The sequence below is a fragment of the Bos grunniens genome, chromosome 14, assembly GCF_055505025.1.
Source record: "Bos grunniens cultivar Pamir isolate PY7600 chromosome 14, Bosgru_T2T1.0, whole genome shotgun sequence".
Classification (NCBI taxonomy): domain Eukaryota; kingdom Metazoa; phylum Chordata; class Mammalia; order Artiodactyla; family Bovidae; genus Bos; species Bos grunniens.
In genome coordinates, this window is record NC_141178.1 from 67783194 (window position 1) to 67855282 (window position 72089).

General features: G+C 45.6%; 1 long non-coding RNA gene and 1 pseudogene across 1 annotated transcript; one reads left to right on the forward strand and one right to left on the reverse strand.

Moving 5' to 3' along the window:
- The first annotated feature begins 15567 nt into the window (after positions 1-15567).
- Positions 15568-29918, forward strand: LOC147359610 (uncharacterized). The gene is made up of 2 exons (XR_015140262.1): positions 15568-17755; positions 27086-29918. It is a non-coding gene; the product is annotated as an uncharacterized LOC147359610 (long non-coding RNA).
- Positions 29919-37237: 7319 nt separating this feature from the next.
- LOC147359611 (small ribosomal subunit protein eS6 pseudogene) lies at positions 37238-38063 on the reverse strand (annotated as a pseudogene).
- Positions 38064-72089: the final 34026 nt, after the last annotated feature.

Genomic DNA, 72089 nt, shown 5'->3' on the forward strand with positions numbered 1-72089 from the left:
GATAGCATCACCAACTCAACGGACACGCGTTTGAGCAAACTCCAGGAGCTAGTGCGGGACAGACGAGCCTGGTGTGCTGCAGTCCATGGGGTCGCAGAGAATCAGACATAACAACTGAACAACAATGACTATGTGGAATCAATTCCAGTCACTGCACATACTCTGTCTGATGAGGTGGGTCCTCTTATTTCATTTTGCAGATGAGGAAGTGAAGCTCGGGCATGGGTGGAGCAAGGCACCACCTTCTTAAAGTGAGGCACCTTTGGATTTTCTTGTGCAGAAGGAAAAAGTTGGATGAGCAGGGAAATGCAGCACAGGGTGTGGAAGTCAAAGGAGTAGAAGCTGTGGTTTTCCCCCAAAGTTGCACAAAATAATAATATGACTTCTGCTTTTCATCTACTCTGGGTGGCAGCTGGGGAATCTAGCAGCTTGCTTGAGAGGGCTGAGTTGATTTAGAGGGCAGTCAAACTGTTAAATCTTAGAAAATCTTGGTTGTCCAACCTGCTGGCATTTCTTGCTTGTGGCATCTGCTGATGCTCTTTCTCATGCTCTAACTCTGGGAGGCAAGGCGGTCTCCTTGTGTTGTCTCATTCTGTCCATTTCCACATTCAAAGGGTAAAAGGTTGCCAAGACCTGGGTGGGCTTACTATGAGCCGGGCATATGGATTTAGTGCCCGTTAACCCACGCATGAATGCCAGACCCTGGAGATAAGACAATTGACTAAACAAGCTCTCTGCTTTGGGGGAAAACTCATTTAATAGACAAATAAGCCAGATACTCAGTTGACCGTCAGTTTTGGCAGAAGGAAAGTGCCATTAGAGTTGGACAAACATAGGGGTGTGAGAGATCGTACCTAGGTGGTACAGTGGGGGCATTCGGGAACACTTTCTTGATAGAGGTGGCAATGGATTGAGGTTTGAAAGGTGAGTAGAGTGTAGCTAAATGGAGACAGTGGTGGGAAGACCTTCTCGGGGGAGGGAATGGCCTGAGCCCAGAGAACTTGAGAAAGTCCAGACAGGCATCATTAGTTTACCAACCACGAAGTGCACTAGATCTACGTTCCCTTGCAGTTTCTATGGCAACCAGTGACTGCTATCTATTAAAAGCTCCCGGCATTGAGGGCAACAATTGGAAGCTTTCCAGATAAGACAGTTTCTGAAGAGCCCAGATAGGTTATTGAATCTCTGGGGACCTTAATGTTTTCATTGGCAGATGAGGAGAAAGTCCTTATCTCATGAGGTTAAGATAAGAATTGAGTGAATGATGCAAGTAAAGTTTTAGAACTATTTTATTTAGCACCTAATAAGTGTTCCATAAATATTAATTACTGTTATTGTTGTTACTGTTATTTTTATTGAATGCTTAAAGATTTCAATAAATAGCTTGACCATGAGATCTCTCTGGGTGGGTACACAATTACTTCTACATCTTCTGCATTTACCAGTTTCTGAGCTGGTAGCTTTCAGTAAATGTCTGTCAGATGACTTGAATAGCTGAATGAATAAACATGAGAAAAATATTCCTTCTTTCTAGGATTCAGTTACCTTTCATCCTTGAGGCTCTAGATATCAGACTCCAGCCTAGGTGGGATGACCCCCTCCCCTACATACATATCCTCCCCGACACCCCCACTACTGGACAGACTCTTTATCATCCTGTGCATCTTCTGTGAGTTACTCTCGGGTAAAGAAGAACATTTGACCCTGGTTTAGAAAGATTGCCTTACACAATCTCGCAGTTCCCTAGATGGGACTTGCTGAGCTGACAGAATGCACAGAGAAGAGCTAACTATTTTTAGGATGAACTAGAAAGATTAGAACTTTACTCTCTCCTCAAATATCAAACCTACAATCTGTAGGACTCCAAACAGGAGTTATTAGGGAATTGGATATAAGGAGTTATTCACTGGGCCTCCCCAGTGGCTCAGTGGTAAAGAATCTGCCTGCAACGTAGGAGCTGCAGGAGATGCAAGTTCGATCTCCGGGTTAGGAAGATCCCCAGGAGGAGGGCAAGGCAATGCACTCCAGCATTCTTGCTTGGAGAATCCTGTGGACAGAGGAGCCTGGCGGGCTATACCCTATAGGGTGGCAAAGAGCAGACATGACTTAAACGACTCAGCAGGCATGCAGTTATTCATTGTGTTCCTGTTGCTTAAAATTCCCACATAAAAATAATAATAGACCATTGATTTTGGACTGACTACTATGTGCTAGGCACTTGCAAAGTGCTTTACATGCACTGTATTATTTCATTTGTTTAGCAACCTCATGGTTTCAATCTCCATATTTTGCAGATAGGAAAACTGAGGCATAGAGAGTAAAGTATCTTGACCAAAGCTACAGAGAGAGGGGTAGTGAAGCTGGAATTTCATTCCTGATCTGTCTGACTTCAAGATCCATTCATTCCATGAGGATACAAATGACAATGACACGAATCAAAACAAAGAGGGGAAAACAAATTTTGGCTCCTGGCTGAAGAATAAAATCATGGACTGGTTGACTGCAGCATTTTGCCAGGTACAGCCACAGATGTATAGAAGAGAAAATCAGGAATTCTGTTTCCACGGAGATCACATCCTAATAAGGCAATGTAAGGACTTTCTTGTTTCTCATCTGCTTCACTTTCTCATTTTCCTTTTGGGATCTCCCTTTCCCTCATTGCATGCATGCCACACCGGGGGGCTTGTTCATCGAGGCTCCTTCACTCCTGTAGCCAAGGGGTAGGCATTTGCCTCCAACTGGAAAAACCAGGCTATGGGAAAATAAATCAGGACTTAAGAATGTCAAATGGCTAGGACTGATCTGGTTAGTAACACCCTGAAGATAACTGTATCTCAGTTTCTGACATCTGGCTATTCAGCTTTTCCTTCTTTCTGAGAGCTTGCTTGTGGCAGATAATATAGACGGTTCACTTGCACATATCCCTGCTGCACTTTCTCTATTCTAGAAGGTGGAAAGCTCAACGCTGCCTTCCAGTTTGGGATGGATCACGTGGCTTAGCCAGTAAATGCAAGTGTATTGTCTGCTGGGGATGTGTCTCCCTTTTCTCCTTCTTCCTACTGGGATAAGGAAGGACATGATGGTTGCAGCTGCAGCAGATAAATTATGAGCCTGAGGAAAAGGCTAGGAGCACTGCACAGACTGTTTAGTGACATCAGGCCCCAACTCCCCTTTGGACCTCTTGCAGAGAACCCCTTACCATTTTAAACCACTAGGTTTAGAGGTTTGGTTACTTGTAGCCAAACACACCTCTTAACTAATAATCTGTAAATAATCTGTAAATAAATCTGTAAATTATTATCTGTAAATAATCTGTAAATAAATCTGTAAATTATCTGGAATCTGTAAATCTCATTTGCATTTTTTTTTTTTTTACTAGGGAGGGTGCTTGCAGTAGACAGAATTTCTTTACACAACCAAAAAATACCCTAATTGATAACAGAGAAGGGAGGAAAGTACAAAGCAAACCATAACATTAGCTGGAATGAAATATGCTGTCCTAGAGGGAAGCACTATCACAATACAAATTCATGTTGACATAGTCTCTAATATTTTTCTTTTTTTTGACCGTCTGTTTTATTTTTCTAAGAGTTTTCCCACACATGGTTTCCTTTGACCTTCTCAGCCAGCCAGTAAAGTATGAATTATTATTATACCTGTCTTACGAGTGAAAAACAAAATCTCAGCATTTGAGTACCATGGAAGAGAAGAAAAGGAAGTGATTAATTCTAGCTTGAGAAACTGGCAGCCTCAGGAAAGGCTGGCCTCGAGCTGGGGTTTGAAGGATGAACAGACTTTTAACAAATGAAACAGTGGGAAGGGCATTCCTGAGCTAAAGCAAGAACCACCAAGCTTAGAGGCCTGAGAGGGCTAGGTGAATCTGGCAAATGTAGCTGGTGCTCAGGGAGAACCTGAGAAACACATAGAAGAGGCAGGCTTCAAAAGCCAACAGGGTTCAGATCATAAAGCCTTGGTGTGTTGGCAGCCTCTTTGGGTTGCTGCTGCTGCTAAGTCACTTCAGTCGTGTCCAACTCTGTGTGACCCCATGGACAGCAGCCCACCAGGCTCCCCGGTCCCTGGGATTCTCCAGGCAAGAACACTGGAGTGGGTAGCAGAGACATTCAAATAACTTCAACTCATGGGGTGATTGTGAGGATGTGTGTGTGTGTGCTAACTCACTTCAATTGTGTCCAATTTTTTTGTGACCCTATGTAACCCACCAGGCTCCTCTGTTCATGGGATTCTCCAGGCAAGAGTACTGGAGTGGGGTGTCATTGCCTTCTCCACTCTCTCCTCTAAGCCTCTTTTAATAATGAAGGATCTTAAGTTGAGCTTTGGGATGCAAGGGCAAGAGCTTGGTCTTTGTTGTGCTAAAGAAGAACTCTGAAGAACTGTTTCTCTGGGGGCACTGTCTCCTCCACATGAGACTGTTTGGCTTTAGGAGGCTGAGCTTTAGTTATACCTCATAGAAGCCGAGTGTCAGTGAGAATGGACTTAAAGATGGCTTTTCATTGCTGGGGCAACTGAGGCTCAGAAAGGAGAATGCCTGGTTCTGAGTCACAGAGTCCCCAGTTTCCTCTGATAACTTCTAGAAACTTCTCCTCTCTGGGACTCAGTTTCCCTCTCTGTAAGATGAGGTGCCTTCTTTGGCTCTGGGTTTGTTGGTGAAGCAAGTAGGAGTTAGCTGGAGAGCTGCCCAGCTCAACAGAAACTGTGACATACCTGGAGAGAAGGATGGTGGGTACACACGCTTTGAACAAGCTTCTCGGGTCACGCTGGATTGCAGCCTCTGCCACTCTGGGCTTCCCAGGCGGCACTAGTGTAAAGAGCCCGTGTACCAATGCAGGAGACATAAGAGACGCAGGTTCGATCACTGAGTCGGGAAGATCCCATGGAGGAGGGCATGGCAACCCACTCCAGTGTTCTTGCCTGGAGAATCCTCATGGACAGAGGAGCCTGGTGGGCTACAGTCCATAGAGTCACAAAGAGTCAGAGAGGACTGAAGCGACTTAGCGCGCACACACTACTCTGAAACCCTTGTGTGGGGACGTTTCCTCTCTGGCCTTGAGACCTCTGAATCTAGTCTGTCCAAGGGCTCTGCGACTGGGAGAAAGGGCAAGTCAGCGGATGCCCCAGGGGAACCTGCTTCCCTTGACCCGAGTACAGAAGGAAGACGAGGGAGACCTGGAAGTGCTGGCGAAGGCTCAGAGCGTCCGGCCAGGAATTTGCAAGGATGCTGCTGGCTGAGCCTTGCTGTTCTGATGCCCTGGGTCGTGTTGTCATGCAGGGAGGCCCCCACGCCTGCCAGAGACCTTTGGCTGACCAGGCTGCAAGGCAGGGGCACTGGTCCTTCCCTTCCTTGCTTGTGGGTTACTAGAAGTTTCCAGAAGGAACAGCCTTTAGAAAGAGGACTGGAATTGGAGTGAAGAGCCCAGGTTCCAGTCCACGTGCATGCTGCCATCTACGTGCTCCGTGACCCACAGCAACCGGGAGACTTGTTTCCTCATCTCCCAAGAAGGGCTTATGGCCCCTGTCCAGCTTTCTCGTTCCACGAGACACGAGGATTTCAAAGCCAGTGATGCAATGGAGTGAAGGCTGGGTCCACAATACACGTGTTAGAGGATTATTATTATTGTTGAAAATAACAAACGGCTTCGACGTTGGAATCCGGAGGCTTCCGCAGAAGCCTGTTGCTGCCAACCAGGGGCTGCCTTTCAGATCGAGATGGAGATACGAGAGGCAGAGCGGAAAAGCTGCTCCTGGAGGCTTCTTTCCAGAGCCCTCGTTGTCTCCTTCCCTTCGAGACCTGCAGGGGATCTGGGAGGCTTCCAACTTAGACAGCGCGACCTGATGGAATAACGCGTGCTGCGAGGCACCTGTCATCACCTCCGAGAAACGGCCGGCTGGGGGTTGGGAAACAGAAGCCAAGCACATGAGAGTGTGGCTCTCCGCCCCGCCCTCCTCTTTAACCTGTGCACTCAGGCTCCCAAGCCCCAGCCATTCAGGTTTTCTTGCTCCATGCTGGCCACACCCGTTTTCTGCCTGTAATTCTGCTAACTTGGCATTTGAGATGAAGCCAACCCACGTTTCCTTCATTTAAATCCATGTCTTAAGCACAAACATCACTGCCGTAAACATAAACGCCATTCACTTGTAGAATGAACTGTGACCATTAAAATAAAATCGTGGACATCCTAATGAACGTGATCTCAGGTCCTTCTTGGGGATTCACCTTGGAGAGCCCTGCATCAGCAGATGCCATCGACACTTCTGGAGCATGTGCTGATGTCAAGATCCGTCTCTTAGTGTGTTGACACTCATGGGATAACGGATTCTGATTCAGTCCAAGCCTTGGGGTCACTTTGGAGGTGAAGTAGCCAAGGCTCCGGGGAAGAGATCGCCTTTTCCAAGGTTCCCAGCCAGGAAACGGTAGGACTGGGGACCGAAGCAGATCCTTGGACCCCAGGTCCAACCTACCTGGGGCCTCCTCGGCAGCCTTGCGCACAGGGCTTCACACAGTGCTGGCCGCAAGGGAGTGTTTGAATGAGGAAGGCAACCTTGAGGGAGCAGGTGCCGCAGTTGAAGGAACACAAGATTAGAACATAAACGCAAGTGTTCTAGAACGTCTGTTTGGATCAGTGGCTTTCCAATGTTGTTGTTGAACCCCCTCCCTCCTCCTGAGGGCCAGATCAGGGGCTGAAATGATGAGTGTTTAATTTTTCTACTTTTTTATTATCAAGGGTAGATTCTCCCCCCAAACTATTTGTATTGTGATTCTGAGTAAGATTTCACTGGGGGAAAAAGGAAATAAGATTCCTTTGTTAAAACCAGGTTGGATAAGCTCTGTTTTGCATGGCTATCAAGGACCCCCTCCCACCCCAGATCACATGGTCTGTGGTTTTGTAATTTGTGTGTGGGAGCTACCCCTTCCGGGCTGTGCAGTGTTGGATGAGTCTGTCAGCATTCTGAGTCTTAGTGCCTTTATCTTTAAAATGGGTACAAGGAGAGATACACTGCCTAGTTCCCAGGGTTATCCTGTGGATGTGCCCGCAGAACAGGATTCTGCAGGAGTCTGGAATTGGGGAAGTTACGCCATCATCGAACATTTCTTAAGTGGCAGCTCCTACTTGCACTCTGGCTAAATGCTGAAGATACAAAGAGCCACCAGGTACAAAGTGTAGTAGGAAATAGATAAATACAGGTGCACAGCTTCCTGGAGAAGAGAGAAATAAGCAGACAGTTTCAATGCAAAAGTGATGTGTGCCTTGACCTAAATGTGGCAGAGGGTCACCCCACTCAACCTCGTGATGGGGCAGCTGGAGAGAGTGGGGGCTGTGGGAACGTGACATCCACCTTGAGTCCTAATGCAGACACAATAGTGATATCGATATCTGCTTTTCATTCACACAGGATTTTAGTCACACAGAGTTAAGACTTCTGAGGTTTTACTTTCCCTTTTGTGCAAGGGTCTTACAGAAACAAGAGCAAACGCAAAGTATACTACTGGATCAATGTTATGGATTCTCTTAATGAGTTCTGCGGCGCCCTTTTTGCAAACAACTATTATTCAACCGACAAATGTGCTAGGCCCTGTCTTCCTGAGGAATCTCAATGCCCTTCAGAAGCATCACTTGTGAGAGCCTGGAGGTCCTCTGAGGTCTCCTGCTCAGTAACATATTTGCTCAGATGAGAAAGCTGGGAACTTGGGGACGTGAGATGTCTTTACCAAGGTCAGGAGGTACAAGGAGCCGGTTTAGATGTGACACTTCCTGGAGACCATAGGCTCCGAGTGCTCTGGAATGGGGGTAGCAGTGAGTGTAGGGGACACACCCGGTTCTGCCCTTTGAGGGCCAGAGGTTGAATCTGTCAGGGATTTCATCCAAAGGTGGGTGTGTACCTCTGTGTCAATTAGCAAGCTGTGTGCTGAGGGTACAGAGATGAATGAAGCACCGTCTTTGCTTTGAGGAGCTCACAGAATGGAGGTACATAGAGTGAAAATTCAAATCCACAATAAGTGTTAGTGGAATAATGTGCGAAGTGTTTGGAGAGCAGGATTTCCCTCTGAGAGCTTGGAAAAGATACAGGCTTTGAAGCCAGACACATCTGGGTTTCAGTTCCAGCTCTGCCACTTGCTGTGGGACACTGGAAAAGTTACTTAACCTCTCTGAGCCTCAGTTTCTCTATCTAGAAAATGGGGAGAGTAACAACCTATCTGGGCATGGGTGGATACAAGCGATAAAGCGCCTGGCTCACTCAGTGCGTGGAGACTATCATCATCATCAACTGTCAGAACTCAGGCAAGACGTTCACTTTCTCCAAGCTTCTCCAGGAACTTCTAATGTTCTCATCAGCACAGGAGGTGATGGAGGTGAAATGTGCTTCGTAAAACCACGACACGTTAAGCAATGGCTAGTTATCACTCTTGGGATCCTTGTAGTGTGTGCGTGCATGTATGCTCAGTTGCTCAGTCATGTCCGACTCTGTGCGACCCCAGGGACTGTAGCTGGCCAGGCTCTTCTCCAGGCAAGAATACTGGAGTGGGTTGCTAATTCCTCCTCCAGGGGATCTTCCCAACCCAGTGATGGAACCCAAGTCTCCTGCATCTCCTGCATTGGCAGGTGGATTCTTTTACCACTGTGCCACCTGGGAAGCCCCTTGGGATCCTTATTCAGTCCTAGTTGGGGTCAAGAAGGAGATGCAGAAGGGTGGTTTGTCAAAGTCCAGTGAGTAACTGCAGGCTGGAAGCCAGGGCAGCTTCTTTGATCTTATGCACCCCCGCCCCCTGCCAACATCCAAAGCCTCCAAAACATTTCCCTCTTAGCATCTGAAATCTACACATATTCTGGACAGAATGGGTAGATCCTGGGGCTTGGTTTCTTTGTCTCTCAGTCCTTCTGCTGGGAGGGGGGGACTTGCCATCAAGCCTGAGAAAAAAGTCAGGCGTGTTTGGAATGCAATTGCAAAAGAGGTTACAAGAGCCTGGCGAGAATGCTGAAATCAAGTGATGTCGAGAGGTTTTGTTATTTTTGAAAAAATGACTCATTCTGAGAAACCCTAACGGCCTCCCAGAACATTCACCTAGTTGCCTGTATGTATAACCCAGAGCCCACTGCAGAGAAAAACAAATCCTGTTCTCACAGCTGAGGGAGAGGATGGTGGGGGCAGGGAGGGTTGGTGGTGGGAATCCGGGTGACAACCTAATGGGGGAAGGCTTTAAAGCTAAGTCTTGCCCTCTGAGTGGACGTTTTTAATTTCTCAAGGCCTTTCCCCTAAATTGTGTCATTCCAGTCAGCACCAGAGCATCCACTTGGAGGTAACTTGTGTTCTTTGGGTTGACCTGAATTGGCCAGGGGAGGGGTGGTTGTTGCCATTTGACATGCAAAGGAAGTAGGTGCCCGAGAGCTTAAGCTATTTCCCCAAGTTGAAGGATAGAGGAAGAGAGGGTGAGAGAGGAAGAAGAGGAGGGGAAACAAAAAAGAAAAAGGAGGGGGAGGAAGAAGAGGAAGAGGAGATCCATGAATGAGGACCAAGATGAGAACCATGCTTGTCTTGTGGGCAAACACTGCGAAGGGTTGGTTTGAGCAAGGGCAGCTGCTGTCTCCCCACTGTGGGATGCTCAGGATCAAGACTTAGAACTGTGGGCTCTTTCTCTACCTCTGCCCTTAACCAAATGTGTGCCTTTGGGGAAACGTGTCTCTTTACCAATCCTCCACTGTAAAGGAATGGGGTGGGGGGGAGTCAAACAAACTCAGAGCTTCTGAAATCTAGTGGGCACAAGAATACTCTGGAACATTTGTTACAATATAGATTGCTGGACCCCTCTCCAGAAATTCTGGTTCCAAGGGTCTGGGGAGGGGCCAGGGAATCTGCACTGCTGACAGGCTCCCCAGTGGGACTGCTGATTGGTCATGGTCCCCACTTTGAGCATCCTGAGGCCTGGAATGACCCTGTCATTTCTACTGTTCAGTGATTCAAACACTCAGCAGCTCCTGGTCATTGGAACTGCGCCAGGTATGGGGAATGAAAAAGAAAAATGAACTAGATGTGGTTTCTGCTTTCTGGGTCTAGAACGCTAGGTGGGGATACAGAGAGGACAATGGATCCTGTTATCCACAAGGTCCAAGGAGGCCAGGGACAGATGGGAGTGTTCAGCTGCCCGTGTGGGAGTCAAGTGGGGGCTCAAGGAGGAGGGTGAGCCTTTGGCACTAACTGGGAGGATGTATCAGGAGACGACTCCTGGGCAGAGAGTAGTACAGGCTGTTTTAAGCAGTCCACAGAGAAAGCATTGGCTAAGCGTTCTTTGCATGTGAGTGCTGCTCAGAACCATGAGAAGCCGCCAACCACAGCTGCAGCTGTTTCGTATCTGCTTGGAGGGCCTGAAACCAGAGGACAGGGCTCCCAAAGGGCCAGCATCCCTGGGGACCATACTCGAGTATAATATGTATACCACTCACCACTGATGCTCATTATCTGTGAAGTCTGCTTTTGCAAATTTGCGTACTTGCTAATATTTGCTTGCAACCCCTAAACTTATATTCGCGGTTCTTTCACAATCATTTGTGGTCATGTGTAGAACAGTGAAAACATTTGACTCACCCAGCACGCACGTTCCCACCTGAACAGTGCACAGTCTTCTTACTTAAGCTCTTGTATTGTAAACAAGGGTCCTTTCTATACTCTATTTAGTGCCATCTTTTGAGTATTTGGGGGCTTCTTTTGGGTGATTTTGCTCTTTAAAATCGCCCCCAAGCAAAGTGTCTTATATTGTGCGGTGCCCTAAGCATAGATGGTTATGACGTATCTTACGGGGAATATAGGTGTATGAACTAAACTTCTTTCAGACGTGGGTCATAGTGTTGTTAATTGCGAGTTCAGTGTTGGTGAATCAACAACATAAATTAAATATGGGCTTCCCTGGTGGCTCAGTTGGTAAAGAATCTGCCTGCAATGCACCAGACCCAAGTTCGATCCCTGGGTTGGGAAGATCCCCTGAAGAAGGAAATGGCAACCCACTCCAGTATTCTTGCCTGGGAAATCCCATGGACAGAGGGGCCTCGTGGGCTATAGTCCATGGGGTTGCACAGTTGGACATGACTTAGTGACTAAACCAACACCTTTAAACAGAAACACATATAAAACAAGGTTATGAATTGATGGATTGATGAAAATGTTGTGACCAGAGGCTCACAGGAACCTAATCTTATATTTCCCCTAGGAACAGTGGTACAGCATTAATACAGTGTTCATGGTAACTTTATGAAACATAACTACCATGAATAATGAGAATTTGTGTGTGTGTGCACACTCGTGATGAAGCCATTGCCAGGTTTTCTTTAGCTTAGTATTACAAGTTAGTGTATTTAATAACATAATTCAGAGTTGCAGCAAGAATTTAATAAAATCAGAATATCTCATTAAATTTTGGAAGCTTTCTTACTAATTTTAACTGGTGGCAGTCCTTATACAATTTAGCCATCTCCTCTTCTGCCTAGATTTGAACAAAGGCAGCTTTCTATTCAGCCTGAACTTATCTTCAGCTTCCATACCCAACTGAATTCACAACATCTCATTGACTTGGTTTAGATGCAAATTTGTATATAACAGTTGTTGGTGTCACAATGTAGCTGAATGCAACTTCAATAAAGGTCACAGTTCAGTTCAGTCGCTCAGTCATGTCCGACTCTTTGCAACCTCATGAATCACAGCACACCAGGCCTCCCTGTCCATCACCAACTCCTGGAGTTCACTCAAACTCATGTACATCAAGTCAGTGATGCCATCCAGCCATCTCATCCTCTGTCGTCCCCTTCTCCTCCTGCCCCCAATCCCTCCCAGCATCAGAGTCTTTTCCAATGAGTCAACTCTTCGCATGAGGTGGCCAAAGTATTGGAGTTTCAGCTTCAGCATCAGTCCTTCCAATGAACACCCAGGACTGATCTTCTTTAGCATGGACTGGTTGGATCTCCTTGCAGTCCAAGGGACTCTCAAGAGTCTTTTCCAACACCACAGTTCAAAAGCATCAATTCTTCGGCGCTCAGCTTTCTTCACAGTCTAATTCTCACATCCATACATGACCTGGAAAAACCATAGCCTTGACTGGATGGACCTTTGTTGGCAAAATAATATCTCTGCTTTTGAATATGCTATCTAGGTTGGTCATAACTTTCCTTCCAAGGAGTAAGCGTCTTTTAATTTCATGGCTGCAATCACCATCTGCAGTGATTTTGGAGCCCCCCAAAATAAAGTCTGACACTGTTTCCACTGTTTCCCCATCTATTTCCCATGAAGTGATGGGACCAGATGCCATGATCTTCGTTTTCTGAATGTTGAGCTTTAAGCCAACTTTTTCACTCTCTTCTTTCACTTCCATCAAGAGGTTTTTTTAGTTCCTCTTCACTTTCTGCCATAAGGGTGGTGTCATCTGTATATCTGAGGTTATTGATATTTCTCCCAGCAATCTTGATTCCAGCTTGTGCTTCTTCCAGCCCAGCATTTCTCATGATGTACTCTGCATATAAGTTAAATAAACAGGGTGACAATATACAGCCCTGATGTACTCTTTTTCCTATTTGGAACCAGTCTGTTGTTCCATGTCACAGGATCATATTAAATTGGATATTATTTTCATTTTACCCATATGACTGACACTAATTCGGACATGTGTTTTTTCCCACACTGCCAAGAAATTCAAGACACCATCTGGGTGTCCTACAACTTAACTGAATTCTGTCACTACTGCTATCGAAGTAGCATCATATCTCACAGCCTAAGGGCTCAGTCCCACAAGGCTACCCCCACTTCAGATGTTTATTGCAAGTCAAGATCATTACCTATGCTTCTGACTAGCAATACATTGGAAATTCCCATGTTTCTCTCCTTGGGTTGGATTAATTTGCCAGAGCGACACACAGAACTCAGGAAATCAGTTCACTCACAGACTACTGGTTTATTACAACGAATATGAAAGGATATGAATCAACAGCCAGGTGAAGAGATACATAGGGTGAGATCCCAAACGCGGGGGCTTCTGCCCCTGTGGAGTTTGAGGACCATCACTCCGGCTTGTGGAGGAATTTGGTTTTTCCACCCGGAAGCTCTCCGAAAGCCCATCTCTTGGGATTTTTATGGAGGTTTCAGGAAGTCAGAACAATTGATTAAATCATTGGCCTTAGGCAACTGGACTCAATCACCAGACTTTCTCCCCTCCGCAGAGGTTAGAGGGTAGGGCTGAAATTTCCCACCCTGTAATCTCTTGGCTGGTCTCCCTGGCAACCAGCCCCCATTCTTAGGTGAACTTGGGGCTTTCCAAAAGTTACCTCACTTAAATAACAAAAGACACCTTGATCACTCTCTTCACCTCGGAAATTCCAAGAGTTTTAGGAATTCTATGTAAGGAACCAGGATGAAGAGCAAATATGTATATTTCTTCTTAATAATCACAGTCACACTTGTTCCATTTAAATTTTTGCACTTGGCAGATGGATTAAATATTTTCCACGGGGGATAGGTAGAACACGGGGGCAGGAACCCCCCACCCACCCGGCCTTCCCCATCCAGCTCCTCACTTCCAGGCCCAGCCTAGGCCCTGTCCGCCAGGCTGCCTCAGCCCTTTCTAACTTGTTTTCTGAGAAATGTGCTGAGAACTGGAAAGGCCCCTTCAGGCTTTCACGGGGTTGGAGTGGATGTGATTTCCCTGGGAACCAGGACGGAGGCCTCCGGGCGTTCCCGGACCGTGAAATCCCTGCCTCCCACGGCACGGCCGGGCTGGACGGAGTCCTCGGGTGCTCCCGAGCCTCCGAGCCTCCCTGCGGGTCCCCGGGGACCTTGTTGGCCAGCGGAGCGAGAGGAAGCACTGAGGCTGAAGCAGCCAGGCGACTGGCGGGCATCCCACATAAACACGCTCCATCACTGTCAATTATTTACGCGCCGTATGGAGGCCGGACGGGCTTCTGGACCCGCGCGTTAATGAGAAGCCGGAGGATCCTGGCTTGGCCCAGATTCCGGAGGCGGGGCGGGCCGAAGGGCTAGTGGAGAGCAGCGTGTCCCTGACTGGAAACCTGCAAAAAGTCTCCGTCTTCTGCAGGAACAGATTGAACCCCATAGCTACGCACTCCCCACACCCCAGCTTCCTTCACGGTTCTTACCCCCAGACCTCTGGGGCACGTGCTCCGTGCTCCCCCTCGCCCCCGCCCTCGAGTCCCCTGTCTTTCTCAGCATCAGCACCCTTTAAGGCAGGGCTCAGACATCACTTCCTCCGTGTGGCCTCCCCTCTCACCCGCTGGAGGGTGAACTTGCTCCTTCCCCGTGCCCACTCCCTATCCCCCAGCTCTGAGCACCCTATTTAGCAGTGTGTCCTCTGCTCTGAACGGAGCCACCAGCTGCATCCTTTCCTGAGAAGTCTTGTTTCTTCAAGCAGAACTAGAGACAATGATGGTCTCTCTCTAAAGCTCTGTGGGGACGATTGGATACACAGGCAACTTTACACAGAGCTTCATACCCAAGAATCACCCCACAGATGAGAATTCATTATTATTATTATCAATATAGGACTATTCCTCGGTGTTGTAATCACTTCCATCATAAGCTTCAGTCTTACTAGACTCTACTCTGCTGGAGTACAGTGGCTGCAGTCTTACTCATCTCTGTTAAAAAGCAAAATTCAATGAGTAAATGTGAAGATCTAATTGGCCTTACTCAACGACTCATGAATCAGGCCACATACCATGGAGTAAATGGGCTTCCCTGGTGGCTCAGAGGTAAAGAATCCGCCTGTAATGCAGGAGACTCAGGTTTGATCCCTGGGTCAGAAGATACCCTGGAGAAAGAAATGGCTACCCACTGGACTGGTATTCTTGCCAGGAGAATTCCATGATAGAGGAGCCTGGCAGGCTACAGTCCTTGGGGTCGCAAAGAGTCAGACACAACTGAGTGACTCACACACACACACACACACACACACATCAAATAGATAGACAGGTACTTGGAGGGGCTGGACCAAATGGAAGGTGTTTATGGGCAGGACGGGCAAAGGAAAACATCATTTTAGCAAAGGAAAATGTTGCAAAGGAAAACATCATTTCAGGCCAGAAATTTCTTCTTTTGGGGAAAGGACCAGCAGGCATCTTTGTCATGCGAATTGCCTGTCAAAGGAAGGGGGTGGGGAGGGCCACACCCCCATGACAGATTACCTCAATGGTGCCAACCGGAAAATTCCAGACTGGGTGATTAAGACCACATTTTGGGGGAAGGTTGAAATTGCAGGTAAGTCAGGTTTTAAATCCAGTTTTGATATCATGGGATTTAGCACAAGTGATACCATTTTGGCCCCCTGGTTCTCTTACTTAGTAGGTGTTCAATCAAGAGTAAATTTTCAGTGGGAGCACACATGTAAATATCCAGCATCTACTAAGTGCTTACTATCTTCCAGGCTGTGTTCCATGCACTTTACATGAAAGAACTCATTTAAAACAACAGTCCTGTATGATTGCTGTTTATCAGTATTCTTTTAACACACGAGGAAACACGACATGGACGGGAGAAGTAACTTGTGCAAGGTGAGTGTTTACTAGAGCTGAGATTCAAACCTGGACAGATTCAAACCTTATTGTTCCACCAGCTCTCATAGTACAACATATACAGCCCAGATCGGGTGCTCATGGGTAAGTTCCTGCACGTGGTAGGTGTTTAGTGAATGTTGAATAAGGGTTTGGGGCCTTTGTATGTTTTGATTGCCCAGACTAAAGCAGGCAAGTCACACAGATCAGCTCTCCAAAAGGGGTGGGGTGGGGGGCGGAGCTTTCTGTTTTTAGACTTATCTCAAGAGTCTCTAGTACTGTGTGTCTTTTCCTGAGATGGCCTGTTCTAGACTCAGCACTTGACCTTCCAGAGGGGAGGAGCAGCCAGCGTCTCCCAGATAGGTTCTGTCTCTCTGCCATGTTCCCTGCAGACTGCACACTTCTCTCCTTCTAGAATGTTCCTTCCTCTCCCTCTCCAGCACCTTCCCCACTGGCACCATGATCTATCTGGAAAGCCCTTCCTGACTCTTCTCTGGGAAATCTTCCCCAACTGCCATTGCAGTCCTGAGCTCTCCTACACTGAACACGTGATTTGTAAACACACACCTGTGCATGTTCACGACACAGTGGTGAGTGGCAAGGCCTTTCATGTCGGACTCCTGGCTTTCAGTCTGGCTCTGCCATCCTGTACAAGTCTCCCCAGCTGGGCCTTACTTTCCCCACCTGTGAAATGGTGCTAATCATAGTACCCATTTCATAGGGTTTGGTGAGCATTAAGAAAGAGTATGTACAGAGCACTTAGCCGTGGGATATGAACATAGCGAATGTTGCATATGTGTTCCTGTTCTTTTATTCTTCTAAAATAAGCCCTTCCTTGCATATCTTTGCATCTCCAGTGCCCAGCACACTACAGGTACTCAGTAAATGAAAATGCAACTTAATTTCAACAATGTGAGCATGTATTGAGAACCCACCAGGTATCAAGGGGTAAATACGTGTTGGGGGAGGTGCAGCTAAAGGTCAGGATGCCTACGTATAGAGACATCCAATGAGCGACTGGATGAGGGACTTCCCTGGCAATCCAGTTGTTAAGACTTGGCCTTCCAATGCTGGGGTTGTTGATTTGATTCCTGGTCAGGGAGCTAAGATTCTACAGGCCTGGAGGCCAAAAAACCAAAATGTGAAATGGAAACAATATTGTAACAAATTTAATACCGACTTTAAAAATGGTCCACATTAAAAAAAAAAAAAAAAGCTTAGAGAAAAAGAGAGGGCTTCCCAGGTGATGCTAGTGGTAAAGAACCTACCTGCAATGCAGGAGACATAATAGGCATGAGTTCAATCCCTAGGTTGGGAAGATCCCCTGAAGCAGGAAGTGGCAACCCACTCCAGTATTCTTGCCTGAAGAATCCCCTGGACAGAGGAGCTTGGCAGGGTATGGTTCATGGGTTTGCAAAGAGTCAGACATGACTGAATCAACTTAGCGTGCAGAGAAAAAGGGCCAGGATGATGCCAAGGTGGTACATTCGTCGGCTCATCTATTCATTAAGGCATTTGTTGTGCCAGGCTCCAGGGAGGCAAAGATGAATAAAATTCACTCCTAGTCCTTAAAGAGACATGACTGGATATATATAACTTACAACATAGGCAGATACCTTCGTAGAGGCGTGAACAAGGTGGGCTCTGGGCTCAGGAGACACAGCCACTGGACTCAGGATCAGTCTGTAAAGTATGGGGCAGAGGAGTTGGGTAAGACTGGCTGTCTTTGCATAGGGTGGCCCTTTTGCCTGGGCCATCTCTCCTTCTCATCTTTCCAGCCTCAGATGACATGTCTTGTCCTCAGTGAATCCCCTTGGAAAGCCCATCTCCTCATCACTCTGGCACTGCACAGTTCATTTCTTCTCAACACTAGCCGTAGTCCTTAGTGAGTGAAAAGCAGGGAAGGAAAGGGAAATGAATTTCTTGAATATCTACTATGGGCCAGGCACTGGGCTCTTCAACTGCTGAACACTACTTAACAAATTTTCCCACTGTTTCTAGGGCTGTCCGTATTGACACTTCAAAAGGGCAAATGCCTTTGCTCAAGGTCACTGGCCAGGAAGTAGTGGAACTGGACTCGGAATTTCAGGGCCAGCTGCCTCCCCACACCCAGAGAGATTTCAGGGCACCAGGAGAGGCCAAGTAGGCGAGAAAGGAAACGGAATGATTCGTTTACTGCCCCGGGGCATTTTCAGCAACAAGTAAGTGATTTCTCTGGTTCCCAGTCTGCTATTCAAGCAGAGACTTGGCAGCTGGGAACCAGGCTGCAGAAAAACAGGTTTTCTTCTTAACTCAGCAGCACCACCTGCAGGATGTGAAGGAAAGCTGCAAAAAAGGATCAGGAGAGAGCAGAGAGGGGATATGGAGAAGGGACCTGAGACATCGACTAATGACCTTTGATCTTAAAAAAGGAGTATATTGAGACCAAGAAAGGGACTTAAGGTCACAGTGTTAGTGGTGTCAAATTTGAAGCTGTATCTCTCCAGACTCCTGGTTCAGTGCCCTCTTCCCTTCCACCCTCCCTTCTTCCCTCTCCCTACTCACTCCCCTCCACCCTTGATTCTCATTCTCTCACTAGGTCTCTCCTTTCTCTCTCATTCAATAAGCATTAACTAAGCACTCAACAGAGGCTTCCCAGATGGCCAGGTGGTAAAGAATCCACCAATGCAGGAGACTCAAGAGACTTGGGTTCGATCCCTGGGTAGGGAAGATCCCCTCGGGGTAGGAAATAGTAACCCATAACCCATCCAGTATTCTTGCCTGGAAAATTCCATGGACAGAGGAACCTGGTGGGCCACAGTCCATGGGGCTGCAAAGAGTCAGACACGACTGAACGCGCACACACACACACACACAAGCACTCAGTATGCCCTGGGCATATTCATTCTTGTGGGATATAAATATTGATAACTAAAATGTGCCTTTTAGGATTAACATTTAATTGTTGCTTAATTGCCATTAACAATCTACTTCATCATTACACCCAAGACATACTGTACATTACTGTGTATCAGACACTAGGCTAAGGCGTGATCTTAGTAGATCTTCACAGATGAGGAGACTAAGGCTTAGAGACCTTTGGATTAGTAGTTGTGGAGCAAGGATTCAAAACCAAATCCTTCTGATCTCAGAGCCAGAGATCTTAATCACTCTGTATATTTACTCTTTAAAGTATCCAAGGTTATTTGAAGAAGAATCCATACTTTAATTAGGATGCTACTGCTATTTAAAATAACTACTTATTTCCTGTCTAAGTGGGGGTGCTGACTCTCCTCTCAAATTCATTGCTTCTGAAATCCCTTCAAGTTCACATCGAGATTCTCTGTACCAGGCACTGTGTTAGGTGCTAGAGTCACAGAGATGACTGTAGTTCAGCCAGAAGCTTGTGGCCTTGTAGGTGTCAGTCTTAACACTGCCATCGGCAAGATGTTCTAACAGAAGCGTGGCACAACTCCAGGGGGTGCCATTCGCACCGCAGCTGACGGAAATGGCATCTCCTGAATTGGCCAGTGCTCTACTTGTGGGACTGTATTTGGTGTCCTTGACCCAGTGGAATGGGAACAAGAAAGAGGGGCAGGGGGTGAGGGATGGGGACCAATCACTTCCACCCCGCAGGGTAGGGAAGCTTCACGGCCGAGGCCACTGTAGTGTGAATGCAGCAAAGCTCTATAGACTTGGATTTCCTATTCTCTGCAGCTGGGAGGCAGGGTCAAGTTTTGAGGAAATACGTCTCTGCGTTTTGACCTGCAGAGCAGAAAGTGTATTTCGGTTTCCATTTCTGCATTAGCACCAAAGTTGCATTTTAAGTTCCTGGGGAATTTGCCCTCATTCTCGTTTTTGGGTGGATGGGTATTTTCTTTCTTTTGGGTGGTTGGTTATTGAAATTGGAGCTCACGAATTGTAGGAGCCACGTCTAAAACCAGAAGATCTAGTGTGGGCAACCTTGCAGCAGTTAAAGGATCCTCTGCCCAAATCGCAGGAGAATGAACCCACTGCAGCCCCGGAGAATGGGGCCTTCATCTCACAGATAACAGGCCCCCATCTCTCAGCATCTCCCCTCACTTTCCTCACCATCTAAGAGCACTTTGTGCTTATGCACGCAAATTTTACTGTTTCACTTGTAGTAGAAAAACAAAAGACTTTTTTTTTCATTTTCCTAATATAAAGTGATTTCATAATAGCGCCTATTCTTTGAAGTTGCTATTTCAGACCCCTCTAGGGAGGGCATGCTGGCAATCACAGGACTGAGCTGGGCTGGTTACTGGAAGGGTGCTGAGGGTACAAAGGTATTAAACGAACAAAAAAAGAACCTGCTCTCAGCCTTCCAGGTGCTCTTTACTCCATTGCTGGCCCTGCAGCCCCAGGAATGGCCACTGTGGGAAGGAATAGCAGTAGGGGTGGTGGGGGTCCCCACGCCCATCACACCTTGGATGACAGAGCAAGCACATGGGGGAGACTCTCTTCTCTTCTGCCCTGGGAGAAAGATGCTCATCAGCCTGTTGTGCGTGTGTGTTTAGTCGCTCAGTAGTGTCTGACTCTCTGGGACCCCCTGGACTTCAGCCTGCCAGGCTCCTCTGTCTGTGGGATTCTCCAGGCAAGAATACTGGAGCGGGTTGCCATTTCCTACTCCAGGGGATCTTCCTAACCCAGGGATCAAACCCACATCTCTCGAGTCTCCTGCATTGTCAGGTGGGTTCTTTACCACTGAGCCACCTGGGAAGCCCTCCTTTCTTCTCGTGTTGTGGGCTCAATAGCCAGACTGGGACCACCGTCAGTCAGCCAAGATAACCTTGTTTCAGGGGAAAGTGAGTTCTCAGGTTCAAATAGCCATCTTAGAAATCAACTATTGGAATACCTCCTGTTGTGAAGCTCAAGTGCCTCTGCTAGTCTTTATGGTAAAATTAACGCTGTGAAGAAAAGCTATGAACTGGGAATTCAGAGGCCCTGGTTCCAGGCTGCCCTTAGCCAGCTGATTTGGGGCAAGTCATATCATTGTCCTCTTTGAAGCCTCACCTGGAGAATGAGGGATTGCACCAGATGAATGGCCAGGCAATCTTTTGGAGTCTGAGTCTTTGGAACTTTGTAGTGTGTTACTTCCATTTCCAGTGTATTATTGCATTTCTGGTTGAACAGACTGCTTCTTTGGCCCAGGGCTTGTTGGCTCCAGGTCCACTTGTCACTCCTGTGTTAGCTGGTTTCTGGCTGGGTCTGGCACATGGGAGGCACTGGACCATTACTGAAGGGCATCAGGAAGGGAGAAATGGGAAAGGGCATTTCCTCTCCCCGCCGCCTTCAGAAGCATGTGGCAGAGGCGTGTTGCATTTCGTTCTTGGCTCTGGCTCCCACCATGGTTCTGGCTTCTTATAAGATGACCCCAGGCCTTGGGTTCCTATGATCCTGCCGTTTCTCTCTGTCCCTCCAGCTAAGGGGCTTGCTGCTATTATTAATCGTTGGGTGGCCCCATTACTTCTTGGTGGGGTTTCCAGCCTTTCCATCAGCTGCGTAGCCCATTTCCCATGTTAACATTTCCCATGTTAACTTCACCTTGTTCCAAATACTCGGAGTGGGTTCTGTTTACTTTGACTGAACCATTTTAACTTTGGCCAGCTTTACTTTGTAACATCCATCCATAAGAATGATTTTGATAACGTGGATGATTATAACCCCTTACTTGGGATATAATCTCATGTATTAACAAAGCTTTGCTGGGGTTCTGTCATCTGAGTCTAATAATGACAGTGTGACGTAAGATGGGTATTTATCATGAATTCCACTTTACAGAAGAGGAAATGATCTCACGGAGCTCACACAGCTGGGGAGTCTTGATAGAGCTGGAACCAGAACGCGAGGCTTTTGACTTCTCATCTAGCTTTCTGCCTCTGCTTTTCATCATTATCCCACTCACCCCACTGGAATGGTGACTTAATGTCGGTCCTTCAGAATGGTGTTATCTAAAGTGTGGGCGCAGCCCTTCAGTCGAGGGTGTGTTAATTACCTGTTGCTGTGAAACAAGGGACCCCCACACTTTGTGCTTTATAGCAGTGTCATTTATTATTTTGGAAATGGTCCATGCCTGCAAAGATGCTTTCTCCGTTCCACGTTTTCTGGGTTGATTGTTCTTAGAGCTGGGCCCTGGGAGGGCTTTGAGATTGTACTTTCCAATTTGAGGTGGGTCTGGCTGTGATGTGATGATGAGTAGGCCAGTGTGAAGCACTGAATACACAGGCTTCTGTCCTCAGCAGACCCAGTGAAAAAGCAGCCTCTAACCAAGGGACAAGGGCAAGGGGAGGAAGCTTAAACTTTTTGTATTAAGCTCATTAAACAAGGACTTCTCTGGTGGCTCAGATAGTAAAGAATCTTTTTGCAATGCGGGAGACCTGGGTTCCACCTCTGGATCTTGGGAAGATCCCCTGGAGAAGGGAATGGCTACACACTCCAGTGTCTTGCCTCTGTCCAGTGAATTCCAAGGACAGAGGTGGCTGGCAGGCTGCAGTCTGTGGGGTTGCAAAGAGTCAGACGTGACTAACACTTTCACTTCTTTCATTAAATAGAAAAGAAAAATGTGTCTTTCTCTTCATCTATATTGTTCACCTAGTGTTGAGTGTTTAACAACACACTAGAAGGTGAGGTGAGTTGCTGTACTATAGGGACTTACAATACCATTAGGAAAAACATGATTTTATATTCCTTAGTCCCCAGGGATCACATGTTTGGGCAAGAGTCAGGGTCACATCCATCACCTTTATCATCATCAATACATACATATATATATGTATGTATTTACTGATTTATCTGTGCTCACCTGGTGCTAGTCTCTTTCACTATGGCCTTGGGGTCCTTGCCAAGAGTCTCACCTCAGTTATTTCTGGAGTCCCAGGGGATGGCTCGTGTGTACCTGTGAACTCTGTCCTTCTGGCTCCCATGTAGTGTTTACTTTTCCCTTCTTCAGCTCCAACTTTCTGCTCCGATGTCTACAGCCAAGCTTTGGAGGCTCTTGCCAAGGCTGGTGTGACTGGTGTCTGTGTCAGGGCCACTGTCTCTGTCCAGCGTTTCACTGTGTTCCCTGATGATCCGGGGAAAATGCCTGCCTCTGTTTGCATCTGGTCTGTAAGATAAAGCCACCTTGCTCTCAATAGACAAGGAGATTTAAATGGAATATTTCTAATTTTTGTTTTCTTTGGTTTTAACCTCTATGCTCGCAGATTCTGAGTTAAGTTCCAAGATGTAAAGAGGCTACTGAGAAACTTCTAAGCCATTGCACTCAAGCTGATCCTCTTGGTCTTGGAGACTCTAATTCATTTATTTCTGAGAGCTCAGCACTGGCTGGCTACAGACTCTGGAAGCATTCACATCATATTCATGATCAGGGCTGGCATGACTAGTGAACGAGGCCCTGACCTTGAGTTAACTGGTAGTCAGCACCAAAGAACTGATGCTTTCAAACTGTGGTGCTGGAGAAGACTGAGAGTCCCTTGGACAGTAAGGAGATCAAACCAGTCAGTCCTAAAGGAAACCAACCCTGAATACTCATTGGAAGGACTGATACTGAAACTGAAGCTCCAATACTTTGGCCACCTGATGCGAAGAGCCGACTCATCAAAGACCCTGATGCTGGGAAGGATTGAAGGCAGGAGGAGAAGGGGGCAGAGGATGAGATGGTTGGAGGGCATCACTGATTTAATGGACATGAACTTGGGCAGACTCCAGGAGATGGTGAGGGACAGGGAAACCTGGTGTGCTGCAGTCCACGGGGTCACAAAAAGTCAGAGATGACTGGGCGACTGAGCAACAAGAACAGTGTTACAGGAGTCTGTTGAGACAGAGACTTTGTAACCAGGGGTTTTATTCATTTTAGACTTGCTCTATATCATATTTCACAGTGTCTGCCTAATGTAAAATGGTTTGTGCTCTTTTAGTATAACTGCAACTTTCTTTGAAGAACCTTAGTTTGGATTCTCCCAAAAGCAGACCCCAGGCAGAGATTCTGAGTGCCAGCAGTCAAAATGGAGGTGATCTGAGGAAGCTTCACTTGGGGAGTGAGGAACTGATCCAGGGAAAGGCGGAAGCCAGTGAAGGCGCGCAGATGAGTCACTTGTCACCATGTGCACTGGGCCTGAGTTGTGCTACGGTCCCTTTAAGAGGCAGTATTGGCTGATCTCAAAGCTGCCCCACGGAGGGGTAGGCTCACTGGGGTATTTATTAGTTCTTGTTCTGTATCAGTTGAGGGTCACTCATGGAGGCATTATCTCCCTGGCCTGCCCCCAGAGAGGGCTGAACGCACTACTGTGGCATAGAAAGAGCTCAGACCAAGAGATGTAGGGATTTGGGGCAAGAAGGCAGCAGAGTTTACGGGAACTGTCACCAAACTGCTGATGATCTGAGGGGTGGGCTGATGGGATTAGGGTGGGACATTGGCGTCTATGAAGTGCAACCATAATATTGAAAAAGAACAACAACCTATAAAAGGACTTGACTGTTCAAGTGCATTAAATAACCAGGGTTCATATGGAGAGACCGTCTTCCAGGTCAGAAGATGCTATAAAATCGACCCAGGTGAAGATGATATTGGAGTCAGGGACCACAGCTGCCTGTACCACCTTGCATCAGAATCCCAGCCTCTGGCCTCTCCTTGTCAGCTGCCTTGAATTGGTAGGACACTGGACTTGTTGATGACCAGGTGACAATGACAAGGGAGGTACAAGGCAGGACTCCAGAGAGAATTTTAAGGCCTTGGCCAGCCAGACACAGCATTCTTGCTCTAACAGGTATCCTCTGAATGAAGAGAAATGAATCACCTCTTGTTTAAAACATGGCCAGTAGCTGAGATTATTAAGAGCAAAAATAAACTTCCTTGTCCAGAAGGGAAAGAGTTGGTCAAATACTAAGATTTGAACTTAACTCTTTAATAGCCAGACTATGAACAGACAGACAACGGAGAGTTACTTTTCAAACTCAGATCACTCCTACGAGCAAAGCTCTTCATGATTGCTGACATTTATTGAATGGTTACTCTGGGCTGGGCTTTCTGCTGTGCTTTTTATGTGTCTGACTTCACTGACTCCTCACAACATCCTTTCTGAATAGCTCCAGTTCCTAGATGTGGGAAGTGGGTCTTAGGTTCGGTAACTTGACTAGGTCCTGGGAAGAGCAAGGGCAGAACTGGGATCTGAAATCAGACATGACTTTATGAACTTGAGGAGTTCTCTAAGATGACAGCTAAGATCAAGTGTGTCCTCTTAAATGGCTTGCATATAGGTTTGCCAAGGAGTAACTGGGCTGTTATTGTTAGGTTTGGGGGCCTGGGTATACTATCAAGACATCTCAGTGTTGCAAAGTCACTGCGTGTGCATGGAAGTGTCTGTGGGTACCAGATGGTTGGAAAAGATCCTGTGGACAACTCCAGGCCCTAACATCCCAAACGTGGCTCCAGACTTCCCAAGAAGCAATCTAGCTTCCAAGGAATGGAAGGCTCTGGAGTGATGATGGATGTCCTGGGAATTGGGTGACTGTGATGCTTATTTTGGGTTCCACCCTTTGCTGGTTGTTTGACTTCAGGCAAGGGACTTAGTCACCAGGGAACCTACTTTTCTCATCTGTAAAATGAGGATAATGAGTCCTGACTCCTGCCTTCCTCACAGGGAGGGCAGGAAGCTTCCTGAGATCACCTCACTAGAGTCTTTTGATCTGCTTGAAAGCATCCTTCTTAATTGCCCGACTGGGCACTTGAGCAGCTGGGCGAAAGTTTTATGACCCGAGATTCCCACAGCCCATAATCCACATGCTCCCAGAAGCCCTCTGAGGTTTTCAGTGAGAGATTCGGCCGGCGAAGGTTCCGCCAGGCCATCAACAGAGATTTCTCAGGGACTTAGTCATGTAATAGGCGGTTTCCCAGGGAAGTGCTTGCCAAGGCTTCCACTTATTCATGTAATATTTCTTAAGAGGTCTGATGTACACATGGCGATTTCTCACCCCTCCCCAGACTTGTGCACAGCAGTCTTGTCTGGTGTCATGGAATCCTGCCAACCATCCAGGACAGCTCTTGGCCACTTTAGCTAGAGCTTGAATGTGCTCTGTGTCCTCTGGGTTCAGTGGGTTTTTTTTTTTTAATTTTTTATTGGAGTACAGTTGTTTTATAATGCTGTGTTAGTTTCTGCTGCACAGCAAAATGAATCAGCTATATTTACACATATATCCCTTCTTCCTTGGATTTTCTTTCCATTTAGGTCACCACAGAGCACTGGTAATATTAATACTCTATTATATGCATGTGTACGCGTGTGTGCTAAGTCGCTCCAGTCATGTCTGACTCTTTGCGACCCTATGGACTCTACCCTGCCAGGCTCCTCTGTCCATGGGATTCTCCAGGCAAGAACACTGAAGTGGGTTTCATGCCCTCCTCCGGGAGATCTTCCAGACCCAGGGATCGAACCTGTGTCTCCTGCAACTCCTGCGTTGCAGGCGGATTCTTTATTGCTGAGAACCGGAGAAGCCCTATCTATTGTATACATAATATCCACAGTGTGTACATGCCAGTCCCAATCTCCCAGTTCATCCCACCCCTCCTTTCCCCCTTGGTATGTTCCAGTTTTTAAAAGGCTTCTTCAAATAAGTCATATGTCCACCTTCTCATTTCTTGTCTGAGCCATCACAAAAGCTTCCTAAAGACTTTCCCTGCCTCCAGCCCTGCTCTCTCTCTGTAGTCACGCTATACCCCGATGCATAAGATGTATCGCTTCTTTCCCCAAAACCCATCAGTCCTTCCCCACTGGCTGCACGATAAAAATGGAACAAATTAACCTGGCTTAAAAACCCTGCTCTAACGCAAAATTTGGCCCCCCCATTTCCTTTCTCTCCTCATTTCTCATCTCTTTCCATTGTCATTTTATTGGTTCAGCCTACCATTCTACTTTATTTGCTTATCACCTTCTATGTGCCAGGAGCTGTGTTATAGTTGGAAGCTAAATAAGAGCCCTGTTCTCATGAGGCTCACAGCCTCACGGGGGATAAAGATACATACACTGGTGAGTGCTGTGTAGCTGAGTAAGTGCCATGGGAACGAAGGCTTGACGGGAGCCCATTGGAAGGGAGACTGATTCGCCTAGGGTGAGGGTACCACGTCCAGCCCTCAAACTGATTAGGATGAGGCCTGCCAGAGTAAGAGGAGGATGGTGGGAGTGGAAAATGAGTCCTGTCAAGAGTGAGTGCAGCCTGAAAGAGGGAACAGGACATCGGGGAGATCAAGAGTGAAGTGAAATGAAGTGAAAGTTGCTCAGTGGTGGCCCCACTCTTTGTGACCCCATGGACTATACAGTCCATGAATTCTCCAGGCCAGAATACTGGAGTGGGTAGCCTTTCCCTTCTCCAGGGGATCTTCCCAACCCAGGGATCAAACCCAGGTCTCCTGCATTACAGGTGGATTCTTTACCAGCTGAGCCACAAGGGAAGTCCAAGAATACTGGAGTGGGTAGCCTATCCCTTCTTCAGCAGATCTTCCCCACCCAGGAATTGAATCGGGGTCTTCTTCATTGCAGGCGGATTCTTTACCAACTGAGTTACCGGGGAGCCCTGACAAGCCCGTGGCAATTCATGGTTTGTGGAGGAGCGCAGTTTCTGAAAGCCCTGGTGAGCCTTGCCTGGATCCTACGCTGGAAGGAAAGGAACTGGAAGCAGGAGAGTCACGTGGGGTCTGCCCTGGTGACTCTGGGCAGCCTGACAGATGCTCTTGGACCCCAGGCCTTTACTGGGGCTAGTCTTTCTCCCCCCTGCCCTTCCTTCCTTCCCCGCCTGTCCCTCTTCTCCCCCTGCTGTGGTTCTTCTCATGTTTCATGGTCCCCTTCAAATGCCATCTAGATCTGGGGTCAGTATTCATTGTTCCCTCCTCTGGGCCCTTAAAGTCCTTTCATTGTGTGTTACCATTTATTGTATTCCATCTTATCTTTTATGTCAGTTGCACCTGTTCATCTCCCTCACTGGACTGAAAGTTCCTTAAAGAGCATATTAACTCTGGAATATTTATTTCTCATTTCCCACAGCACTTAGCATACAATGCTTTGAGCCAGGCTTTTCTCAAGCTCCAGTTCCTCTGCTTATTGGCCATGTGATCTTGGACAAGTCACTCCATCTCTACGACCTCGAGTTGTCTCATCTGTAAAATGGGGATAATGATTTTTATTGCAGAGGATAATTGGGAGGATTACCTGGTTAGCACTCAGCAAACATTAGTTGCCCTCCTCCCTCCTCTGCTCTCTGGCTCATAAAGATTGCTGTAACATCCTGGGAGAGCATCCCTGAGGGAGGGGTACCCTGCTTTTCCCATGGGTCCAGGTGTCAGATGCCATCTGTACTGGTTTGCTGAGCACCTGGGCAGAAAGGCGGGCTACCAACATTACTGCGTGGATCCTTAGTTATCAGTGGCAGTCAACACCACCCATTCTAATCTGATCTTTTTTTTTTTTTTTGACACCTTCCATGGAACACTCATCCTTAATTTAAACAAAAAGGTATTGCAAAAAAAAAAAAAAAATTTAAAATCACGTGAGTTTCCTTGGGTAGATTATGCACTCAACCAAGGTGGGCTCCCAGGGAGAGGAGGAACTGCTGTCTGCCCCTGTCTTTCCCCTTTCTACCTGGTTGCTGCTCAGCCTGTGTACAAAGGCTGTACTCGGAGATGACAAGGGTCATCGTCATGGCTGCAGTCGTCCGTGACATTACCACCGTCAGCAGCAGCAGGATGCTCCTCCCCTTGCCTCGTCACCGCCCTTTGGGTGGGGGGCAGGGCAGACCTCCACTCCCTCACTTCCTCTACCATTCTCTGCAGCCTCCATCTGCATGGGTGCCGACAGAGCCTCATGAAGTCACCATCCTGAGTTTGTGCAAACTCGATTCTTACTGCAATCCTGGGAGGCAGGTTGAACGACTGCCATCATCTTAATTAGAGAGAAATCTTGGTACAGAGAAGTCAAGTGATTTGCCCAGGTCATGGAGTGAGCTGGGAGAGGAGTGGGGATCAGACAGGGCTGGGGCTGGGTCTCAGGTGGTTTGAAGCCTGAAGACAATTGTTCGAAAGAGAGAACAGCTCTGCTTCCCCTTAATATAATGGTGTCTGAGAAATTTTTTTAAAGCATCATGCCTGCGTGCTAAGTCACTTGTGTCTGACTCTTTGAGACCCACTGGACTGCAGCCCGCCAGGCTCCTCTGTCCATGGGATTCTCCAGGCAAGAACATCGGAATGGGTTGCTGTGCCCAGCCCCAGAGGATATTCCGGACCCAAGGATCGAATCTACATCTTTTGTCTCCTGCGTTGGCAGGCAGGTTCTTTATCACGAGTGCCACCTGGGATGCAAGAGAAGAAGCTGATTCCTTTTTCTACTTCGGGTAATTGGAACACCCATTGTGTGCCTGGGACATCTACGAGTTGGCTGCCTAAATAAAGACTGAAGGAGCACATAAAGAATTGAAAGGATATAAGGCTTTGCCCTGGGATTTATGGGGCTGGTATTATTTCTGGAATATTCCACAGATGCTGCTAACCTTCCTGCCTTGGCTCAGAGACATGTAAAATTGCATCAACATGTTCATCTTCCATGAAAGTGCTGAAGGCAGACTGTCCTTCTCTCTTCTGCTTTACTCCTGTTTCCTCATGGGAAGAGCAGTTCTGTTGTCACATTGGGAATGCTGGGAAAGACTGACGAATACTGGGTCACATTAGTCTATGGAGCAGAGTTAATACCGAATCTTCGCTTCTCTTCTCCTGCTGGACCTGTCTGGATTCTGACACTGTTCCTTGCATTTTGAGTCTTCATGCTTTAAACTGCCTTCCCTCCCCTGCAGGTGTTTTAGGAAAAGTTTTGGCTAAAGAACAGAGATGATTCCTTTATTTATTTGCCAGTCTCTTAATTAATTTAAAAAAAAACCTACTTCAATCAGGGTGGTGTGCAAGGTTTAGAATTCCAAGAGACATATATCAGCAAATGGATTTTTCAGCAAGATTTTTTCCATTTTCTGTTCAAGATAAAGTTGAGATCGGAGCAGGTGTTACCTGTACTGCCTTCTCAGCTGTCTGCTGGAGAGAGTTCCTTCCTTGACCCATGAGTGCTATGTGGGTGAGTGCCCTTTCTTGGGACGTAGAAAGCACTGGGGTTATGGTTCTCAAACCCAGTGGTGCATGATAGTTACTCTGACCGCTTGAATCAGAGTTCCCTGGAGGTAGGCCCAGGCATTGGACTTTAAAAAAAAACTCTGTTTAGAATACAGATATGGATGATATATCTGTGTTCTAGTATGCAGTATGAACCACTGCTGCAAGGCAGTGTGCCTTGCTAAAGATTATGACATTTAAATAAAGTGAAATTTTTCATTTCCGCAGACAGTTCCTTCTATTGTCTAGTGGGAATAGGTGCCTAGTAGGAGAAGCAACCTGGTACCTAGAGAGAAGTACCTAGTACCAAGAGGAAGAAGCACCTTAGTACTGAGAGAGAGAAGTACCTAGCACCAAGAGGGAGAAGCACCTTAGTACTTAGAGAGAAGTACCTAGTACCAAGAGGGAGAAGCACCTTAGTACTTAGAGAGAGAAGTACCTAGTACCAAGAGGGAGAAGCACCTTAGTACTTAGAGAGAGAAGTACCTAGTACCAAGAGGGAGAAGCACCTTAGTACTTAGAGAAATAACTAGTACCCAGTGGTGTGCTCAGTTGCTCAGTTTTGCCCAACTCTTTGTGACCCCATTAACTGTGGGCCACCAGGCTGCTCTGTCCATGGAATTTTTCAGGCAAGAATCATGGAGTGGGTTGCCATGTCCAACTCCAGGGGATCTTCCCAACCTAGGGATCGAACATGCATCTCTTGAGTCTCCTGCATTGGCAGGTGGGTTCTTTACCACTGTTCCACCTGGAAAGCCCCATACTATACCTGATCTTAGCCAAAAGGTCGAGAAGCATCTTAGTACCTAGAGAGAGATGTACCTAGTACCTAGTGGGAGAAGCACCCTTGTACCTGGTGGGAGGAGAAGGGATGAGAAATGGTTCTTTCAGCTCCAATACCTCCTAAGAGGTTTCTATAAGCCTTCATCTATTAATCTTCTTGCCAATCCTTAAATAGGTGCCACTATTCAAATGGAATTCAGTGAAGAGACTGTGGTTCAGAGAAATTTAGGGACGTGCCTGAGGCTTATGTGGTAGATAAGGGTAGAACCAGGAGTTGAATGCAGCCCTACTTAGCCCCAAAGGCCAATTCCTTTGCTCTCTACCTGTGGGTCACATCCAGTGGCCCCTTCAGCCCTCTTACAGCCCCTATGATGGCAGTTTAGCCCCCTCCTCCTCTGATGCCTCTAAACAACAAGATCTATTGTAGTTGCACCCCCCAGGTAGCCTGGGCAAACCTTGTGAGCAAGGGGCCTTTCCTCTTAACCAAAGGACCATCCGATATTCCTAAAATTCCCTGGTCAGCCTACATATTAATCTCCAAGCCTGACCCACACATGAGTGGCATCACGTTTTTGATCTGATATGTATCTTGATTTTCAGCTCAGAAAAAACAGTCCCCATAACCACAGCTCCCACTGAACTCATTTCTCAGAATCCCTCCAAGAACCTGGGACTACTGTGTGTAAGAAACATAGGACTGGGGACTCTGCAATACTTCCTGACTCTTCCTCCCAATTCGTCCTATTCTCTTCAGCTGGGTGACAGCTGTTGAGAGGCTGGCATGGCTGCTTAGGAGCAAATGGAGCAAAGCCTCTTGGTCTCTGATAAAAGCCAATTTTACAAAAACTGTACAATAAGACAGGTTTCACAGAGGCATGATCATATATACTTAGGCTTTTAAACAAAATATTTTTGTTTATTTTATTTGTTTGGCTGTCCTGGGTCTCAGTTGTGGCACATGGGCTCTTTGGTCTTCATTGCGACCTGTGGAATCTTAACTGTGACATGTGAGTCCTAATTTCCTGCCCAGGGATTGAACCCAGGCCCCCTGCATTGGGAGTGTGGTCTTAGCCACTGGGCCACCAGGGAAGTCCCTATACTTAGGGTTTTGATTCACTGGAAACTCTATATGTACCAGCAATAAGATCTGACCTCCCTCTCGCACACACACCTAACGTGACCCGAGTGTGTATTCCCGTAAGTGGCCCCTTTCTACTGAAAGTCAGGCCATGTGGGGGTCATCATCAATCCTGGGTGCTGGCTTAGAGAACAGCATGAAGACTGAAGGTACTCAGAGATGGTACTCTGACATGGCAGAGGGATTTGAGATGGTACAGGAAAATGAAAAGAAATAAAACTAAGAAAGCTTGTATAACTTGGAAGGGACTCGGGAAAAAGCAATGGATATATTCTTTATGGGGTCAGTCTTAAAGGAAATCAGTCCTGAATATTCATTGGAAGGACTGATGTTGAAGCTGAAGCTCCAATACTTTGGCCACCTGATGCGAAGAACTAACTCATTGGAAAAGACCCTGATGCTGGGAAAGATTGAAGGCAGGAGAAGAAGGGGACAACAGAGGATGAGAGGGTTGGATGGCATCACTGACTCAACGGATATGAGTTTGAGCAAGCTTCAGGAGTTGGTGATGGACAGGGAAGCCTGGTGTGCTGCAGTCCATGCAGTCGCAAAGAGTTGGACATGACTGAGCAACTGAACTGAACTTATGGGGTTTCCCTGGTGGCTCAGATGGTAAGGAATCTGCCTGCAGTGTGGAAGACCTGGGTTTGATCCCTGAGCTAGGAAGATCCCCTGGAGAAGAGAATGGCAATCCACTCCAGTATTCTTGCCTGGGAAATCTCATGGACAGGGAAGCCTATCCTCTGGACAGAGGAGGCTACAGTCCCTGGAGTCGCAAAGAGTCAGTGTGGCCTCGAGGGCTGCACACTGTGTCAGGCTAGACCAGGGTAGACAAAAGAAGCCGCAAAGATCAGATTGGCTTAATACAATCACAGTTCATCTCTTGCTCTGCTAAAGGGCAAAGCAGATGGTGAGTTCTTTTTAGTTTTGTACATGGTATTAACACCATCTGGAATATACAGCCTGTGGGACAGCTGCTGCTGAGGAAGAGAGAGTCGGAAGAGGCATATTAACCTCAAGTTGCTTCAGCCTAGATGTGACCCACTGTATCCCAAAGTAGAGAGCATGGTTTCATGGACCCATGCATCCTTCACTCAGTTGAACGATTGTCAACATTTTGCCAATCTCATTTCATCTATTGCTTCCCAGTGATTTTAGAGTAGGGAGCAGAATTTTTAAAATAAATCCGAGAATCCTCTTGTTTTACACATAAACATCCCAGTATCCAAGTTCATTTTGGTGGTGGATTTTGGGGGCAGGAGTAAGGCCTAGACCAGCCCTCTGTGGGGAGGGTGCTGCCTTTTTTCTGCCACAGTCAAAGGAACAGTCATACACATGCATTCATCCTGTCTTGATTCTGGACTATGGCCTCCCTTCCCTGTGAATAAGGCCAGGATCTGCCAGACTCAGGAAAGAAGCAGTGCAGAAATTCTGTCTGTAACCAGGACAAGAAAAAAACATGTCTTCAGTGGGTCCCTTAGTGCAATCACCCCCCTTTTCCAATGAGTCCCCTGCCCCTTGTGGGGCCTCTGAGACCTGCCAGATGGGTGTCCGTGTCCGCTGAGTCACCTGTGTCATTCTTTTTATCTTATTGGCCTGTGTTTGTCATTTTCGAGCAGTGTGACTCACCCAGCCGAGAGGAAAATGCAGAGCCTGGAAAGCTGAGTCTTTTGTCAAACCCTCACGGCCACTCCTCTGGAAGCAAAACCCTTTTGCTTTGAACTTTCACCTGAGGACCCCAAAGAAGGGGCCTCAGGGGCTTTTGGGCCTTTTGGAAGGGCCAACCAGTCAATTCTAAAGGAAATCAGTCCTGAATACTCATTGGAAGGACTGATGCTGAAGCTGAAACTCTAATATTTTGATCACCTGATGCGAAAAACCAACTCAGTGGAAAAGACCCTGATGCTGGGAAAGATTGAAGGTGGGAGGAGAAGGGGACAAGAGAGGATGAGATGGTTGCATGGCATCACCAATGCAATGGACATGAGTTTGAGCAAGCTCTGGGAGTTGGTGATGGACAAGGAGGCCTGGTGTGCTGCAGTCCATGGGGTCACAAAGAGTCAGACATAGCTGAGTGACTAAACTGAACTGAACTGAACTGGTCAGGGTGCCAGACTCTGGGCTGGGTCCAAGCAGCCTTCTCGAAAATCTCCCTCCCACTCTCCAACCTGCCTGTTGGGTCTTCCCAGAGGCCGTGTCATTCTGGGACTGGGCCCTTTAGAAGCGGAGGAGAGAAAGCTCTTTACCCCACACCCTAAGAAGCACCTTCCTCCAGAGAGGCAGCCAAGGCGAGAAGCAGGAAGGGCCATTGGAGCGCCCACTCTTTGCCCCTCTTGGGCTCAATAACATCCATGCCTACACAGTGTTGGCCTCCTGGGCTAGGTATGGGCGCCGTGCTTGGTTCCTCATCTGTTCCTGCTTGGAAGAGAGTGGAGGAGTCTTTTGATGTTCTGGACCATGGCAGACACTGGGCCTCCTGCTTCCATGGCAGCCCACCACCCTCCCATCACACAGGGCTCTATTCTTTACACAGCAGCCAGAGTGACTGTCCCATGTAGAAACACAGATCACAACACACCCCTGTTTAAAAGTCTGCAGGGACTTCCCTGGCACTTAAAATAAAATCCATTTCATTACCATGACCTACAGTCTTGGGAGACAAAGTGGTCCCCCCAGCCTTGGGGTGGAAGGTGGGAGGGAGGCCTGGGTAGAAATACAGAATCTCAGGGCCCACTCCAGACTCGATGAACCAGAAGCTGCATCCATATCACATTAAAGTGTGAGAGGCCTCTACGACCTACGTGGGCCCAGTGGGTGGAGCCCAACTTTGATTGCTTCTCAGAATCTCCTGGGGAGTTTATACAGCGACAAGGCCCAGCCCCCAGGCCTGCTGGGATCTTGATTCAATAGCTCTTTGCTACCACCTGGAAGGTAGGTTTTATTGGTCCTACATCTGCAACCCAAGAATCCAAATCTCAGAGACTTACGGGGTTCCCGTGGACTCCCAGTCCCTCCGCATGGCTGGGACTGCTGGATAGGTACATTGCTGGCTGCAAAGGCAAGAGGAATCGGGGGGACGGGCTCTGGATTCAGGCTTGTCTGGGTCTGATTCCTGCTGCACCACATCCAAACTGGGCAAATCATTTATCACCTGAGCTTCATTTTCCTAATGTGTAAAACAAGGATAAGAAAGAACTTATGTCACGGTGATGTTAAGAAGATTAAATGAGGTAATTGTTCAGCATGGCATGCTGAGCACTTAGTAAATGTTACCTGCCACTATTATCATGGTTATTTATTATTCCTCACCCTCGATTTTTGGCCCTTTAAGCAACAGAAGCTCTGAATTGTCTGGTTCCAGGCTTTTTCTCTAGAGGTTAGATGGTCGACGTGGCACAATGAAAAAGGCACAAGATTTAGAGTTCTCTGGTTTGCTGTGTGATTCATCTTATTATGCATTTACTTGTTCATTTAGGCTGCATGGGTCTTCACTGAGGCACCGGGCTTCTTCTCTTGTGGTGCTCAGGCTTGGTTGCCATGTAGCACATGGGAACCCAGGTCTCTGACCAGGGGTCAAACCAGCAGCGTCCCCTGCATTGGAGGGCAGATTCTTAACCACTGGACTGACAAGTAGTGTGATTAAATAGGCCACACGGCCTCTCTAATCCTCTGTGTGTGTGTTCCTTATTTGTGAAATGGGGACATGAACACCCATCTCCAGAGTTGGGGAGACTATAGGATGTGAGGTCAGGTACAAGGCCTGATTATAATGGGCCTTAACCAGTCTGATCTTGTTAGACTGTGAGTCATTCTATCACATTCTATCAAATGTGTACACTATCAAATTGTGTCCTTGAAATGTCACCCTATATATAGCAATGTCGACTAAAAAGCACAATCTAAAAGTGGAGAATTGTGTTTTATTCGGTGGATTTTTCTGAGGCTGAAGTCTGATATACAGCCTCTCAGATCACTCTGAGGGACTGCTCCAAAGAGGTAAGGGAGGAGCCAGGGTACATAAGAGTTTGGCAATAAAAACCAGGTGACCGGAACATCAAAAAATTACTATTAATTAAAGGAAACCAGACCTCTCAAGTTAATGAATTTAGCATTTATCTTTGTATGGGGAAGATGCAAGAGTCTGGGCTTGTTAAAATAATTCCTTTCATAGGCACCTTAGCCATCTACGGCCAGTATCCTTCTTTTCTCCATCCTGAATCCCCTCTGGGTATGCCAGTTGAGAGCAGCTACAGTGGCTGCTGGCTGCAAAATCCTTTATTTTCTGAATGACAGGAGACATTTGTCATCCACAGCAATAACCTTGAGCAGCAGGGCCCTGAGGGTAAGATGGGTTCTTTCCTGGCAAGAGTCCAGGGTTGACATCCTAGGCAGATCCCACTGTCTTCTCTAATGTGGAGGGAATTGAGAACCCAAAGGTGAAATGCGATGGGCCACTGATCAGGGACAGCTCAGCCCTGTCTGGGAGGCCAAGAGCACAGGTTCTGGAGCCCCCCTGCCTGGATGCACATTGATTCTACCCTTACTAGCTGTGTGACTTTAGGGAAGTGATTTAACCTCTCTGTTCTTCATTTTCCCTGGCTGTAAATTGAAGCCAAACTACCTCCCCTATTGAGTGGCTGTAAGGGTGGAATGAGTTAATACATGGAAATACTTGGAGTCATGCTTAGCACAGAGCAAGGGCTCTGTAATTGTTTTACACTCCCTGGTTAGCTGAAATGTCTCTTTCGTGAGCCCACCTAATGGGACTTGCAATGTTCTGTTTGTTAATCTTGTTTCCCCATGAGACCATCTCTGTGTTCCCAGTGCCTAGCAGCAGAGGGCTGGATATGTACCTGGTACTTATTGATATTATTATTTTCATTAGGAAGGATGAGAGTGCTCAGTGATGAGCTGACACGAGCTAGATGCTTGCAGGCCAGTGTCACAGAAATTAGATCCGAGTCAGCAAGCTCTGTGGTCAGTCCAGGAATGCCTGATCCCAGGCCTGGAGTCACGCAAATTGCATCAGTGGGGGAGAATTACTTAGCATTTGTGCTGTGCAAGGGGCCAAATGTGTGTACACTCTTCACTCATGCCCATGGTGTTGGAAAGATGGGTGGGTGATAATTCATCATTGGAAAGAAAACATTCTCATTGCCAGTCAATCACTGAACCCTCAGACTTTTATGATTCTCATCAAACTCTCTTTCTGTCCACGCTGACTCAGGCAGAGAGGAAGCTTCCAGACTCGCAGAGTGGAGCATCTGTCAGAAAAACAAGCTTTCCTCTTGCTAAAACTGGCATTAATGCATTTTATGCAATTGAAATAGTGTCTTTTTTTTTTTTTTTTTTTTTTTACCAAATTCTAAGTCACTGAGGAGGGGATGACAGAGGATGAGATGGTTGGATGGCATCACCGACTCAATGGACATGGGTTTGGGTAGACTCCGGCAGTTGGTGATGGACAGGGAGGCCTGGCGTGCTGCGGTTCATGGGGTTGCAAAGAGTCGGACACGACTGAGCAACTGAACTGACTGAACTGAAAGTCACTGAGGAGTCCCTTTTTTTGAGAAGGTGAGAAACTGCACCTCCTTCCATAGGTACATTTTCATATTAAGTTTTTTTTTTTTTTGATGTCTGATCTTATTTATTTGTTACTCTTAGAACATCTCATTTTTGACTGGACTCAGAAGTAGAAGCTCTCAGAGAGGACAGCCTCCATCTCTTGGCAATCTGTTCCTGCTGTTTTTCTTTGGCCTCTTTCACTCTCTTGGCCAAAAGTTTAGCATATTCTGCAGCCTCTTCTTTATTTTTCTTAGTACGCTGTTTCTTCAGCGCAATATGCCGGTGTTTGTGTTGCAGAACTCGTGGAGTCACGAGCCGCTGAATCTTGGGTGCTTTAGTCCTAGGTTTCTTACCGTCTTTATTTAGGGGCTTTCGCACAACACATTGGCCGACATCGTCTTCTTTAGAGAGATTGAAAAGTTTGCGGATTCTGCTAGCTCTTTTGGGACCCAGGCGACGAGGGACTGTAGTATCAGTGAGTCCAGAAATATCCTTCTCCCCTTTTTTCACGATGACCAAATTGAGAACACTCAGATTGGCATCCACAATGCAACCCTGTACAGATTTGTGCTTTCTCTCTCCAGTCCTCCTTGGTCCGTAACAGGAATGCCCCTTACTCAGTAGCAGGCGAACTCGGCCATGGGTCAAGACACCCTGCTTCATGGGGAAACCCTGCTTATCATTCCCGCCACTGATTCAGACCACATAACCCTTCCATTCTTCACCCAGATTATCAGCAGCAACTTCTGTGGCCATAAGCTTCTGGTAGAAGGTATGAAGTTTTCGTTCATCGTCCACTTCAATGAGCTTCTGGCAGCCCGTGGCCGGGAAAGAGATGTTCAGCTTCATTCTGAAGTGGCCGACAGCCTCCGAGGCGCCACGAAAAAGAGCCATATTAAGTTTTAATTTAGCAAATGCTCATATGGCACTGTTCTGCCAGGCACTGTAAGTACTTTATAACTATTAGCTCATTCGAACCTTCAAAAGACCTATGGAGGCAGGTAGCATGTCCCCATTTTATAGATGAGAAAACCAAGGCACAGAGAGGTAATTAATTGTCCAAAACCCACAGCTGCTATCACAGAGTCAAGGGTCTATTAGCTTGGCTCCAGAATCTGCATTATATCCCTAGGCTGTGTCGTTTCGTTTAATTCTTGCAATCCTCATGTAAGTCTGCAACCATCCTGCAGGTAACTTCCTCAGAGGACAATGAGGCTCTGAGAAGTTAACTTGGCTCAAGGTCAAGTGACAGAGCTACAGTAGGAATTCACTTTTGTCTGATTCCAAAGTGACCGAAGGCTGAACTGACCGCTCAGTCTATGGAGGAAGAATGTTCAACCCTCATAGGCGCTGACACCATGGATGCTTTCCTTACATGTCCTGTGGACGGCCAGGAACTCCCGCTGTTTGAATTCTCCTTTCTCTTTTTCTGTTTTCTTTCTTTGCTTCCACTTGTCACAGTGGAACTGACAGTTGAACCTTGGACGGGGGTGCTGATAGTCAAGAACACCTTTGCCTTGCCATTCACTGCAACGAGAGTGTTGCTGATATCTTCCTCTCGGTTCCCCAAGGACATTGATGTACTGGTGGCTCCTTGAGGAACAGGAAGAGCCCTGCAGAAGTTAGGAAGAAGATGGTGGTGCTGACCACGAGTCTGCCTCTGGTTTGCAGGGCAAGTTGGACAAGTTACTTAATTTCTCTGATCTTCAGTGTTAGCTTTTAGAATTGGTTAAGATTTAGGGTTGGTTGATTAGATTTTTTAAATTAATTACTATTATTATTTTTTTTGACCAAGTGTGGGGCTTACAGAATCTTAGTTCCTGGACCAGGGATAGAACCCAGGCCCACAGCAGTAAAAGTGCTGGGTCCTAACCACTGGACCACCAGGGAATTCCCTAATTTAGTTTTTGTTTTTTTGTTTTTTTTTTTAAGCTGAAGAATATTTAAATCATGCTGCTGCTGCTAAGTTGCGTCAGTCGTGTCCAACTCTGTGCGACCCCATAGACGGCAGCCCACCAGGCTCCCCCGTCCCTGGGATTCTCCAGGCAAGGACACTGGAGTGGGTTGCCATTTCCTTCTCCAATGCATGAAAGTGAAAAGTGAAAGTGAAATCGCTCAGTCAAAGAACACTAAAAATTGCTCTAAATACAAAATTTCATCATAGGGGCCATGGAGGGCTCTGCAGAGCTTAAGTCTGGAAATCACTAGATCAGGAAATATCAAGTTTGCACGATTACATGAAGCCAACAGGACAAGTGTATTCATTTCCTAGGACTGTGGCAACAAATGACCACAAATTTGATAACTTAAAGCAATAAAAATTTATTCTCTGACAATTCTAGACCAGGAGGTCAAGCTCAAAGTGTCGGCAGAGTTAAAGTCACTCCACAGGCTCTGGGGAAGAAACCTTCCTTGTCTCTTCTTAAACTTCTGTGGTTCTGACCCTCCTTGACTTGTGGCTGTATAACTCCAATCTTGGTTTCCATCTTCACTTGGACTCCTCCTCTGTGTTCTGTGTCTTCTGGCTCTTACAAGGACATATCATTGGATTTAGACTCCACCTGGATATATTCCAGGGTGTTCTCAATTCAAGATGCTCTACTTATATCTGCAAAAACCCTTTGCCCAAATACAGTCATATTCAGGGTTCCCAGGGATTTGGAGATGGACTTATCTTTTTGGGACCACTGCTGAACCCACTGCAATCAGTAATAACTTTTAAGCATCTACTATGTGCTAAGCATGACAAGGATACAGAGATAATTAAGACAGAAATGCTATCCCCCAAGAGCTTCTAGTCTCCTTTGACAATCTCTGCTGAATTTGAGGCCTTAGAATTGATGCTTTCCTCCCTCCTCTACTCCCTCCCTTCTTCCTTCCTTCTTTCTTTTTAAAGATGAGTTTATGAAGATATAATTTACAGACGGTAACCTTTGCCCTGTGTAGGTAAACAGCTGGGGAAATAGGCTCAGAGCAGTAGTACAATTTCCTCCAGTGTTCACAGAGAAGAGATGGCAGAGACTGGGGCTTGAACCTATGTTCTCTGCCATCAGAGTCTGCATCAGTCTCCATGGTCTCTATTTTTTCCCCTTTGTTCTTGTTGTTTAGTTGCTAAGTTGGGTCCAACTCTTTGTGACCCCATGGACTATAACCTGCCAGGCTCCTCTGTCCATGGGATTTCCCAGTCAAGAATACTGGAGTGGGTTGCCATTCCCTTCTCCAGGGGATCTTCCTGACCCAGGGATCGAACCCACATCTCCTGCATTGGCAGGTGGATTCTTGACTGCTGAGCCAGGAGGGAAGCCTACCAGAGCCACCAGGTAACTCTTCCGCTGGGTGATTCCAACTCCTTGCATGAGAAGGCTGACCAGATGTTTTCTAGCTGCTCTGAGAGCTCTGACCTTGAAAACTCCCATGGTGAAGCGGAGGGGAACACTCCTTATTCAGAGGACACTTCCTGAAATGAAAATCTCTGTGCCTCCTGGAAGCATTGCCTATCTGTGTCTTGTGCCCCGTTAAGTGGATTTACAGCTTAGGAGATCTCATTTCCATTCAACTAATCCTCACAAAATAGACAAGTGATTGAAATGATTCCTGTGGAGAAACTGCAAGCAGACGACCACGTTAATAATGATGCTCTGGGATCAGTGTGAGAATGGCTGACTCGATCCCTCTGCACCTCCTCGTGCTCACTGCTTCCCAGCTAATTACAGGAGAAAAATAAGGGCTGTCTATCAAGCACAAAGTTTGTCAAAAGACTTAAAAAAATTGCAGGCTTCCTTGGCGGCTCAGTCGTAAAAAGTCTGCCTGCCAATGCAGGAGACAAGGGTTCCATCTCGGGTCTAGGAAGATCCCACATGCCGCAGAGCAGCTAAATCTGCAAGCCACAGCTGTTGAGCCCGCACGCTCTGGAGCCCGAGCTCCACAACAAGAGAAACCACCACAGTGAGAAGCCTGTGCACTGCAACTAGAGACTCGTCTCCACACTCCACTCTCTGCACGACTGAAGTCTGTGCAGTAATGAAGACCCAGCACAGCCAAAAATACATATATAAATAATTAAAAATTATTTTAAAAGCTATTAAGAATAATATTTGAAATATGGTCTCTCATTCACTACCATTGATGATGATGTCCTTGAGTGAATATCGTGTGTTGACATTCCTCATGAAAGTGTGAAGACATTGCTACTGGCAAAACATTTAAAACCTTTTTTCAGCCGGTGAAAGCCATGATACATGAAACCCAGTGCTTTACAAAATTTGATTAAATGTGATAATTTTAAATTTGTTGCTTAATAGTGAAGGTAAAAGGTCATCATCCATTGGTCAAAGCCTTGGTCATCTTGCTATGGTGAAATGGCTGAAGAAATATCTGAAAACTATAGAGTTACACATTATAATGGATTCTTGGTCATTAAATATTACTGGAAGATGCATAAGACCTGTTGCTGAAGAGGTGAAGAAAACAAATAATTCAGTGTGTGAGGTTTGCTATACACATTGTAATTTGGAAAGTACTAATGTTTGACTGCAGCTATGAAATTAAAAGACGCTTACTCTTTGGAAGGAAAGTTATGACCAACCTAGATAGCATATTCAAAAGCAGAGACAATTACTTTGCCAACAAAGGTCCATCTAGTCAAGACTATAGTTTTTCCAGTGGTCATGTATGGATGTGAGAGTTGGACTGTGAAGAAAGCTGAGCACCGAAGAATTGATGCTTTTGAACTGTGGTGTTGGAAAACACTCTTGAGAGTCCCTTGGACTGCAAGGAGATCCAACCAGTCCATCCTAAAGGAGATCAGCCCTGGGTGTTCTTTGGAAGGAATGATGCTAAAGCTGAAATGCCAGTACTTTGGCCACCTCATGCGAAGAGTTGACTCATTGGAAAAGACCCTGATGCTGGGAGGGATTGGGGGCAAGAGGAGAAGGGGACGACAGAGGATGAGATGGCTGGATGGCATCACTGACTCGATGGACGTGAGTCTGGGTGAACTCCGGGAGTTGGTGATGGACAGGGAGGCCTGGTGTGCTGCGATTCATGGGGTCCCAAAGAGTCGGACACGACTGAGTGACTGAACTGAACTGAACTGAATGTTTCCAACATATGTTGTTTCTAGAGTCTTCAATTCAGTAATGAAAGGCATTGGAGGACTCTTTTTCATAAGCTCTTAAAGAGGTATCAGAAAAAAAATATATAGTCTCAATAGTATGAGTTTCTTAACAAAAGCAGTGTTTTAGGTATTTATGTTGACTGGAATGAAAACAAATAGGTAAGTTCCAGCTGCTAGTACTGAATGTGAAGTTTACTGCAACATTGTCCATAGTAAGCTATTGAAACCAGGAGGTTAAAGTCGCAAAACACAGAGTAGAGTGGGATTTCACTGGTGTAAATCATTGTTGGGCTTCCCTGGCGGCTCAGTGGTAAAGAATCCACCTGCCAAGCTGGAGATGTGGATTCTATCCCTGAGTCGGGAAGATCCCCTAGAGAAGGGAGTGGCAACCCACTCCAGTATTCTTGCCTGGAGAATTCCATGGACAGAGGAGCCTGGCAGATGACAGTCCATGGGGTCACAAAGAGTCGGACATGACTTAGCGACCAAACAGCAGCAGCAGCAGATCATTGTACAGAGGCAAGATGTTTAAAGTATGGCAGAATCTTTGAAATACTTTGCAATTAGATAGGAAGTGCACCTGAAAATATTTTGTTCAAGTAGAGATTCTCTCACTCTCTTTTGGCAAAGTCATTTCAAACTGTGAGTGAATATAAAATCAAGGGTTCCAAATTATTTGATCTTTTCAAGGTTGACAAGTGACTGTCGGGAGTAAGCTATAATAGATACATTTGAAGAAACTGAAGTATGCACATAAGTTGTCCCTGCAGGGTAAGTATATAATTTAATAATGAAGGAGACAGTAAATGCCGTTCAAGAAAATCCTTATAAACCACAATGAGATACCATCATACATGTATCGAAATGGCTGGAACGAAAGAGACAGTACCAAGAAAGGGTGGGAATAGAACACCCAGAACTTCCACAGGGTAAGGAATGCAAATTCATGCAACCCGTCCCAGCAACTGTTTGGCAGTATCTAATATTTGACAGAACAAAAAACAGAAGCAAAGTAAACCCAGTGACCCAGCAATTCCACTCTAGGGACGTACCCAACAGAAATGCAAACAAGTGTTTACCAAAAGATGGTTCTGAGTGTAAACAGCAGCATTTCCCCTAATAGTCGAACACTGGGATTTACCCCAGGGCCCACCAAAAACAATGTGAATAAACTCCCTGCTGTGTATTCACACAAGACAATACTACATGTGACAAAAATGAATGACCGAGACAACTTCAGTTCCATGGATGAATCTCACAAATGAGATTTTGAGCAAAAGGTGCCAGACACATAGAAAGGTGCCTTCTGGTGGATTCCACTAATAAGAGGTTAAATAAAACACACACGGAACTAACCTGAAAGTTAAGAGTGGTTACCCTTGAGGGTGGGAGAAAATAACTGGAAAACGCACAAAGAGGGCTGCAGATAATGTCCTGTTTCTTGATCTCGGTCTGTAACTGGCTGTGCTCACTTTGTAAAACTACCTTGATCTGGACACTTATGTAGATTTTCCTGTATGCATATTATTTTTGACTAAAAAAAAGATGATACTTTTTATATGAAGACAGTGCTTGAACACCGAAGATAGGAGTCATTTCCAGTGTTCAGTTCCAGTTCCAGTTCAGTGGCTCAGTCGTGTCCAACTCTTTGCGACCCCATGAATCGCAGCACGCCAGGCCTCCCTGTCCATTTCTAACTCTGGGAGTTCACCCAAACTCACGTCCATCGAGTCAGTGATGCCATCCAGCCATCTCATCCTCTGTCATCCCCTTCTCCTCCTGCCTCCAATCCCTCCCAGCATCAGGGTCTTTTCCAATGAGTCAACTCTTCACATGAGGTGGCCAAAGTATTGGAGTTTCAGCTTTAGCATCATTCCTTCCAATGAACACCCAGGACTGATTTCTTTAGAATGGACTGGTTGGATCTCCTTGCAGTCCAAAGGACTCTCAAGAGTGTTTTCCAACACCACATTTCAAAAGCATCAATTCTTCGGTGCTCAGCTTTCTTCACAGTCCAACTCTCACATCCATACACGACCACTGGAAAAACTATAGTCTTGACTAGACGGACCTTTGTTGGCAAAGTAATGTCTCTGCTTTTGAATATGCTATCTAGGTTGGTCATAACTTTCCTTCCAAGGAGTAAGCATCTTTTAATTTCATGGCTGCAGTCACCATCTGCAGTGATTTTGGAGCCCCCCAAAAATAAAGTCAGCCACTGTTTCCACTGTTTCCCCATCTATTTCCCATGAAGTGATGGGACCAGATGCCATGATCTTCGTTTTCTGAATGTTGAGCTTTAAGCCAACTTTTTCACTCTCCTCTTTCACTTTCATCAAGAGGATTTTTAGTTCCTCTTCACTTTCTGCCATAAGGGTGGTGTCATTTGCATATCTGAGGTTATTAATATTTCTCCCAGCAATCTTGATTCCAGCTTGTGCTTCTTCCAGCCCAGCGTTTCTCATGATGTACTCGGCATCTAAGTTAAATAAGCAGGGTGACAATATACAGCCTTGACGTACTCCTTTTCCTATTTGGAACCAGTCTGTTGTTCTATGTCCAGTTCTAACTGTTGCTTCCTGACCTGCATATAGGTTTCTCAAGAGGCAGGTCAGGTGCTCTGGTATTCCCACCTCTTTCAGAATTTTCCACAGTTTATTGTGATTCACACAAAGGCTTTTCCAGTGTTAACCTTGTAAAAATAACATATATAATCTGTGCCTCCATTCTTGAAAAAATTGAAACAGAATATTCTAGCCTGTTTTAAGTTTCTAATTGAATTATTATTAACGATTGTCTATTAAGCTAGTTTTTTGTTTGTTTGCTTGTTTTAGCCTCACTGCACTACATGGCTTGTAGGATTTTACTTCTTGATCAGGGATTGAGCCCAAGCCCTTGGAAGTGAAAAAGTGGAGTCCTAACCACTGGACCACCAGGGAATTCCCTTGAACTAGTATTTTTTTGTGTGCAAGTGAAAGTCTCTCAGTCATGTCTAAATCTTTGTGACTCCATGGACTGTATGGAATTCTCCAGGTCAGAATACTGGAGTGGGTAGTCTTTCCCTTCTCCAGAGGATCTTCCCAATCCAGAGATTCAACCCAGGTCTTCCACACTGCAGGCGATTCTTTTTTTTTTTTTAATTTATTTTTTTATTTTAATTGGAGGCTGCTGCTGCTGCTGCTGCTGCTAAGTCGCTTCAGTCGTGTCCGACTCTGTGCGACCCCATAGACGGCAGCCCACCAGGCTCCCCCGTCCCTGGGATTCTCCAGGCAAGAACACTAGAGGGGGTTGCCATTTCCTTCTCCAATGCATGAAAGTGAAAAGTGAAAGTGAAGTTGCTCAGTCGTGTCCAACTCTTAGCGACCCCATGGACTGCAGCCTACCAGGCTCCTCCGTCCATGGGATTTTTCAGGCAAGAGTACTGGAGTGGGGTGCCATTGTTAATTACTTTAAAATATTGTAGTGGTTTTTGCCATACATTGACATGAATCAGCCATGGGTGTACATGTGTTCCCCATCCCATCCCTCAGGGTCATCCCGGTACCCCAGTCCTGGGTGCCCTGTCTCACGCATCGAACCTGGACTGGTGATCTATTTCACATATGATAACATACATGTTTCAATGCTATTCTCTCAAATCATCCCACCCTCTCCTTCTCCCACAGAATCCGAAAGTCTGTTCTTTATATCTGTGTCTCTTTTGCTGTCTTGCATATAGGGTCATTGTTACCATCTTTCTAAATTCCATATATATGGGTTAATAAACTGTATTGGTGTTTTTCTTTCTGATTTACTTCACTCTATATAATAGGCTCCAGTTTCATCCACCTCATTAGAACTGATTCAAATGCATTCTTTTTAATAGTTGAGTAATATTCCATTGTGTATATGTACCATAGCTTTCTTATTCATTCGTCTGCTCATGGACATCTAGGTTGCTTCCATGTCCTGGCTATTGTAAACAGTGCTTCGATGAACATTGGGGTACATGTGTCCTTTAAATTCTGGTTTCCTCGGTGTGTATGCCCAGCAGTGGGATTGCTGGGTCGTATGGCAGTTCTATTTCCAGTTTTTTAAGGAATCTCCACACTGTTCTCCATAGTGGCTGTACTAGTTTGCATTCCCACCAACAGTGTAAGAGGGTTCCCTTTTCTCCACACCCTCGCCAGCATTTATTGCTTGTAGACTTTTTGATAGCAGCCATTCTGACCAGCATGAGATGGTACCTCATTGTGGCTTTGAATTGCATTTCTCTGATAATGAGTGATGTTGAGCATCTTTTCATGTGTTTGTTAGCCATCTGTATGTCTTCTTTGGATAAATGTCTGTTTAGTTCTTTGGCCCATTTTTTGATTGGGTCATTTATTTCTCTGGAATTGAGCATTGAGGGCAATTCTTTACCAACTGAACCACAGGGAAGCCCAAGAATACTGGAGTGGGTAGCCTATCCCTTTTCCAGTGGATCTTCCCGACCCAGGAATTGAACCAGGTTCTCCTGCACTGCAGGCAGATTCTTTACCAACTGAGCTATCAGGGAAGTTTTTTTTTTTTTTAATTCCAATAGATTGTGGGAATAATGGATCGTCATCAGGGAAGTTGGAAATTTAGTTGCCAAATTTCACCAAATACCTTTGCCAAAATTGGTAGATGAGATGAAAACTAAGTATTATGACTAAGGCTATAATGCTGCATTGCTTGCACTTAGATCTACATATTTCTGTGAGGCTTCCTTTCCAGCAATGACAGTCACTAAAAGCAGGTATCAGAACAAACTGAATTTAATACCAAACCATCAATAACTATGTCATAAAGATTCACCAAGATTGAAAAAAAAAATTGGAAAGTAAAATCACTTTGATTTCCCTAAAAGTTTTTTGAATATTATCAGCAATTTTTCAGAAAATCAAAATTGTTCTTAGGTGCTGCTAAATAAAATAAGTACTAAAATTGTTTACTTCTCTTGATTCCAATCTTCTGAATGGCTCTATATATTTTATAATATCGATAATATATTAGAATAATAGTATGTACATATAAGAGCTTCCCAAGTGGCGCTAGTGGTAAAGAATCCTCCTGCAATGCAGGAGATGCAGGCAGATGTGGGTTCAGTCTCTGGGTTGGGAAGATTCCCTGGAGGAGGGCATGGCAACCCACTTCAGTATTCTTGCCTGGAGAATCTCCATGGACACAAGAGCCTGGTGGGCTACAGATGATAGGGTTGCACAGAGTTGGACACAACTGAAGTGACTCAGCATGCACGCACGCATGTACAAATAAATTAAAAATACATATATATGTGTTGGAGGTGCATGTTTGAAATTTTGTTATTGATGTGATAGTAGATCAAAAAAGCTCAGAGACTTCTGTCTACACCAGCATTTACCCTTTATAAACAAGTTATTTTTGTTGATGTGGGTCAGAAGTCAAGAAGATGACATTTTGAATCTGCCTCTTAATAATTGTATGATTTTGAGTGATTAGTTCAGTGTATTGGTATCTGGATCTGGGTTTTCTCTTTAGCAGAATGAGAATTTAACACCTTTGTGGAAAAGTTTGTTGGGATAATTAAAATGAGTCAATATTTGTACATTTCTTAGTCCCTTGGCTGGCTGGTGGAGGTTTAATCAATAGTCGCTTCTGCTGTCAAAAAGTTGTTTACTAGCATTTTCCAAACTAGTCTCATAATAAAGATCTCCTGGATGCTAGTTAAAAATGTTCTAATAATTTAAAAATTGCTGTTAGACATTTTAACACAATGTCTAAACCTCAGATATTCTGAATTAGAATCTTCATGGGTAGGGTCTTGGAAGTTGGCTCTTTAGAAGATGATTCCTATGGTCAAGGAAGTTTGAGCAAGACTGATATACAAGGTGCTGAAGCTCTGTCTCCTTTAGTGATCATTCTCCGTGTCTTATCTCCTAAGAGCCATGAACTCCCATAGGACCATCCTTGTCCTACCCAGGGTCTAAAAGAGAGCTCTGTAAGCCACTGGGTGTGGAGGTCAACACAAAATTCCACATCTGGGATGATAAGCAAAAGATGGGTCCTAGTTGGCAGAGCATAGAAACAGGGAGACTGGGAGAGGCAACAGGCTGAGAACTCAGCAGGAGAAGGGCAGCATGAAGAAGCAGAAGAAACTTCCCTTCTCAGCATGGGGCTCAGAAGTAGGACTAGGTTCTTGGTGGGGGAGGGGGGACGGGCAGAGTGGGAGACTTTAGAGGCAAAGCATGGCACCCAGGCGTACTGAGCAGCTCTGAGTCATTAAGTCCCAGGTCCAAGGCGGAAGCTGACCACAGGTGAGACATAAAGTCCGATCAGTCCAGAATTAGGAGGACTTGGCATGTGACCATTTGATACTCCATACATTCCATTTCTGTTGACTTAGTAGAGATTGGTCTCTGAGGTGAGGGCTGGTCAGATGCATGCGGATCAAGCAGGCTAGGGGCGTAAATAGTTGCTTGCTTATGAAGGATCACCCATGCTAGGTGCACAGGGCGCACTCAGCATTCGACTGGGCAATCACACCAAATTCTGTCCTTTTGTCTTCTTCTGTCCCTCTTCGTCCTTGTTTCCCCCTTTTCTCACCCTGCTCCCCAAGGAAGACCTTCCTGGTTGAGCAGCACGGAGCAGGCGTTCTTCTCTGGCTCAGACGCTCGACTGGGTCCTGACAGCCCCTAGCTGCCCTCATTCTGAAGGTGTGGATAATTAAGCTAATGAACACTTTTCCACGAGCGGCTGAAAGCCTCATTAATCTACACACACGTCGCCACAGGCAAATTATGGCATCAAGGGTGGGAGGATCAACAAGAATAACTTCAGAAATTCGTTAATCAGACTTAGTCAGGCTCACTGTTCGGAACTGAGAGTTCTTTTGCTCCAGGGGCCAGAGGATTGGATGGTTGTGTGTGTGTGTGTATGTGTGTGTGTTTCAATGACATGAAAGGGACCTCTTAAGCAATATTTTGTAACATCCAAGTTATTGTGCTGGCATTTATGACTCTTGTGGTTGATGCTAATGGACGCTGTCCCAAGACTTCAGTGTGGAGGATTCTAGAACTTTTAACTGTGTTCAACTGGATGATCAAGGTTTCCTGGCACAGAAGAGGGAAAACACGATCATGGGATCACACAGAGAGACATACCTGGCCATGGCAGAGCTGGTTCATGCCACCAGACATTGTCTCCCCAACATTTCACAGGTGTCCTAGACTTGAGTTGGAGCCACAGGACTATTTCCTGCTAGTGGGTGGTGAGCGTTTATTTCCTAAATGTGCTTATTAACAAATCAAATTAGCCTTAAGAGAGGATTGGTGCTGGTGGTGGTGGCGTTTAGTTGCTAAGTCACGTCTGACTCTTTTGCAACTGCATAGACTGTAGCCTGTCAGTCTCCTCTGTTCACGGGATCTCCCAGGCAGGAATACTGGAGTGGGTTGTCATTTCCTTCTCCAGGGATCTTCCTGACCCAGGGATCAAACCTGCATCTCCTGCATCGGTGGGTGGTTTCTTTACCACTGAGCCACCAGGGAAGCCTAGGAGAAGATACTAAGACCGTACTTCCTGCTCTGTATCCTTCAGCAGCTTAATCAATGGCCTGGGTAAAGAAGGAAAGGAAAAATGTACTGCTGTGGAAAATAAGACTGGAAGGTAGTTTGGGGTGAAAAGGTGAAAAGCCCTGAATGCCATGCCGGAGAGTATGAATTTCAGGCAATGGGAAGCCATGGCCAGTATATGAGAGAGGGAGTGGTGTGATTTGATCCAGTGATGTGATTCAGAAGGTCCTCCAGGAGCTGATCATGACTTCAGGGTCACAACTGTGAACATGAATTCTTAGTGGGTGGCTGATAGAGGAAGAGGGTGAACCACAGATGGCAGACCTTACCAGGGGTGGGTTCTGAGGTCTTTCTTTGGGTCAAGGTCTAGGATGCTATTTATTATATCTTCACTGGGATGACAAGACCCATGTGGGAATGCCTTTTACAAACTATACCACTGTGAAGTTGTCAGGACAGGCACTGTTAATCCCATTTTAGGTGAGGAATTGGAGGGGAAGTGCTTTGCTCAAGATCATGGAGTGGGTGAGCAGCCTGTCTGGGACTTCCAGCAGGATCTCATACTCATTATCCCAGGCTCACTCACTTACTCGGTGGTGCCTTTCATAAACACAGAGGGCTGGAATCACCTTGGTCATTTGGATCCCTTTAAGTATCCAGCAATAGACATTGACTTTTTAAAGTCTGTGCATCTGTTTTAGAACCACATAGCTATTTCCCAGTGAAGCAAGTCCCAAACTAAAGCCCCAATAAGATTCACAGTAAAATTTAAAAGATTTAGCATCATAAAAATTACAGTGATACATACTTACTGTTGGAATTTTGGTAAATGCAGAAGCACACATATAAAATTCAACTTAATTTCGCCACCCAGATTATCCACATACTTTTCCAGTATTTCCTTCTGATATTTTTTCTTTGATATAGAATTCTGTTTCCTTTGGTAACTTTAGGAATATGCTTACTATTTTGTTTCCTGAAATTTCACTTATTTACAAAGATCTTTTCTTCATAGAATTAAATATACTTAAATATATTTTTAATAGTTGCATAGTGTAAGTAAACCATAAACCCTGTAAAGTGACTCCCAATTTTGGATATTTAGATTATTATTATATTTTTGTTAATATAGATTACACTGTTGCAAAAAACTCCCTTAAAAATATTTTTACAGAAATCTTTAAATAGTTGGCATATTACTTGCTTTGGATAAATTCCTGAAATGAGCATTTTCACAGTGTACATTTGTTTTTAAATTTATTTTTATGGAAGTATAGTTGATTTACAAAGTTGTATTAATTTCTACCATAAAGTTATTCAGTTATATATATATATATTCTTTTTAACATTCTTTCCATTATGGTTTATATATATTGTCACCCTGCTTATTTAACTTATATGCAGAATGCCGCTGTTGCTGCTAAGTCACTTCAGTAGTGTCCGACTCTGTGCGACCCCATAGACGGCAGCCCACCAGGCTCCCCCGTCCCTGGGATTCTCCAGGCAAGAACACTAGAGTGGGTTGCCATTTCCTTCTCCAATGCGTGAAAGTGAAAAGTGAAAGTGAAGTCTCTCTGTCGTGTCCAACTCTTAGCGGCCCCATGGACTGCAGCCCACCAGGCTCCTCCATCCATGGGATTTTCCAGGCAAGAGTACTGGAGGTGGGTGCCATTGCTACATCATGTGAAATGCCAGGCTGGATGAAGCACAAGCTGGAATCAGGATTGCCGGGACAAGTGTCAATAATCTCAGATATGCAGATGACACCACCCTTATGGCCGAAAGGGAAGAAGAACTAAAGCCTCTTGATGAAAGTGAAAGAGGAGAGTGAAAAAGTTGGCTTAAAGCTCAACATTCAGAAAACTAAGATCCTGGCATCCAGTCCCATCACTTCATGGCAAATAGATGGGGAAACAATGGAAACAGTGACAGATTTTATTTTTGGGGCTCCAAAATCACTGCAGATGGTGACTGCAGCCATGAAATTAAAAGACCCTTGCTCCTTGGAAGAAAAGCTATGACCAACCTAGACAGCATATTAAAAAGCAGAGACATTACTTTACCAACAAAGGTCCATCTAGTTGAAGATATGGTTTTTCCAGTAGTCATGTATGGATGTGAGAGTTGGACTATAAAGAAAGCTGAGCCCCAAAGAATTAATGCTTTTGAACTGTGGTGTTGGAGAAGACTCTTGAGAGTCCCTTGGACTGCAAGGAGATCCATCCAGTCCATCCTAAAGGAGATCAGTCCTGAATATTCATTGGAGGGACTGATGCTGAACTGAAACTCCAATACTTTGGCCACCTGATGTGAAGAACTGACTCACTGGAAAAGACCCTGATGCTGGGAAAGATTGAAGGTGGGAGGAGAAGGGGACGACAGAGGATGAGGTGGTTGGATGGCATCACTGACGCGATGGACATGAGCTTGAGTAGGCTCCAGGTGTTGGTGATGGACAGGGAAGCCTGGCATGCTGCAGTCCATGGGATCACAAAAAGCTGGACATGACTGAGCGACTGAACTGAATTCCACTGATGTTTTATCACAGGATATTGAATATAGTTCCCACAGGGAACCATTTTATATATAATAGTTTGCATCTGCTAGTCCCAAACTCCCACTCCATCCGCTCCCCACTCCGTTTTCCCTTGGCAACCACAAGTGTGTTCTCTATGCCTGTGAGTCCTCAGCATACGTTGTGAACCTCGTTACCCCAGCCCTCATCTTTCTCCTTGGGTCTGATGCCTGCATGTCTTGGCATCTGTCCTGGTTACTTTCTACACACCTCGTCATCATGCTGATCATAAAACTTTCAGCCCAGTCTGCCCTACCCTCTGTACGCTGATGAGTTTATCACCCCTCCTCTGAGAAATTGGATGAGAAGGAGATCTTGGACTCCTTTTGGGGCATCTCCTCTACCCTTTAATCCCCACCCCCCAAAAAAGCCTTATGAAATGCTGACTGCATGGCTAGCTCCCTCGATGCTCTCCAGAGACCCTGTCCCATCCCCTCCCCCCACCCCATCAGGGAACCACAGAAGGAACCATGTAGCTTTCTGCTGAGTGTGTGTCTCTGTCCCGGATTTGTGGGGTGCACAGCAGGCCTGGATCTTTAAGAGTCATTATTTCCCTTCTTGCCGCAGCTCCTTGTTTGCTCAACAACCACTTAATCACTCAGTCACTTATGAGTGGCGTCACTTAATAGCCCATTCTATCCATCTTCCCATCTGCAGAATGGGGACCACACTTCAGGGCTGACAGGGTGGTGGTGTGAGCTAGACTAATGAATGTTTTGAGGTGCGTTGAGATCTGTAGATAAATGAGCCTCACAAAGCATGGAGCCCTAATGAGTCTGGTGTGGAGCAACCCGCTCTGAGAGACGGCTTTGTTTCCTACTGAGTGGAGATCAGCTCCTAATCCCTGGGACACGGTGTCCTCCAGCTGCTTCCGGATGAGCCAAAGCAGTGGATTCCAAAGGAAAGCTTTCCTAGACACATGCAGCTCCCAGGTAAACTGGAAATGCAAAATTATGTCTGAAACAGGACCAAGATAGCCCCCAAGTCAGTCTGTCCCGTGAGGCACCCAACCCCCACCCCAACCCCACATGCTCTTTGGCACTTTCTGGAGTAATGCTAGTCTAAACCTGGGATGTGTCCCACTGCTGCTACACAGATGACTTTAGGGAGTTTATGGATAAACTTTTAATAATAATTCGTGGTTATGCATGTGTATGTGGTGATTATTTTCTATGTGTAGCAAGGGATACTTTTTTTTTCATTCCTTATTATAAGAATAACAACATTCTGTGGGCACTTACCATTGCTGGGTACGGTTGTAAGAGCCTTATAGTAAAACATTATCACAACAATATTGTGATGTATCCACCCTTTGTTTGTTTGTTTGTTTGTTTTTGCCACATTGTGAAGCATGTGGAGTCTTAGTTCCCTGCTGCTGCTGCGTTGCTTCAGTCGTGTCCGACTCTGTGGGACCCCATAGACGGCAGCCCACCAGTGACCAGGGCTCAAACTCATACCCCCTGCATTGGAAGCATGGAATCTTAACCACTGGACCACCAAGGAAGTCTCATCATGTATCAACTCTTATTATCCCTTTGAACACATGGCATATTGAGACAGAGACTTCAGGTAGCTTGTCCAAACTGGTGAGCAGCAGACATGGGATTTCAATCATGCAGTCTGGCTTTGGGGCCCCTGGTAACCACCTGCTGTTTTTCCTTGCAATACATTTGTGTTCCAGAGACTGATATAAAATATGTTTTGCACTAGAAAAGCACATTGATGGGAATAAATACAATGAATAAAAAAGTACTGAGATGGTTTGAGGATAGGGTGAACCTTGTGATGTTGGAATTAGATGACTGAACGGCAGAGTTCCACCAAGGCTGGTCTGGTGACCACCTATGTCAGCCAGCCCCTGCTACTGGTGAAAAATCCAAGTTTATTGAATCAGTCTCTGTGGGTGGAGTCCACGGTTCTTTATTTATAACAAATTCCTCAGGATGTTTCTATGTATGGTGAGGATCTGACACACCTCTTGCTCACAGCCCAGTTCCTACCCAGGTCTAGAAAACGACAGTCACAACGACAGTCGAGACTGTGGATCGGCTGGGAGCTCCACCAGGTCGTGCATCTTCTTTTGGCCTAAAGTTTGGGAGAAAGGAAAGCGACAGAGAGCTATCATTCAGGGAGCGTGTGTTATATACCTTATCCCCAGAGCTTAATGTATGGTGGGAATATACCCATTTTGTAGATGAGGAAACTGAAACTGTAGAGGTGAAGTGACTTAATAAATGGTGGGACCAAGAGTCAGACCTGGGCACGTGAGGTGTTTAATCAGTGCCCACTGAGGCCAGATCTTCAGGATCAGTGCATCCCGCAGACCCTGCAGAAGAGGCCCGAGGCAGGGAAATGAGCTTGCATTCAGATAATGGCACTAATACGTGTTGCCAGCATTTAGGGTTCAAACTTAAAGTAAGAAGAGGGAACATTCGAGTCAGAGAGAGGTATCTGCTTCTGTGCACACTCAGTGCTGGATGAGCAGCTGAGGATACGGGTGGAGGGGAGTCAGTGGCCTCCGTTGGAGGTCGGTTTTGAACACGTTACTCTAACACGCTGTAAGAATCTCTAAACCTTATCTCCCGCAGCTGTCCAGTGGGGATCATCACGGATTCAGTCTCTGATGGTTAGTCTTGGCATTAAATGGGGTGGTGCATATCGAATGCCTGACACCCAGTAAATAGTTGCTGGTGTTGCACGAAGATGGAGTGCCGGTGGTTCCATGAAGACTTGCCGCCTGGCTGAGGACATCCCAGAATCGGCAAATACACAGAATGTCTTCACCGGGCGAAGACTTTGGTTTTCCTCAGAGTAGTGTTTGCTTATTGGGATTGTTGATATTCTCCTTATTTTGAGAGGTAAAACTGCCCTCCCAACTGCTGGCCATGGGGGTTTAAGGAGAAAACTCCAGGGGTATCTGCTGGCCTTGCCCCCACAAACACGCTGATGCTACAGCACCTGATGAGGACAGAGAAACTTGAAGTAAACAGACAAACTAGAAGAAAGTGTAAGCACAGTTAACACTTTATCCAAGCTTAAGCAGTTGTGGAATCTATGTAAGAGATAGAAAGGTCTGTGGAAACAAATCCCCTTTAGACTTTTGCTTCTAAGTATCATTTGAATATTAGAATAGCTTTTAATAGAGAACATTCTATTTTCTAATAATTACTCTGTGCTAGGAGCTGTATTTGTGATGTACATATTTTGTCTTTTTTAATCCTCCAAGATGATAGTTTTTCGTAAAACACTTAGTGTTTAGTGGAGAAATCATGAATTTCTCCCTTCAATGGAGGAGGAAAAGGCATCTCAGGGAAGCAGGGTGGCGTGGATCCCACAGTTGGGTGGGGAGCCAGGATTTGAATGCAGGTGTGTCTCACTAGGGATCATCGCCCTTACCACAATGCTTTCACACCTCCTGAGAATATCACTCTTTATTGCGCATGTACTATGTGCTGGGTATGAGACAATTCACACCCACATTCCCTTTAAAGCTCTCACATCTTAGTTGCTGAGTCCCCTAATACCCAGTTAAGGCACCTCATAGAAAACCAAGAGCAAGTTATTGAGGACCTGAAAATGTCACAATTTCCTACCAATAAAGTACCTATTTGAATACCCACTGTATTAAGGAGAGCCATGTTAATAATAGCAACCCTACTTGATAAGAGAGATTGAACTAGTCTGGGCTATTGATGGCATTAGCTAGAGGGATAGACTCTATGTCATGCCACAAACCACCTTGGAATTGGTCATGGAACAGCTAGAAGATTTATTTCATGGTTTGATGCTGGCTGTGTCTGGGGTATCTCTTCTCCAAATGATGATTTAGGGATACAGCTCCTTCCATCTTGGGGTGCTGTCAGCTTAGCCACTGATGTCCCTGCGCAAGGGAAAAAAACGTGGTGATGGCTCAAAGGGTTCTGTAATGACCACCCCATTGGCCGGAACTCCACTACCTAACTGCAAGGGAGGCTAAGAGAAATGGTCCTGTGCTTAGGAAAAGAGGAAATGGGATTGGTGAGCATCTGGCCAGCTTCTGCAGTGGTTTTTAAGCTACAGAAGTGGGCTCTGCCTCAGTTTAGAAGTCACTGGAGTATACTTAGCAGTTTACAGAATGGGTGGGAGAGGGTTGGAGACCCAGGCTGGGAATCCAGGGAGGCTGGGCGGCAATAACCACAGCCAAGGTCAGCCCTGGGCACCACAGCTGGGGTGTGGCCGTGAGCACAGATGTATTAATTTGTGTGTTTATTTGTCCATGTATTCACTGAGCATGTATTGAGTTCACTCTGTGTGAGGCTCTGCGCTGGGTTCTAGGAACCTGATGGTGAATATGATGTGGTTCTTAAACTAACGTTTGGGATCCAAACATGGAATCTCCCCAAAGAAGGGGAAGGATTGAGACCAGGAGAGAGCCTGGGTCTGGGAACTGTTCCAGAAGAGAAATTAATAGATGATGCTTTTGCCCTGCATCCCAGCGAGATGAAGTGACCTGTTCAACTAGTCAGTCATCGACCAGGGACTTTAAGTCTTTAAGTTCCGGTTCTGAGGCTTCCCTTCACCCTGTGTGCAAGGCAGAGGGGGAGATGGCAGTTTAGGGTCATGGAGAGATTACAGGCTTTGGGGTCCTGCATATTCTGCTTGTCATTTAGCTGACAACGGTCTAGAGTCAGGTAATTTTCAAGATTTAATCTTCCATGTATAAAATGTGGATAGTATTACTTATGTCACAGGGTTACTGTGAAGAGTAATAAGCAACAAATCTAAAGAATAAATGTGCCCTTGATAATGCCAGACACAGAGGTGCTCAAAAAATGGCAGCTACATGAAAGAGGATGAGTTAAGGTTACTGGCTTCAGGGAACTTACTCTTTACCTGTCAAGAGTGGGGTAAGAATAGGATGGGAGAGTGGAATTTACCTGTGTACGTGAGAGAGGAAAAAGGTACAAATTCCTTTATTGGACTGCTTGTAAATAAGGTCAGAATTCCGAGAAGAGAGAGCACAGTACGGGCATGCGTGAAGGCTTTGCGGAAGGACCACATAGGTGGCCAGGATGTGGCTTTGGTTCTGTAATTAGACTCCGTGGGCTCATATCTGAACTCCATCTCCCTTATTAGCTCTGTGTTCTTGGGCAAGGATGTTTTTAAATTTCATCGAGCCTCTGTCTATTCTACTGTAAAATGGGTATAACCGTAGTTACACTGGGTAGTTCTGGGAATAAAATGAGCTAATTCACAGGAAGAGCTTATCGTAGTGTTCTTAGCACTTAGTGCCCTGAATCCTACTTCTGTTGAACTGAGTCTTCAAAAATGAATACATAAAACCTCATTCTATTAATAGTTGTAAGGATTCCAGTGAATCCTAACCTGGTACACAGCAAGCGTTCCTTAAGTGCCCTTATGCTCAAGAGTGATGATAATGCCTAAGTAATTTTTTTTTTTTAATCTCCCTTGGCCCCTAGCACAGTGGCTGGCCCGTGGTTCGTTTGCTTATGAAGAATTTGGCTGGGAGGTTGACAACAGGTTGAAGGGTTAAAGAAGGGGGCATTTTAAGGAGGGGAAATAGCAAGAGGGAAAACAAATTAGTGGAAAACAGTCCAAATGTTCAAGGAATTTAAGAATACCGTTCACATTTTATAAGGTTGATTAAGTTCCCTTTGTCTCCCCCTGGTGGCCATCAAAAGCGTACACAACAGAGAACCAAACGTCATCTTGGCCTGAAGACCCTGGAGCAGTCTCTGTCTGTGATTCAGCCTCACAGACTGATTGATGACTTGTCTCGCCTGCAGTGACTTGCTTTTGGTGACATTTCCGGAGGAATAACAAGCAGTGACATCGGATGAGCCCAGGAACTATTTAATCTCTTCCCTCTATCCTTCCACATCCTTTGGAATGATGTCCTTTGACCTCCATCTTCAGGAACCACAGCGTCAAATACCCTCTTTCTTGCATCTTAGGAGCAGTTGCATCATGCAACAATGACAACAGCATATTGGATGGTTACTCCGTGGCAGGCACTGCTCTAAACTCTCTACACGTTGAACTCATTCAGTCCTCCAAACAACCTTCTAGATGGGTTCTAGTATGACTGCAATTTTTCAGATGAGGAAACCGAGGCACAGGGAAGAATGGGACTTACCCAAGGTGATACAGCTGGTGTTTGGCAGAACTGGAATTCAGACTCAAGTGACCTGGCTCCAGAGACTGTGCTCTAACAGCTGTGTGACAACAGCCTCCCGTGTCGCAGCCTCCTGGTGACAGATCATCCTGGCTCACTGTCCCCTATTGCTGGGCCTTTGAGGTGTAAGGACCTTGAGTCCCCAGCTCGGGGGCCCCTGGTAGACGACAGTGTTCTCACACTTCACCGATCAGAAAATCACGGAGAGAAATGGTTTTAAAAGCACATGACTGGTGGGAGGGAAGTTTAGGAGGGAGCGGACGTATGTATACCTATGGCTGAATCATGTCAATATATGGCAGAAACCAACACAATGTTGGAAAGCAATTATTCTTCAATTAAAAAATTTAAAAACATCACACGACTGAGGAGGACTTCCCTGGTGGTCCAGTGGCTAAGAACTCCAAGCTCCCAATGCAGGGGCCTGAGTTCTCCCCCTGGTCAGGGAACTAGATCCCCCATGCTGCAACTAAAAACCGGGATGCTAACACTAAAAAAATAAAAAGGATCCTGGCTGTTGCACTTTGACAATTACTTAAAATAAGGCAACGAAGTTTACCTTAATAAGGCCCAGAGTGGCCAAATAAACAACATTAAAAAGAAAAAACAAAACAAAAAAAACCATAACTGGGATCCCACCCTCAGATTCTGATTCAACCAGTAGGGCCCAAGAATCTGCCTCGTTCACAATGGTGATCTCTCTTGGAGTCAAAAAAGCATGTAAATCAGCAGCAGGGTTTGAAAAGATTGACTCCAATTTTGAAAGACGTTCAGCTGTGGGTAAAATGCTATCAAACAGCTTTGCATAATACAGAGAAAGTATTTGTAAAAGAAAGAGTCAATCAGTGTGGCAAACTTTATTGCCTTATTTTAAGTAATTGTCACAGCCACCCCAGTCTTCAATGACTACCACCTTGATCAGTCAGTAGCCATCAACACTGAGACAAGACCCTCCATCAGCAAAAAGATGACGACTTGCTGAAGGCTCAGATGATAGTTGGCACTTTTTAGCCGTAGATTTTGGGGCCAAACATTCTATTTACTTGTTCTTGGATCTTTGACGGATCACTTTCAGCTTCTGGGAGTCTCTATTTCCTTGTTTGTAGAACAGTCTCTGTTTCCCTGCCTGTGTGATAATGCAGACTTCATTGTGGTTGTTGAAAGGGACCATCTGTTCAAGATGGCTCATATTAAGGACCAGGGAAGTGCCTGGCACATGGTGGGCATGGCTTAGATGCCCTACAGTCCATGGGGTTGCAAAGAGTTGGACATGACTGAGCACACACCCATTGCAATTGTAGAAAGGGTTGCCTCAGTTCTGACGTAGAAGAAAGGGAGAGACGGTCTGGGAGGCTCTGAGAACATTCCACCTGACCTCTGGTGTTGATGGATCCATGGGATTGAGAGTCTCCTTTTGTTGAGGGGGGACAGGCAGCGAGGCAGCAGGACCAGCTCCTGTCTTGTCTCCAAAAAGGGAATCAATAATGCTCGCTTCTCCTTTGCTCGTCCCACATCTCCTTCCTCCTTCGAGCACTTTGGTATTTTCTCAGTTTCCATCTGTAAAGCCTGTCTGTCTCATTACTCACCAGTGATGACCCCACGCAGAAGCTGCCCCAGGGAGCCCACAGTGGCTCCACGTCATCCTCTGAGTCACCCTGGAAAGTGAAACCCGGGGGTGCAGCTGCGTTCTGAGGGCTGGTGGGGCTCACCGGGGTGGCTGCTGCTCCCAGGCGTCGCTCTGTGGCCCAGGGCAGGTGGACGCTGCTGGACACCTGCTCTGGGTTTCCACCAACGCCTTCTGGCCTCTGCACTGGTGCTCTGCCTGGGAAGTTTTCTCCACTCTTCTCTTTCTGGATAACTTCCATTTATCCATTAAGACCGAGCTCCACTGTCTCCTTTAGGAAACCTTGCCTATGTCTGTGAGTCTGTTCTGTTTTGTAACTAAGTTCATTAGTGTTATTTTTTAGATTCCACATATAAGTGATAGCAATTGATATTTGTTCTTCCCTGTTGTACTTACTTCATTTAATACGATAATGTCTAGGTCCGTCCATGCTGCTGAAAATGGCATTATTTCATTTGTTTTTATGGTTAAGACTCACAGACCAAAAAAATGAACTTATGGTTACCAAAGGGGAAGGGAGGGAGGAGGGATAAATTAGAAGTTTGAGATTAGCAGATATAAACTGCTATATATGGAACAGATGACCAACGAGGTCCTACTGTGTAGCACAGCAAGCTATATTCAGTATCTTATACTACTTTATATTCATTAATGTATATGCAAAAGAATCTGAAAAAGAATATGTGTAACCAAAGCACTCTATTCTACACTTAAAAACAATGCAATATTTTAAATCAACAATTCTTCAATACATAAATAACCATTTGAAAGAAAGAAACTTTTCCTAGTTCTCCCTTTGCTTTCTTTCTGGGCTGTCCATGTGTCTTCCCTCTTGAGTTCCCACAGCCCCGCAAACACCTCTGCAATAGTACAGACTCCAGGCGTTGTCATCATTTGTCTGCCCGGAGGCTGAGAGCCACCTGTGGGCAGGGACCACATCTTAACACCCTTGTAGCCGGAGCATCTGGCCTGCCATGGTAGGTGCTTCAGGAACATATTTTACACGAATTTTTCACAAAATGGTTGGTTTCCATCGTGACTCCTGTTATGCACATGGGTCTTATGCCTGTTGGATTGCTGGTTCTTGGAATCCAACTGATGAAAGATTCTGTTCTATAATAACCTTCAAAGAAGTTTGTACAGTATTTCCTTGAGTCTCATTTGTGGTGAGAGGTGACTTTCTTATTTGTCCAACCCATTCTATTGTACTGTTAGGGCCATACCATTTATTTTTGGGGGGCTCCAAAATCACTGCAGATGGTGACTGCAGCCATGAAATTAAAAGACACTTGCTCCTTTTTTGGAAGAAAAGCTATGATCAACCTAGACAGCATATTAAAAAGCAGAGACATTGCTTTACCAACAAAGGTCCGGCTAGTCAAAGCTATGCTTTTTCCAGTAGTCATGTATGGATGTGAGAGTTGGACTATAAAGAAAGCTGAGCACAGAAGAATTGCTGCTTTTGAACTGTGGTGTTGGAGAAGACTCCAAGGAGAACCACCCAGTCAATCCTAAAGGAAATCAGTCCTGAATATTCATTGGAAGGACTGATGCTAAAGCTGAAATTCCAATCATTTGGCCACCTGATGCAAAGAACTGACTCATTGGAAAAGACCCTGATGCTGGGAAAGATTGAAGACGGGAGAAGAAAGGGATGACAGAGGATGAGATGGTTGGATGGCATCACTGACTTGATGGACATGAGTTTGGGCAAGCTTTGGGAGTTGGTGATGGACAGGGAAGCCTGGCATGCTGCAGTCCATTGGGTCTCAAAGAGTTGGATGTGACTGAGCAACTGAACTGACTGAACTGAACTGATTCTGTTATACAAAGCCTTTGTTAGAAAGGCCACTGTGGCATGTCAAGTTATGATAGCAAACTATATTTATATTCGTTAGAATGAGGTTCAGCTGTAAGTGTCAGAAAATTCAAACCGACAGTGGCTTGAATATATATTTATTTCTCTCTCATGTGAACATCTACAGGCCTTCCAGCCCAGGACAGCTGGGATGGCTCTTTCCACAAAGTCCTTGAAACCACAACCATCCTTCTACTCAACTATCCCTGGGGTTTAGCCACTATCCTCATGGCCCAATTTGGATTTTCAATAGTCACAGCTTCCACATCCCAAATAAGGAATAGAGGAAGGTAGGAAGAAGTTACCCCATGATACTTTGCTGACATCCTATTGGCAAGAACTTAGTCATATGACCATGCTTAACTGCATGGACATCTGGGAGATGTAGTTTTGTGGCTGAACAGCCATTTTTTCCAGCTAGGGAGGCAAGGGAGAATGATATTGAGGAGTAAGAATGGCCTTTGCCACAACATTGGCTTGACACTTTGCTATTTAGATATCATTTTAAAATCTATTATCTGGGCTGGTGCTTCTATGATAGACAAGATAAGTAGCTTGTCCTAGGACAGACTGGATGTAAGTAAGTGGCAGAGTCAGAGGACCTGAGAGGGGTTTGATGCTGTGCCCATGCTGGGCTAGAGCTGGAGCTGCCTTCTGTGAAAATACCCAGTGGTCCTCCTTGTGTCAGAGAGGAGAGGGGAGTCCAGTCTTCCCTCCTGAGTAGTCCAGTCTTCCCTGCTGAGTAGTGAGTGCCTTAAGCCCCAGGGCCTAGGGGTATTTTGAGTATTGTGGATACCCTTCCCTCCCCCAGCATGGTACCTGGGACTCAGAAGCACTCAGTGAACTGTGGAATTGATGACTCATTGTGGAACCTCAACTCTTCTGGTCTAATAATGATAACAGCCTGTATTCTCATGGCACGTTACAATTTTAGTCTTTCCATCACTGTGGTTTCCAGCTAGCTTCATAGTTTTGAAGTAATCTAACAATTCACAAAGCCATGTTCTTCAGGAAGGGCTTTCTTTGGCATATTTGGTTGTTGTTTAATCACTCAGTCATGACCGACTCTTTTGCGACCCCATGGACTGTAGCCCATCAGGCACCTCTGTCCATGGTATTTCCCAGGCAGGAATGCTAAAGCGGGTTGCCATTTCCTTCTCCAGGGAATCTTCCTGACTCAGGGATTAAACCCGCATCTCCTGCATTGGCATTCTTTACCTCTGAGCCACCAGGGAAGCCCTCTTTAGCATACACAAAGGATTGAATACTTGATGAAGCATTTTTGAGTGTGAGGTCCCTTTAACCCTCAGTGAACTTTGCAGAGCTTGGGATTATTATCCTCATTTTAGAGATGAGAAAACTGAAGTGTAGAGAGGCTTCAAACTTTCTGTAAAGGGCGAAACTGTGCCCCGACCCTACCTGCCTGACTCTGAATGGCCATGGTCTTGGGATTCCTCTATTTTTTTTTTAACCTATTCATGGGTTTACTTTTGAAGACCTTTTGAAAATGGAGATATAATTGACCTACAGCACTATGTTAGCTCTGGGTGTATGACATAGTGATTTGCTATCTTCATATATTACAAATAATCAGCCAGTCTGGTTACCACCTGTCACCATAAAAAATTATTGGGATTTCTCCATCATAATCACTCCTTAGATATCAACAAATTACCAACAGTGTGTGTGAAGCAGTGTTCGGGAGACGTCAATGTGACACCTGTTGTTGTTAGAGCCTCAGGAAAAGCTGGCTGCTGAATCAGCCAGCGCTGGGGTGTGTGTGAGTATGTGAGTATGTGTGTGTGTGTATGTGTGTGTGAGTGTGTGAAGAGGGTGGCCCACCAGTAGGCGGAGGGTCCGAGCACTTCCTACCCCAGCAGGCGTGGGTGTGGAAGGCACCCAAGGGCGGGGAGGATGGGAGCTGGGCCCTCTTTCTGGAGAAGGGCAGGCCCTGTTGCTGGATCTCTTGCTTCGGGGAGCCTTCAGAAAGTGAAGACGCGTTCTCCTACTTGCCCTGCTGGACCTGGGGGAGGCTGGAATCTGATTAAGATGCCTTCCTTCTCTATCACTTGTGAGCGCCGGACAGCCGTACCACGGGGTAGGTACAACCTGGAACCCAGAGTCGGCAGGCCCGGGTTCGGTGCTGCGCCCCCCTCTGAGTGTGACGTCTGGGCGGGACTCTTAACCTCTCTCACGTGTGAAGAGGCGATGATGACACAGCCTCTTTGATGAGGTGGTTGAGAGGAATGACCAAGGCGATGCAGTTGGATGAGCTTTGCAAACCGTGACTCATTCTGTGTCCTTACATGCACCTCTGTCTCCTTCACTAAGCTTATTATAGAACACGGGTGCGGAGGAGAAGGCGGGTGCGTGGGAGCTCAAATCTTGGCTGTGCCGTCGACTTCCTGGGCAAGTCACTTCCCCTCTCTGTGCTTTCATTTCTTAATCTTTAAAATGTGGAGAGTAGCAGAATCCAATAAACGCAGTTGTGAAGGTCTTATGAAATCATACACATAAGTTCTTACCAAGTGTTAGCTGTGATATCCGTGATGAATATTTAAAAATAACTAATTATACTCTGAGGATTAAGTCATTTAGCAGAGGAAGGCATTATGTGCCTAAATGTATTTTTATCTATTATTAAATTAAAAAAAATTTGGCCACACTGTGGGGCATGTGGGAATCTTAGTTTCCCCACCACGGATTGAACGCATGCAGTGGAAGTTCAGAGTTTTAACCACTGGATCTCTAGGGAAGTCCCTTATCTATTATTTTGAAATATGTGATTATTTTTATTACCATTAGTTTCACGAGGATTTTCAAAGTTGAAACTGTAGCAATCAAGGCAGCTATTCCTCATTTTAAGCAGCAGATGGCGCTCACGCTGTGTTTAAATTTTGAAAAAACTTGAAATACATACATATTCATGTTTTCTATTTTTACCAGAAAGAGCAAGAGAAAAAGAAAAACTTAAAAAAGGCCATTGTCTGTGCCACAGGGAGATAATTAGGGTATGTAAAACAGCTGATACAGTAATTAATAAGAGCAGTGACTTGAGAGTCTTGGAAAGCTTTACTGCAGAACTGCAGGAGAGTAATTGACCTCACCAACATAAGAAAAAAAATCACGAGTTCGCACACAGCAGGGAAAGGCTGTGTTCTTACTTCTGTGGATTTAGAACCAAACCGAGGTATCCTGCCGCTGCACTTCTGAGCCACACCTGGGAAGGCTTTGAAGCAGTGAGTTCAGAGGGGGCTGTATCTCCACCCCCTGTTCAAAGGGACCATGTTCACAGGGACCGAGACAATGAGGGAGCATAATAGATGCTTGGTAAACATGACCACCACAGCACAAGCAAGAGTCTTGAAATCCAGGCCTTTGTTCCATAAGGTAACCCTGGAGAGACTTGGAAATTCTGGGATCTTCTCTCCACTGGGTGGTGTGGCCGACCCCCATCCCCATTGCCTGGATGCCATTTGCCTTCTATGTGAAGTGAGGAGGCGGAAGCAGATACTGTGACCTTGTATGGAGTCCATGTAGTCACATCCTCTACGTCAGGAGGCAATGGGTAAGCAAGGGCGGGAGCAGTTGAGTTCATGCCCATTGGGTTGGAGAATCTGCATATTCTCCGGGAAGGCAGTTGCTCAGTGTAGGGATGAGTGTTCTGATTTCTGGTTCTGTCTGGACTTGTTGCATAACTGCGAGCGAGTGGGCTCACCTTATGGTTTCTCTTCTTTGATGGAGCAGCAGTTCCTTAATATTTGCTTGTATGGGTAATGGAATGACACAGTGCCCAGTGCTTTATAGAGATAGTCATGAATTCTAGGTGCTGGGTCTATGACGGGTGTTAGGGTGGTCAGTATGGGGGACAATCAGTTGGATTTTATCTCTAGTATATCTCTCCTCTGGCCCATTTTCCATATCTACAGGTCTTTATCAAGTTATGGATAAGATAAAACCATCACAGGTTGAAATTATCCTAAGCCAAAAGTACATTTAATACTGAACATCACAGCCTACTTTACACATGCTCAGAACACGTCCATTGGCCTGAAAGTTAAAGTGTTAGTTGCTCAGTCATGTCCGACTCCTTGCTACCCCATGGACTGTAGCCCACCAGGCTTCTCTGTCCATGAGATTCTCCAGGCAAGAGTACTGGAGTGGGCAGCTCAAAAGGAACAGTTCATCTCTGTGCTTTATCTTTTGAAGTGAAATTTTCCTGAAAGCTTTTTCCAGGCTATACAGAAGGGCTGGCTGTTTCCTTGGTTACAAAGATTTGCTCCCTGGGGCAAAGATGGGCCATGTGGGCCACTTGCAGGTATCCAAAATGGCCAATTGCTAGTGTGTGTTTATTAGCATCTTAGCGCTGTTGTAAAAAAGCACCGCAAGGTAGGTGGTTGAAAACAGCAGAAATCCATTCTCCCACAGGTCTGGAGGCTGGGAGTTCAAAGTGAAGGGATGAACACGGCCCTGCTCCCTCTGAAGGCTTTAGGGAAGCAGCCTTCCTTGACACTCCCAAGCTCTGATGGCTAAATTTCTCTCTTTTTATAAATCCACCCATCACTGAATTAGATCCACCCTCATCCAGTAGAGCCTCATCTCAACTCGATTATACCTGCAAAGATGCTATTTCTAAATAAGGTCACATCCACAGGTTCCAGGTGGTTGTAAATTTTTGGAGAAGACTCTTCAACACAGCACAGTATGTGTGTGGACTGCTTCTCAGACAGATTTGGCACACTTCCATTATGGTCAGCCTCTCTGTTGCTGCCTCAACTCAGACCCCATGAATTCTCCTGTGCTTTGTGCTCTGGCGCTTCAGTTGTGTCTGACTCTTTGCGACCTCCATGGACTGTAGCCCACCAGACTCCTTTCTCCGTGGGATTTCCCAGGCAAGAATACTGGAGTGGGTTGGCATGTCCTTCTCCAGCTCCTGTGCTTCAGGATTTTATAAAATATGTTTATATTCTTCAATTCATCCAATCCTGTCAATAACCCCCAAATGCATTATTTTTACCCCATTGTAAGAAAGAAATGAAGTTTCAGAGAGGTTAAGAGAATTTCTGCAGATCACATAGCTGATGCATGGCAGAAACAAGTTTGGTTGTGCTCTCAGACCATATGACTGCCCATAACTTTTCTCTATAGAAAGCAGCATGATTCTTCCTTTTTTTTCCCTAAACCTCTTTCACTAATGAAGGAAAAAGCCTTATTTTTCAGCTTAAATTTGTTTGGCAATGTTCCCTGTCCAGAGATCCATTGATCAATCAATAACCCAATTAAACCAATAATATTGATTACCTACTCTGGACTCCGAGGACAGAGTGATGAATGAACTTCTATAATTCAGCAGCAGATGAGACAGATATGCAAACAAGTACACAGATCAATAATTACTTACACTTTGTGATGGCTACTGGGGGAAAGGTGCCAGGTAGAGATCTACTTTAGACTGGCGTGGGGGTCAGTGAGAAGGAGGGGAAGGTGGCTTGGATACGGAGATCTGAAGCCCGAGTGGGACTCAACCCAGTGAAGAGGAGGTGTGGAATGTTCCAGGCAGGGCAAACTTCCAAGTTTGGAGGGAGCTTGGTGGGCTTGAGGGGATGAGGGGAAGTGGTGGAGCTGGCGGGGCAAGAAGGGAACCAGGGAGCTGGGTTGAGGAGGTGACTGTAGAAGTATTGCTGAAAGAGAATGGGAGCTGATGTTTTGAAGAGGGAGATGGGGAGAAGCAGTGGGGTGTGAGAGAGACTTCAGATGGGAACCATCGGGTGAAGATGCCTTCTTGGCTGTTTGCACAGACGTGTGGGCTTGCACGTGCATTAGCAAATCTCCTTTCGGTCCACGGCTTACTTGCTCACATTTGCATACTTGGGTGAGTCACTGCAGATGGCATCAAGAAGGAGGGCCCTGTGCCCCAAACACAACTTTGGGATCTGTTCAGGACCCTGCAGTGACTCTGCAATCTGCGGACTGATGTCACTGTCTGTGTTAGCTGTCAGACCGCATGAGACTGCTGTCAGATGACACCAGCTGGAGCCACAGCCTCCAAACCCAGCAGAGTGCATTCACACTTCCACACGTCCATTTCTACACATGAGCAGGCTTCAGAGAACTGTTTTCGTTCAGGTTGGAAAGCTCCTCAATCCTGATGAGAAGGAAAGAGACTGGGGATGACGCCATTTGCTCCTTATCCAGATTCTTCAGGGCTTGGGGCGTGTACCTCTAAGAGAGCATGTTGATGGCCCTTTGGCTTGCTGCTGGGCTCCAGGCAGCAGAGGAAATCTGGGTGGGGGCAGCTCAGGACTGGGGAGAGGGGTGTGTATGGGATCCCAGACATCTTCAGAAACGAGAGAAAGTGACCATGAACACCTTTGACATTTCATATGCATTTTCCACTGTTGCCTTAATCCAAGAAGCCACGACTGATGGTCTGTGTGCGTGTGGTGTTTATGTGTGTCTGAGTGTGTGTGCGAGAGTGTGAAGGGGGAAAGGAGGCAGAGTGGGAGAAGCTGCTGTCTGGGGAGATTTCCAGGAATGTTCGTGCTGAGAATCAAATTCCGAGTCAAGAACCATTTGTGGGGTGTCTATTGTGCCCCAGGGGCTCTGTGGAACACATCCATCTATATTATCTTTTGGGTCCTTATGTAACACACTGAAGTAGGAAATATGTTCCCCATTTTACAGATGAGGAAACTGAGGCTCACTGAATTGAAGGGGCTGCATTCTATGCTTACCTCCATCATCACTCCCTTTCTGTGTTGTAAGTCCTGCCATGCTTCCTCGCCTGCCTCTGCACTCGGCTTCCAGTCCTTGAGGGATGGACTGTGTTCCCAGTGCCTCTAACCCTGTGTCTGGTACACAGTAGGTGCTCACTGATGTTTTTCAATTGACTATTTGTTGAAGTTTAATGTATAGAGAAAAGTGTATATATTGTAACTATGTATTGCATAACTATGTATACATATTATAATAGCTTGATGAATCATCACAAAGGGAACACAGCTTGTGACCAGGATTAAGAACCAGAACTACTGTTTCCCCAGAAGCCCCCACGGTGCTCTGTTCTGGTCACCAACCCCTCCCCTCATCTCTATCAATGGTCACCATCATCCTGATTCTAAGGCTATCATTCGGTTTTGCTTTTTTCTGAAATTGATGTGGATAAAATCATGCATACACCTCATATTGTGACTGTTCCTCCATTCTTAATACTATGTATGTAGCATTCCAGTCTATGAACACAGCACTGTTTACTTGTCCATTCTACTGTGGAAAGACTTTAGGTGGTTTCTCATCTTTGGTGATTACAAATAGGGCTGGTATAGATATTCCAATATAAGTCTCTAGGTGAAAATGCTTACTGAATATTTGGTGAAAAAATAATTACTTGCTGCATGAGAAATCATGCAAAGTATTTTATAACTGAAGCCCCTAAATCTGCTAGAGGGAAGTTCATGAAGCTTGGGAGAGAAGTTGGATATATAAGAGGATTCCTGGGAGGGAGATTCTTAAGGGACAAAGGAGGAGGCTCCACAGTGAGGGAGTCCATTGAAAGGTCTCGAAGGGAGGAGTGGGAACAGGGTGGGAAGATGAAGGCTGGAATGCCCAGCATCAATGCTTGGTCTTCATCTGCTGGGCAGGAGGGAGTCCCGCATGACTTTGAAGCTTGATAGCATGGTCAGTTTATTTTTTCTCTTTAATTTTTATTAAGGGAAATTATTTTGTCTATGGTTGCCATGGTGAGTTGGGGAAAAAACACAGGAATCAGGGAGCCAGGGTGAGAGGTCGCTGAAAGAGTTGAGCTGTGTGTTAATGAAGTTGTCGTGGATAGAAAAGTCCTGCTGGGAGAAACACTGAGAAAAAATACTTAAAATACTAGTTACCAGGAAGAAGGCCAGGGAAAGGCATATTGAAATAGTTGAGCTTGGAAGGCAGTAATGCACTTACTGTTGCCGGGTGGGTTAGTGAATCCAGGGGAGTGGGCGAAGGGACTGCATCTAATAGATAGGGAATCTATTTCCTCAGTGACCTTGGAGGTGAGATATTTCTCTGCTCAGAGTGAGGGGACGGCTCCGTGGAGTCGGAGGGAGAGAATCAGGCAGAAAATAATGGATTCCGAATATAAGAAAGAATTATAAATCCCTAGGAAGAAGATTGAGAACTTCTAGAAAAAAATCCTGATTGCTTGCAGTCAAGAGTTAAAACACCAGCTCTCTTTCCAATCTGTCATTTGCAGCATTTTAATGTGAAATTTCTCGATTCTTTTCCATCTAGCCTGTCTGAAGCGTGGGTGTTAACTGGTTTTCCTGCTGTGTCTGTTTTATTGTTCTTTTCAAATAATCAGCTTTTGGCTTTCCTTGTCTTCGGTGGTATGTTTTTGTTTCCAGTTTATTCACTTTCCTTGTTTTATTATATATTTTCCTCTCTTTTCTTCAGATTTGTCCTGTTGTCTTTTGCCCAAACGTTTGCAAGCTTAGCTCCTTCATCTCCCATTTTTCTTCTTTTCTAATATAATATTTAAGGCCACAGTGTCCCTTTAGGTGCCATTTTAGGTAAATTCCACAAGTTGGATGGATAGCATTTTTGTTTAGTTGTAAATATTTTCTAGTTTCCATCTTGATTCCTTCTTTGATCTTTGAGTATTTAAGAAGTATATTTTATAATTTCTGACTATAATTTTCTTTTTGCTATTTTTTTTCAATTAGTTGCATTGTGCTTGAAAACATAGTATGATTGCCTCTATGATGTTAGGAAATACTGCTGATCACTATCTAGGTCAGGGATTAGCAGACTGTGAGCTAAATCCTGATCATGCCTGTTCTTGTAAATAAAGTTTTATTAGAAGGCAGCTGTGCTTATTTATTGACATATTGTTTATGTCTACTTTTGAGCCAGAACCGCTTAATTAAGTAGTCCTGACAAAGACTGTGTGGTCTGTGAAACCTAAAAAATACTTACTAGCTGGCCTTCCAAGACAAGTTTTGCCAACCTTTGAACTAGATCCATTATTTTAGTAGGATTGCAAAATGATGGTTCTATATTGCTTTTAAAATAATTCTGATTCTATGGTGAGAGTGTTAGTCACTCAGTCATGTCCGACTCTTTGCGACCCCATGAACTGTAGCCTGTCAAGCTCCTCTGTCCATGGATTTCTCAAAGCAAGAATACTGGAGTGAATTGTCATTCCTTTTTCCAGGGAATCTTCCTGACACAGGGACTGCACCCAGGTCTCCTGCATTGCAGGCAGAGTCTTTACTGTCTGAGCTGCCTGGGAGGCCTCTAGTTCTATAAATGTTTTTCATTTGATAGCTGGGGTCCTTCTATAAGGAGTTTCCTCTACTCAACTACTGGGTTGCCTTGGGGTATTGTTTATACAGGGAAGGCAGGATAAATGCTGGATTTCCCCCCCCCTTTATTTACTAGTTTTTTAGAAATGAATTTATTTCCTTCATTATGACCATTTAAAGGTTACCATTGTGATATATTGGAAGAGTTTCACTCTGTTGCAATTATTTGCCAATGTATTTGCTATTGTAGTTTATGTGTTTGGATATTGCAAGTATATTATATTGCAGTTATAATAACTCTTACCGTTGCTCAAATGGTCCCGTCTTTGGACAATAGGAGGTTCTTGGACTGTGCTCCTGAATCTTTTTATGTGACCTTGTCATCTTTGGCAACTTCTTTGCTCTCTAATATAACAAGATGCTCCAGGCTTGCCTTATATATTTCCAGCCCCAGAACTGATAAACATTTTGACTCTGACTGGTGGGCTTACTCTACATTACCCTTTGAGTAGACGATGGCATCCCACTCCAGTATTCTTGCCTGGAAAATTCCATGGACAGAGGAGCCTGGCAGGCTACAGTCTGTGGGGTTGCGAAGAGTTGGACATGACTGAGCAACTCAGCATGCATCCTACATTTACTTTGGTTAATTATATATTTGGACTTACTTAGATCTATCACTTTATTCTGTGTTTTATTATTTTTTCCTTTCTTTGTTTTCTTTTTT